Source organism: Benincasa hispida, chromosome 11 (assembly GCF_009727055.1).
Source record: "Benincasa hispida cultivar B227 chromosome 11, ASM972705v1, whole genome shotgun sequence".
In the NCBI taxonomy this organism is placed as follows: Eukaryota; Viridiplantae; Streptophyta; class Magnoliopsida; order Cucurbitales; family Cucurbitaceae; genus Benincasa; species Benincasa hispida.
The window spans coordinates 37,921,088-37,974,178 of record NC_052359.1 but is presented as its reverse complement, the minus strand read 5'-3'; the positions used below and the strand labels follow the sequence as shown (position 1 = coordinate 37,974,178).

Genomic DNA, 53,091 nt, shown 5'->3' with positions numbered 1-53,091 from the left:
AAAAGTGTGCCTCTATTGATTGGACATACTCTTGTGAGTATGTTTCTTTTTACTTTGAGGTGGTTTTGGTCCATACCTCATTCCTTTAACATATATAGTTTTTGGCCTAAAATTGTTGTCATAATTTCTTCATCATTTATTGGCATACTTGAGTTTTCTTCCTCTAGTTTTAAAGCAGTCATTTTTTCCTATATGATTCAAAACAAACAAATGAATGTCATAAACATTAAAATAGTTGATCTAATTTTATTCATTTAAACATTTTAAATAATGCTTAGATATGGTTCACATGTTCACTAGAAGAATTTTGGGCTTTAATGTCGGTTGTCAACGGGCATTAAAGATAGTGTTATTAAAGGGCTTTAATGTCGGTTAAGCGACATTAAAGCCTTTTAATGTCGGTTGCAACTGAAGACCAAGAATCAAATGAAACCTTCTAAACTGACATTGAAGTCCATAATCTGTCCGTTTTATCAATTATTGTCCCTTTTTTTAAAATTCTGTTGCCGAATCTATTTTTTCGGTCAAGAAGTTTAAAACGACATTATATGTCTCATGTTGGGTCAGGAAATGTCCGTCATTGTTTTTTTATTAAAAAGTATAAAAAAAATTTCATGGCAAGCCATCAATTGTCTTCCACCTATAAATTTATCCACAACAAGAATCAATATTTTCAATCCATTACATATACTCATCAACCAGTTCTCTTAGTTGAATATTCATTTTTAGTTATATGTTCATTTGGTTTGCTTTTATTTATTTTGAAGAGGTTTTCTATCTATATTGTAATATGGTATTAGCCTTGTATTAGCAAGTTTGAAGCTTTTTTTTTTCTACTTTTCCTATTACATACTTTGAGCATTAGTTTCTTTCATTTATTTAATGAAATTTTTGTTCCCGTTTAAAAAGAAAAATATGACATTTTGAATTACAAAACTAAGTTCAAGAAATAATTTGAGAGAGAACATTTTTTTAAAAAAATATTTTTCTAATTTAAAACAATAATAATAATCATAGATTAATATGGGGATTTTTAAACCTATTTAAAAAAATTTAGGGACTAAAAAAATAGATTTTGAAAATATAGGGACCAAATGAGCATACTCTGAAAAACTCAAAGACTATATTATAAAGGTATGTTTTAAGAGCTCGAGGAAAAAACACACATATTTTTCAAAACTCAAATACTAAACTGGTAATTTTCCTAAAAAGCTAAGGGGAAAGAGGATCACCCTATTGCAACTCTTGCCTTGGTTGAAAATCCTTGGATAGAGAACCGAACCGTTGAGCAAGATGAAGAACTAAACCGTTTGGGATAGGGATAGGGAGTATAAAGATTTGAGATAACCGTTTGTAATTTTGAGGTTACCTTGTTCGTGTTTAATAAATTTTAAGAACATGTACTTTATATAAACAAGTGGAGTATAAATATTTGAGAGATTGTAAATGTCAATTATCGCTAAGTTATATTGAATGGGACTATCGACATTGATATTTAATCATTGCTATGAACGAAGAATTATTTTAAATCTTTCATGTGGCAAATATTGATGTAATCAACTGTAAACAACAATTGTAAATCAACAATGGGAAGAATAGATTAAATTAAACTCCTAAATTAATAATGGAACGAAGGTTATGTCAATACCATTAAGCCAAGTTCACTTTGACTAGAATTTTTAGTTTGACACAATTAAACTCCTAAATTTTCATAAGTCGATCAATTTAGACCTTTTATTATGATTACCTTTTAAAATCATTCATGCATTAATTTCCAAATGCGTGTAGATTTCTTCACGTGTCGATTTTATAATAATTAAGAGTCTAAATTGATTCATTTAATTATGAAAGTTAAAGGGTATAACTGATGCAATTATAAGTTTCATACGAAGTTTTCTCAAGCAAAATGTAATAGATGGTGTAAATTGATATACGTACAAAAGCTCATAGTTTAAATTATACAGTTACTAGTTTAGAATTTAACTATTTGTACCACTCCTAAAATTTAGGGGTATAAAATGATAATTTCTAAAAATATATTTGTAGTATAGTGTTTAATGATAATTTCTAAAAATATATTTGTAGTATAATGTTTCTTTTCTTTAATCAAGAAAAACTAAAAAAATACTAATAAATAATTTATTGAAAGAGCAAAAGAAAATAAGCGAAAAGGAAACCATTGGGTTCTTTTTTCCAAAAATCATGAAATCCAACCTGGATTCATGCACCCCAAGTGGAATCTGGGTTGAAAAATGGCTGAAATTCATGAGTTTCCATCGGGATATAGTAATCAATTTGTTCAAAGTTTTCTTGAGTACGAAAAGAACTAATGGTAAGATAAATCATATAGATATTCGCATTTTGTTTTCATATAATAGTCAATTGTCTAAATTGAATACAAATAAAATCAATATTTAAAATATCGAGGTATTAATTTTATAGAAATGTGAATAATAATTTTAATATAATGGAAATATCGATTTGGAATTTTTCTTATATTTCTTATATTTCGTGAATTTTTCTACGATATAATAGGAATATCGATTCACCCCTCATACCGACATATTGACGTGAAAATAGAGATGGAAATATCGACATATTGACGAAAATTTAATGATATGGATACAACCAAAAGTTAAGTACTTATATGGTTCGCAATTCAGATTTCGTTTTATGTTTTTCATATTCACTGAATTCTTCGAATAACTGTTTGGTAAAAACCTAAATTTTGTTTCTAAAAATTGTTTTCGAATTTTATGATCCAAATAGTTTAAATTCTGAAAACATTTTTATGTTTTCTTGATATCCAGAATTTAAATTTTAAAATTTAAAATACAAAATTATATTAAATAAAGATAAAAATATTTAAAAGTATAGTGTGTCATGTTATTAAACCCAATTCAATTTTTCGTTTAAATTAAAATATGTATTATGTAGTATATTTTAAATTAAATTAAGTAAATTCCAAGTTTGATCCTATGGTTTGGATAAAGTTAGTCCATATGATTTTAAAATTTAGAATTTAGTTCCTATAGATGGATATATATAACTTCATATATAGTCTTGTGGTTTGTCTCTTAAATAATCTTCACCATAGAGACTATTTATTATGAAGTTTTTATCAAACCATAGTTGATAAATTTTAATTATAAACCATAAGACCTAAATTTTAATTTAAATTTTTTCTATAAATTATGTAATATTACCCAACAATAATTACAATTTCTTTTAATATAAAATATGTTCATAAATAAATTATTAATAATTTATTGTCATTTATTATTTAGTGGGTAACTACAACTAGTGTACAATAGTTTAAATTAGAATCCAATTTCTAAATTCTGCTAACAAATACATATCTGAAAATATAAAATACAACTATATATTTTTTTGAATCTTTAGTTATCAAAATTTTATTTTCAAACTATCGACGAAACATGTCTTTAGAGTTTAAATTGATATTTAAAGATTTAAATTGGACTTTTTTTGGGGGTAAAAAATTTAAAAAAAAATAATGAGAATTTTAGTATTTAATCGAAAAGCTTAAAAAAAAAGTGTGCGCCAAAATGAATTGCCGCTTGAATAATGTCCTGATTTAGTTTGGAAAGATAAAATTATAAGGAGAAAAGTATAAAAAGCAGCTTTGATCAGAATCGGAAAGGGCATTCATTACATCTAAAGATTGATCGAGTTTGAGTTTGAGTTTTGAGAATGGCGACAACGGAGGTTTTGGGGATTCCATGTTTTTCGATAATGGATCATTCATTACTACAGAAGATATTACCGATTGGGTTCAGGTTCATGCCCACCGATGAGATTCTTGTTCGACATTATCTTTTCAACAAGATTCATGGCTTCCCATATTCTCAAGCCGTTGTTTTCGACTGTGATCTCTACGGCCTTATCGACCCTTGGGATATTTGGACTTCATACCAAGGCGTCGATGGTCGAGATCTTTTTTTCTTCACTAAGCTTAAGAGATCCACCACAAAGTCTGGACACGTATCTTCACATATAAACCGCAAGATTGGCTTGGCCAATAGCACTTGGAGCGACAAGAATTCAGCCACCCCTATTTCTCCTACGGGTCGAGATGATCAAATCATTGGCTACTGCAAGCGTTTTAGATATGAGAATCCTTATTTGCTAGAACACCATGGTGAGTGGATCATGCATGAGTACAATCTGCATGATAGTTTTGTCAAGCCTAACTGTTCCGATTTGAACTATGTTTTGTGTCGTCTACGAAAAAATGAAAGACCCAAACGAAAAGCATTACTCAATAATAAATGCTCATCTAAACTTCAATCCATGAAAAAGAGAGTCATGGCACCTATGATTAATAATGATGTGGCTGAGAATAATAATAATAATAATGGAAAAAGTTCTAAAAGAAAAGTAAATAAAAGATGTATTTCTAAGATGCTGCAGGAAAAGCAAAGAGTTATGGCCACTACGATAGTCTCCAATCTACCTTGCGACCCTCAGACGACCACCAACCAAGGTATTAGTGACTATAACCCTCGAATGGCAAACGATGAGACCGAACTACGAGTGTCAGATATGACCACTAGCCAAGGTACCAGAGATGTATTCTGCGAGCCTCAGATGACGAATGACAAGAATGAACTGCGGGTATCAGATACGACCACGAACTTAGGCACCAATGATGTGCTCTACAAGCCTCAGATGATGAATGATGAGACTGGAGTTCAGGTGTTAGATAAGACAACCAACCAAGATACCCGTGATGTGTTATGGGAGTTTAAGATGAACCAAGGTACCAGTGATATTTTGTCTTACCTACCTAAGATGACTAATGATGAAATTCAACATTGGAAACCATATTTGACCACCAACCAGAACACTAATGATGTGCTTGGCACACCTGAGATGAATCAGAGTACAAATAATGTGTCTTGGATTCCTACGTTTACTAATGATGAGATTGAGTTTTGGGTGCCAGATATGACAACGAACCAAGAAACTACTAATGTGCCTCACACACCTAAGATGAACAAGGATACCAATGATATTGTGTTGTCTTGTTTGCCTAAATTGACTAATGACGAGATTAAGTTTTGGGTGTCAGAATTGACCACCGAGCAAGGCATTAATGATGCGTTATGGGTACCTAAGATGAACCAGGGTACCTATGATATTTTGTCTTGTTTGCCTAAAATGACTAATGATGAGATGGATTGTTGGGCGTCAGATTTGACCACCAAGCAAGGCACTAGTGATGTGTTGTGGAGACCTGAGATGAAGCGGGATACCTGTGATGTTGTGTCTTACTTGCCTGAAATGGCTGGCGATGAGATCGAGCTTTAGGTGCCAAATATGACTACGAACCAAGGCATTAATGAGATATGATTTGCATTCTTGAGATGAACACCGACTAAGGTACTAATGATGTGCCTTGTATGCTTGTGATTATTATCCACCAGAGTATTTGTGGCATGCTTTACGTGCTTGAAGTGACCACTAATAACATGAGAACTACGTACTGTGAAGTGATGAATATACAAAATTAAGTTCAAATGATGTACAATATTCTATTTTAATTTGTTTGATTTGCAGTAACCATTATGGTGAAATGTGTATAAGTTTACATTTTTAGAGTAGTTTATAGTTTGCAATAAACAAATATCCATTATGGTGAAATGTGTATAAGTTTACATTTTTAGAGTAGTTTATAGTTTGCAATAAACAAATATTAAGATGGGATAGATGATGGAAGTGCTAGGGATATGCTAACCTAGTTTAGATGTTTATATGTACCTAATCATTCTTTTTGTTGTATATAAGTACCATTCTTTGATTGAATGAAGCCCTTAAAGTTTAATGTTGAGTGATGTATGTTTCGACTAATGTTCAATGGATGTTTCAATTTTGCCTTAATTCCGAAATAATGCAACAAAGAGGCCATCTTTTTCGTTCATTTGTATTACTCATTCTGTTCAAAGTGAAGAAAATGGGAGTAAAAGTTGGCATTTCCATTTAAGAAGGCACCAAAAAGATGGCAAATTTGAGGTTCCTTAGAATCATGAGAATCAAAAAACTCTTGAACGAAGACATCAATCAATAGAATCTCTTCAATCTCCATTTCGTTTTTTTTCCTTTTTTCTTTCCCAATCTCAATTAAACACATTTTCAAGAAACAAGAGATGCTAATGCCAGTTGCCCCTTATCTATTCCATTTACGTGAAAAATGATCCTGCAAAATTCCTCACTTTTTGTATCCTCCTAGTGTTTGATTTTGAAGATTTTGGTTGTCTTCAAGAAGACGATCGTATTCGAGAAGCAGATCAGCAGCTTGTTTCTGGAGAGAAGTTACATGGGGATCAGCAGTTTCAATCCTCTTATCTTTTTCTTCACATTCCTGCTGCTTTAGTTTCTTCAAGTTTTCTGTCAAAACTGATATTTCTGCTCGCAGCTCCTTTATTTGCTTTGAACATTCCTCTTCCTTTTGTACTAGCTCTGTTTTCTCTTTTTGTAGCCTTTCTACTTCCTCTTTTGAAGTTCCAATGTTCACTCTTAATCCAATAAGCTTTTGAAGTTTCAATGTTCATTCTTAATTCAATATATGAGACCTTTGATTTTATCCCAAAAGGTCTCGTATCATTAGAGATAGTTGTCCTTTTTTATAATCCCATGATCATCTCTTTATTTAGCCAATGTGTAATTTTGGTCGCATTCCCAACACATATAGGAAAAATATAGAGAAGATTGTCCTGGTTTCATCTTTCATCTACAGGAGAGTCCTAATTGTTATAGAGTTAACTACTTGGTCGTTTGAAAATGAGTCTCTCTCTTCCATAGGATCTTGGAGGTCTTGCTTGGAATTTGTAATTAATTAATGAAAAACAAAGCGTCCATCTCAAAATTGTTTTGAAAATCATTGGGTAGTTGCTCACAAAGAAATACCCGTTGAGCCTTGAGGGATGATCATTATTATGTTATATGACATTTACTTTTTTGAACATTCAATCTCTGCAGTTGGAAGAACAACCAAAAACTCCAGTTGCAAGCTTAAGAACTTGGAAGAATATATATAAAGGAGAAGTCACTTCACTTATGAAATTCAGTTGTATTTGTTTTTTAAGTTCACAGTTACCACAAAATCTTGATCTTTCTCGAATCTTCCCGAATGCGTGTTGTTCACTCTGTTTAAACGGTTTTTGAGAGTGCAGGTACTTTTATTACTACTAAATTAATAGAGAATACATGCCTGTAAGTTTGTACGGTAAAGAATCTAATTCTCAATCTCCTTCCACGAAGAGACCTTGCCAATTTTTAAGCAATCTTTAGAAGTTTTGTGATGTGTTTTAGGGGTTTAGATACATTTATTGTAATGTGGCTAACATTGACAATTCATCAGCACTTAATTTATATTCTTCTCTGGAAAGCTTGAAACCCCAATACAGTAAACCATTATCTTTTCAACCATTCTACAACTATACCTAAGAATTCATCTACCCCTTGAAAACAATCAGAAATTTAGCCCAACATGACTTCTATAAACATAATCATATCAAGAATGCACAAATACAAAATTTAATTCAAGAATACGAAAGGGAAAGAAGAGTTTTTCGACTTCCAATCATGTTTCCTTAATGAATTTGGCCATCAAACAATCTTCAATCACTCTGGCATCGTGAAGAATCCAAACTCTACTTTAAACCCCGTCTCTAGGCCTCAAAAACTATAAATTTTGATGTAGAGGTTGGCCAAAAACCCTAGGTTCAATAGGTAGGATTTTTCAAAAGTCCAGATTTTTTCCAAAAGGGGAGTGGGACCTTTTCATGACATACAAACAATATGAACGACAAGCTTTTAATGACGTACAAAAGATGACAGATGGCAAAAATCTGCACAAAAAATCCCTTGGAAAAATGCGTCTAGCTGATGTTAAGTTTATGTCAAGGAATTCAAGAGGGTTCATAGTCGTTTTTAAGTAGGGTTCCAAGCTTTTTCATTATCTGACTACTGACTTTGTCCTCTTAAAAGAGAAAAATCAGAACGAATGGCTATTCTGCTGCTTTTAGTTGGTATGTTGAAAGCAATTGGTCTCTTCTTTGATTTGGATCTTCATCATTCATCAATCATTTTTTGTTGGCCTTTCATGTTTTTTAGGCTCATCTTTGGGAGTTGTTGCAATGGACGCTTCTGTTCTATATGTTTTGGGTTTGGGTTTTGTTCGAGTTAAAGTCTTAGCAAGTGGCATTACAACAATTTTGGGCTTCAATGACGGTTGAAAATAGTAGTCTCGGATGTATAATGTCGGTTAAAAAAATGGATCTTTATTATCGATTTTAAACCGACATTGAAGATGGCCTACAATGTCGGTTTTAAAACCGACATTAAAGGCCTCCCATTATTTTTTTTTTTTATTTTTTTTAATTTTATCAAAATTTCATTTCCCTCGTGATCTTCTCTTAGCTCGCATTGCCTAACTTTACCAAAATTACAAACCCTCGACCAACTCTTTACCCAAACAAACTATCTCCTCTCTCAGTTACGCGGCATTTCCTTCAGTTCGGGTTGTCGTCACCGGTGCTCTCAGTTTGCCGTGCTCATCAGTTTGTGGGTTGTCTTCACCGGTATTTGTGGGTTTTCGGTTGGTTTTTGTGGATTCAGTTCGGGTTGTCGTCACCAATTTTCCTTAGATCTCCATCATCGTAGGCTTCTTCCAGTGGTGGGTCATCGTCGTGGGTGTTCTCCGGTCGTTTTCAATTGGGTTGATTGTTCGGTTGGTCACGTGGGTTGGTTGTCTGATTGGGTGTTCTTCGACACGTGGGTTATCTGGTTGGTCACGTGGGGTTTGTTCGCATGGTTGTCCGATCATTCGAGTGTGTCCAGCTGCTTTCATGGGTTGTCCGGTGGGTTTCGTGGGGTTTATCCGATTGTTTTCATGGGGTTCCGATCGGTGGGCTTTCGGTTGGTTTCTTATGGTATGTCCGGTTGTCCGGTTGGTTTCGTATGGGTTATCTAGTTTTCAGTTGCTTTCGTGCGGTTTGTTGTCGGCGCGTGGGCTTTCGGTGGTTCCGGTCGTAGAGGTGGGTCACTGGTGTTGTGGTCAGCTTGCCGTTTGTCAGATCTATCGTCTCAACTCTGTTCACAAAGGTCCGGTGCTAGTCGACGTTCCAATCTTCGAGCTCCGGTTCGGATCTCTTTAAGTTTATGGGTTGTTTAAGTTGTTTTCCTGGAAAGGTATAATTTTATTTTTATATAAATTTTCAATTTAGTAATTTAAAGTTATTTAATTCATTTTATTTTTATTTTAATGATTAAGCTTATTGAAATTTAGAAATGTTGGAATTAAATTAGTTGAAGAATATATACTTGGTTGGTAGTCTTGAAATTTGTTGATTATTGATTGGGGTGGTTCAAGTGTGACTTAGGAGTTATTTGAAATGCTTTTGGTTATGTTTGAGAGAAAAGGTGGTGAAGAAAATCGAATACAATGGTGTTGTGTAGTGGAGAGCTTGTTAATAATATTTGAAGAATATGGAAACATAAGGTACATGAATAAATATAAGATAAAAACAAAAAATAGCAATACTTAATGGCTAAATTAATTTTATGTTTTGTTCCAATGATTAAGTTTCTTTAAATTTGTTGATGTTGCATATTTTACAATCATAATTTTATGCTTTTAAATTTTCCCTTGTTATTATTTTTCTTTTTTGTAGATTAAGTTGCATATTTTATAATCATGGATAAGTCATGGATGAAAATGAATAGAATATTAGGTAAGTATGGTTTAGGGATCGAGATGTTTATTAAAAATGGTCTACAACATTCAAATATATCGAATGGCATGAGTTGTCTAGGTTTGAAATGTGTGAATGCAAAGACTCTAAATGTGAACAGAATAAGAGATCACTTATTTTTTAATGGTATAGATCAAAGTTATCAGACATGGATTTTTCACGGTTAATCATTACCGATTAAGAGAAACAACGAAAATGTGTCTACTAATGAAAGAGACGAAGTTAATGAGGATGATGTTGATGTTGATGACACAATTGGAATGTTTGAGGCTACATACAATAACTATTTTAGTGAAAATCCGATAATTTTGAAAAATTATTAGATGATGCGAAGAAACCATTGTACCCAAATTGTAAAACTTTTTCCAAAATATCTACATTGGTAAAGTTATATAATTTGAAAGCTAATTTGGATGGAACGGTAAGAGTTTCACCGAGTTGTTGAAATTAATTCATGACATATTATCTAGTCCTAATGAAATTCCAACTTCTTTATGAAGCAAAAAAGATGTTGGGTAATCTTAGAATGAAGTACGAGAAGATTCATGCATGTAGAAATGATTGTTGCTAGTTTAGAAAAGAACTCTCTAATGCAAATGTATGCCCCATTTGTGGTACGTCAAGATGGAAGCTTCAAATAAATTTAAAGGAAATGACTAAGAATATCCCAGCAAAAGTCATGTGATATTTCCCCCCAATTCCAAGATTTGAAAGAATGTTTCGAAGTAAAGAAACAACAAGTTTATTGATGTGGCATGGTAAAAAAAAAAACAGATGGTTTATTAAAACATCCTAAAGATACCCTATCGTGGAAATAAATAGACAATTTGTGGTCAGAGTTTGGGTCAGAACCTAGAAATCTTCGTCTTGCTCTTTCGAAAGATGGGGTAAATCCACATGGAGATCTTAGTAATAGATATAGTTGTTGGCCAGTGATGTTAGTGACGTACAATCTACCTCCATGGTTGTACATAAAGCAAAAAAAAATTTTGTTGACTGCACTAATATCTGGTCCCAAAAAATCGAGAAATAACATAGATGTTTATTTAGCTCCGTTAGTAGATGACTTGAAAAAGCTTTGGAAAGATGGCGTAGAATGTTATGATGCATATGAAAAACAATGTTTCATTGTTAAAGCTATTTTATTATGGACCATTAATGATTTTCTTGCGTATGGTAACTTGTGTGGTTGTACGGTTAAAGGAGATCCTGCATGTCCAATTTGTGGAGAGAAAACTTCATCCACTTATTTACCAAAAGGGAAGAAGATGGCATATCTCGGGCATCGCGAATTTCTACCCCGCCATCATCCATATAGGGAACAAAAGAAAGCTTTTAATGACGCACAAGAATTAGAATTTGCTCCAGAACCATTGAGTGGGGAAGAAATTCCTGCAGGAACAAGTAAGTATCAATATTCATTTGGTAAGAAAACTATCAAGGAAGAGAACAGTGGAGATAGCCCTTCAACTTATTGGAAGAAAAAATATATTCTTTTTTAGTTAGAATACTGGAAGTATCTTGACGTGTGACATTGTTTAGATGTGATGCACATTGAAAAGAATGTATGTGCAAATCTTATTGGCACATTCACTACAAGAAATCTGAGCTTTAATGTCGGTTTTAAACCGACATTAAAGATAGTGTTATTAAAGCCCTTTAATGTCGATTTTAAACCGACATTAAATGGCTTCAATAACACAGCCTTCAATGTCGGTTGCAACCAATATTAAAGACCTTCAGTGAAATTTCCAACCGACATTGAAGCCCGAATCTATCCGTTTTTTAAAAAATTTCATTGTCGAATCCATTTTTTTGGTCAAAAAGTATAACATGACACATCATCATCGAATGCTGTGGCTATGACATATTATTCATGTATGGATTGTAAATCTATTACTTTTAATCAACAAATTCTGCTATAAAATTATAATTTAAAAGGCCATACAATAATTCAGGCCTTGAAAACACAAATTACAAGTAATACAAACATTATGATTTTACAAACACTATGAGTTTACTATCCCTCTCTACTTGGAAAGTATGGATCTCTTCATAATTCTTCTTGAACAGATTCCTCCAGCTTCAGCAGTGTCTAGTTATATGCATCTTTGTCTGACCACTGTTGTTCAAAGGATCACAAACAAAAAATGTTTAAGACAAATGATTGAAAGTGAAAATATAATCAGAATTCATATTCAACTAACCATGTTTATTGGGAATGTGCATAAATGGTACATTCAAGGAAAAATTCTTGTAGTGAATGTGTTGGATCTAGAGTTCCCCAAGAAAAAGCATAAAGAGGTTGCAATACCAAATCTTTACTCCTTTATTGCACCTGCATAACAAGAAAACTCAATAGTTGAATAAATGAGAGAATCTTCTTTTTCAAAATCTTTACTCCTTTTCAAGAATCTTCTTTTTCAAAATTTTTGACAGCATAACAATGCTACCACAACAAAACCAAAAATTTACCTTGAACATGTTCAAAGAAACACACTCCCAAAAATATTTCACAACCACTTGTTCTCAAGTACTATCAGAATTCCCAAAAAATGAATATTCAAGAACACATACATCAATAAGCAAATTTAGCTCACAATGTACTTCAAATCTTAAAAGTTGTAACAAAAACTACCATAATTTTTGTTATTGTGCTTAAAATGAAACTGTGCTTAAAACTGCAAGCATTCAAAAATGCATTTACCAGGAACAATTTTTACGTGAATTCCTTGCTATTGCAAGAAATCCATCTCCTTCCCACCCCTTCCAAACACCTAAAAAACACACAAACAACACCATTAAAAGTATATGGTAGAGGAAGAGATTGAGAGACTATAAATGTGAGGCAACTTCAATCAACATGAAGACTTGAATTGTTATTGCATGTTATCCATTAAAATCTTTTATTAAAGTTGACCCCCCTTTCATAAACCGAAATGTAACCATGAGAAAAAAAACTACACCACCAATGAAGAAAATGATATTACTTCTTCAAATGCCACAAAAAAAAGGTTAAACCAGCAAACAGAACAAGCAAGTGGACAGGAAAAGACATAAGATCAGAGTCTACACAACAAGACATTTGCATAAACATCTATTTCCCCTTCTGTGTTTACATATATCAAAAGAGCTAACTAAGAATGGTTCTAATATAAAAACATATAAGCCAGCAAAATAAGAGTCAGATAAGAGCAAGTTTGAATTGAAAAACTAGCAAAGAAATTTAGTAAACAACAGAAGAAATAACAGAAGATACAAACTGAGTGACAGTTGAAAAACAAAGACGTAAAATCCGAAATTCTTGTAGTGTTTGATCCTGTAAGCATATCATTATGTTTCAACTAAGTATAATAGATATTCTATTGTTGAAATTCTCGGCACTCAGATATTATACAATGCATGTATAAGAACCATTCAATGGAAAGATTAGCTTAGAGACTCTAAAACAACACAATCAGTATAATCATAAAGTTATTGTCCCTTTCACGTACTACCAAACTTCTCCTGAACTGTGACTTTCTGCAAAGACAAATTAACAGCTAAAACACGGCCTTCATAAAGTGTAATAAGTAAAATATACAAGAACGTCCCAAAAGTTTTGATTATCCACCACATCATTACCAAGATCCGAACTACGAAAAACTATGGCACATGTAACAGCTAAAGCAGGGACTCTTAAAATGATTGCACATAATAACAAATACAAAAGCACATGTAACTAAAAGAACACTGGGAATTAATGCCATCAGTTATACATGAAGCATATCTAGATACAAGTATTTATAAGATCATTTTTTTACCACTGAATCCTTACATGAACCCCTCCCAAAACCACAAAAGAATGTATACTTTCCCCTCCAATAAGCAAACATACCAAGTAGCTTATCAATATTACACAACACAAATAATAATAAATAAACAACTATCAAAGCCAAAAACTAGCATTGATAGCATCAGAAACAAGTGATGTGTGCCCTAAATATTTTACCACCTCAATCTCAACACCTTCGAATTGATTCAATGGTGCAGGGGTTGTGATTGTGAATCATATTCTATGGATGAATTTGTTATGCCCTCTATTCAAAACCTCTCTGTACTCGTGCGAGCGATATCATCTGAGAGTGTATGAACAAACAAATATAAGTTGCGTTAATATAAGCAATTTATAAATAACGAAAGAAATGAACTCAACCCATAAATAACTACCATAGTTAGACAATCGTCATTGTAATGATCCCAAATTTCAATGCTAAACTAAGGAACATTACCATATTTTAACCTACAACTAACTTTATAACTCTTATATTTTAAAAAAATTTCAGTAACAAAGGATGCCTAAGAAGTTCCACAACCATAAACCACTCAATAGAAGTCATAAACAACTAATCTTGAAGAGGACAAAAAAAGCTTGCAAAAGAATGGTTTTGTATTATTAAGAGCACAAATAGAGATAAGTGTAGAGTGCAAAATTTAACACCGCTAACTAAGAATTGCTAATCCAGACCAAACTTCACAGGCTAAAACACATCATTAACATGTGATCTTAAGAAAATTAATAGTTACCTTCCCATTGTTCCTCCAGAACTACTTCATGCTTATAAACTGGTTGCCATGTAACTACTTCATGCTTAAGAAAATTCTTGTAGTGTCTCATCCATATAAGTTGCTTTCCATGTTTGACATCAGATACAACTAAAAACGTATGAAGATGAAATTGGAAGTAAACATGAATTTTAAGTTGTTAGAGCAAAAGCCACTCCAAGAACAACTAACATCTTAAAATCCAAACAATCTGTTTTCAATCCCTTGTCTAAATTATACATTCACACCCACAACAAGAGTAACTCAAATTAAGTACAAAAACCTTCTTTTTACTGACTGAACTTGAAGATATTGAAATACAAATATAGCTTAAACTTATAGTTTACTCACCTTTGTGGCAATGAACATCTTTAATTTAATCCATCCCATATTGTCTTCAATGCACAACCATTTTGCTCCAACAGTCAAGGCATTTGAACACCAAGATTGAAATTGGTCCAGTTCCTTGATGACAAGTTGACAAATTAGTTTATTTGCGAAGAAAAAACATCGTAACAAAATATAACATAATACTCCTCCCTAGAGAAAACGAATATAACTTAATATCCAATTATTTAGCAAGGCTCACAAACAAAAATATCAATATCATAACTATGAAGTGAAGGTAGAAGTCGATCACTTTAGACTTAATTGTTAGTTATCTACTAACATTATTCATATTCATAATATAAGAAAAATTCATCTTTAACATTCAAAATAATACGAATGGAAAAAGTCTATAAATTTTTATGCATGTCCAATAAGAATTCATATGAGCAAATAGAGAAGAGTGTGATGTTAGATAATAAGCTTTTAGAAATGAACACATACTCCTACCATATCTTGTATGGTTTCTATAAAAATTAAAAGTGATACTCACAAAAACTCTTTGCTTCAACTCATTCTCCACCATTTAGTTTTGGAGCTTTAACATCCGATAATACTATTTTCAACCAACATTGAAGCCCGAATTTCTTCTAGTGCCATATCATTAGAGTCACTTGAAAACACTTAGAAACTGCGCTTAAAGCTGCAAGCATTCAAAAATGCACTTACCAGGAACAATTTTTATGTGAATCCCTTACTGTTGCAAGAAATCAATCTCCTCCCCACCCCTTCCAAACAATTAAAAAACACATAAACACACCATTAAAAGTATATGGTAAAGGAAGAGATTGAGAGAATATAAATGTGAGGCAACTTCAATCAATATGAACTAAAACTAAACTCGTAGGAGTATAACTGAGGAAGCAAAAGTTTTCTTGAACAGGCACAATTCTCTTAAATCCTTATAATGCCAAAGCATTCTTCCTCTTAACAAATTTACAGCGATCTGTGCAGCAATGATAAAATCCACCAATTCATTAATGGGAGCATCTCCACCTGAAATGCATTATAAGAAATCCTTATGGCAGCATAAATATTTGGCGATAACTTCAACCAAGTTGATTATTCAGAAGTGTACTAACCAAGCTTATCGATCGCAAAATTAACTTCATCAACAGTAAAGTTCATCATTAATAGTCTTTCAATTGCTCGTTCGTTATGTTCTCTCCACCATCCACCACAGATTTGATCCAAATCGAAAGCATGACTTCCTGCAAGCAGAGAAAAATAGGCAAACAACATATAATAAGAATTTAATTACCCCACACAAAGAATTTATGAAATTCAAACTAGGGAGCTATGGAAAGACAATATAATGGAGCTTTGTTCCTATCCAATCAACTTTTGGAAAGTTGATTCTCCAAGCTTCCTCTAGGCATATACCTATATACAAGCATCTGATGTTCGTCTTTGCAACAATATCCAATCAGCTTCACAAGATGGTCGTGCTTAAGTTGCCCTAGAAAAGCGACGAGCCAAGGGAGCAAGCATGGCCTAAGGTTATCATTGAGGAAGCCTTTGTAGATGGGGCCAAAACCACCCTATCCAGGGAAGTTCGAGGAAGAAAAAGTCTGAGAGATAAGCTTCAACTTAGTGAGAGTGAAGGCGTAGATGTCAGATCTGGCGAGAGAGATGGGGAGGTCCTCAGAGAGGGTGGAGTTAGGGTTACTGAAATCACTTTCGAAATCCTTTGGAACGAACTAGGCTTATTATTCATCGCCGCCACTACCTTCATCACCTCTAATGACTACGCCTCCAACTCGTAGCAACTTGAGAAAATGGGTCTCCACTTAATTTTCTTCACCGCCATTTCTATTTCCAAATCGACACACAATAAAAAAGAAGACAATGAAGAAAACCCACGACAGACGAGTGCGACCAAAAAACCCACAACCAAATAAGGCTATCAGATCTGCGACCAGACGAAAACCCAAGACCAGACGACCAGACGAACACCCACTACCGACGATATGGCCAGATGAAGGATTGACCAGAGGATCGAGTATCGAGGAAGCCCGCTACCGACGACTAGACGACCAGATGAACAATCAACGATAAGATGAATGATCGACTAGAGCTTTTTCGAGGAAGGAGAGAGGGAGGGTTTTGGGGATGAAGAAGTTTTGTGTGAAAAAAGAGAGAAGGAAGTTTGGGGGTTTGATGGAGAGAGAATTAATTTTATTAAAATGAAAAAATAAACGGATCTTTAATGTCGGTTTTAAACCGACATCGTAGCCTATATTCAATGTCGGTTTAAAACCGACATTAAAGATCCGTTTTTTTAAAACCGACATTATACATCTGGTTTCACTTTTTTCAACCGATAGTAAAGCCCAAAATTCTTGTAAAGATTGCTTGATATTCCTAGTAAAACGAAGGATGGAATAAAAACTAGATTAGATTTGGTAGAACTGAACATTAGATTAGAGTTAGCCCCTTAAGTAGGAGAAAAAAAAGTCTTTTAACACGAGCTGAGAAATTGAGCTTTTGTAAGGTACTAAAATTAAAGTATCTTAAGGCTATTCATTGAACATTTAAAGTTTAGTGTTGCTCACAGATTTGAAACTTTACAGACTTAAGTCGCATGACCATCATGTTCTTATGCAACAATTATTACCGGTAGCCATTCGTGATATTTTACTCAAACATGTAAGACTTGCAATTACTCGCCTATCCTTCTTCTTTGCAATTACTCGCCTATCCTTCTTCTTTAATGTTATATGTTGCAAGGCGATTGATTCATCTCAGTTAAAGGGTATGCAAGAGGATATCGTTGTCACTTTATGCCTCTTAGAGAAGTATTTTCCACCATCATTCTTCACAATAATGGTACACCTTGTAATGCATCTCGTAAGAGAAGTTGAGTTTTGTGGACCTGTTTATTTGAGGTGGATGTATCCTTTTGAATGATACATGAAAGTGTTGAAAACTTATGTACGAAATAGAAATCGAGCAGAAAGATGTGTTGGAGAAAATTATATTGTCGAAGAGACTATAGTGTTTTGTTCTGAATTCATATTTGGTGTTAATTCTATTAGGCTAAACTCATCAACAAAGAAAGCGAACTCAAACATTGATAGAGCATTGTTAGCTACTTCTTTCATCAGACCGAGTGAGGATGAGTTGGATCAAGCTCATCTTTATGTCATTCATGTTAGCTACGTCGAGTATGTAGATCTTCATCTTATTCTTGTTGTAGGTTACTTGATTATTCAATAATCTACTAACTTTTTCATTTATAATAGGTAACATATGGATATTTTGTCTAAGCTCAATTCTGGTAAAAATAAAAGTAGAAAGTAGCTTCAAAAAGAGCATAATCGTACATTCAGTCGGTGGTTGTCTACACGGGTAATCTCTAGAGACCTACTATTTGATGTATAATTAAATGTTAACTACTAAAATATTATAAAATATATCGTAGGTTGCACTAGCTCTCGAAGTTCCCAAAAATTCCATATCGCCTTCTTTGAGATGGATAGCTAATGGACCTTGTCCAACTGTGGCAAAATATTCTGGTTTCGTGGTCAATGGTTACTACTATCACACAAAGAATCACGATGATGTTAGGAGGGTTCAAAATAGTGGAGTTAGTATAATGGCTACCATAATGCAAGTCTCTAGTGCTAAGGACAAAAGCCCTGTCATGTCAAATATGACCTTTTATGGTGTAATACAAGAAATATGAGAGTTTGATTATCATGGATTATCATTTATTTTATTCAAATATAATTGAGTTGAGAATAGAACTGGAGTCAAAACTGACGAGTTTGGGTTTACTATTGTGGACCTCAATCGTATTGGACATAAATCAGACCCATTTATTTTAGCCTCCCAAGCAAAACAAGCGTTCTATGTAAAAGACCCCGCAAATTTGGGTTGGTCAATTGTTTTAACATCTCCACGATGAATAATTGATGATGATTTTTATGAAGATGAAATAGGAGATATGCTACAAGAGTGTGGTTATGGAGGTATGCAAAGAATGCCCAATGTTGATATATCTATTGAGATTGATGATACAACATCCACATACATTAGAAATGATTGTGAGGGTAGATGAATTGATAAATAATGTATTAAACATGGTATGTCATTTATTATGATTATATGTATTTAAATATTAAGATTATATGTTTTTTGTGTGAGTAATGTTTTTTTTTCTTTTTTCTTTTTTTTTTTTTTTTTTTGCAAATTGACATGAAAAATTCAACAAGTAGCAGCAAGGATGATAGAAATATGATCACATAAAAACATAGCAGAATAAGTATTCCACATGGCTCAACTACAATGTCTGAGTTGGCACAAATAAGAACATCTGGGCAACGGTTGACCATTGATTATAATGAACATGGACAACCGATTGGATTTGGAGTAAAGAAGATGCAAAGTTATATAGGAGTTTGTGTTCGACAACAAATGTCTATAACGTATAATTCTTGGAAAAAAGTTCCAAACAATTTAAAAGACAAACTTTTTTATTGTGTATCGATATGTTTTCTAAAATTTTAATTCTTGTGCACAGTAGTTTATTAGTTTATTGTTTAACTACTTTTCTCATTGTGCAAATGTCGTTCGATGTGAACTTTAAGTCCAAACATTTTATACTCTGTAGGATTGTATCAGCAACAACGGAAGCATAAGAATCCTCTAAGCATTCAAATTCACTAATTTTGGCAAAATATAAAGCATGCTCTTGCAGAAAAACAAGTGAGTTTCAAGACATACCTCTTGTAAAACTTCTTCAAAGCTCCTTCTCCGGCTACTATCTTCTCCAAGTCTTGTTATAAACTACCTCAAGATCTTCTCCACTATTCTCTTGGTGCTCTAGATTGAATTGTGGGACTCAAAACAAACTTGAATCAATGGAAGAAGGACAAATGTTCACTGTATAAAACTTGCTGAAGAACTCTTTCTTCAAATCAAATTTTCTCTCAAAATCTTTATAGATTGCATCACCGATTTTCACTCCAATCTCTTCATTATATTACAGATCAACATGCAAAGGAGAGACTTGCATGAGTTGTAGCTCATGCTTGGAGAAGACAAGGCCAAGAAGATGCATTATGTTTGAGCTACTTCAAAGATGGATAATGGAAAATCTTCATTTTCTATTTAAGTGTTTTGTTTTCTAATTTTCAAATTTTATCTCAAAAATCAAAATTTTATTTTATTAAATCTATTTTGATTTTAAAATTGAAAATTTTAATTAATTTCATAAATTAATTATTAAATAGAACTTCATTAATTTAATATCAAATATTAAATTAATTTTAACACATATCCATCTTATAAATCATATTTAAATATATAAATTCTCCTATTTCGTTCAATTCTCAAATAAACATGTAATTATATCTCATATAATTATTAATTCCCTTAATTCTAATTTGAACGATTCAAATGAACTTATCATGTTATTCTAGAGCTAGTCCATTACGAGCTAGTAGGGAGACCTCGCGGACCTACAGATCATGGGCTCCAACGATCAGAGATTAATTAGCTAAATTCATTAGACCAGATTAATCCCCATTCGTTAACTAATTGGTCACTCCACTAAAGCCCATAGTTGCACTCCCCTCACTGTAGATATATATTATGTCCACATGATTTAACCATAATCAGCAAGTCGACCCTTCACAGGTTGTTCACAATAACGGTTGGGCCAAACTGTTTTACCCCCGAGATTACGTCTTATTCCTCAAGTCTCTACTGATCCTCTAATGAACAACTGGTTTGTGATCCAATTACTAAAACAAACTCTTTCAGCCTAGTGAGAGGGTGGGGCCCTTGTTTAAGACCTGGATTCAGTACTTGAGAGAACAACCTTTCTTCTATCTCTAAATTGGGTAGGTGTGAACTCTGTCTTGCACCCTATGTCCCTAGCTATCTATCCAGTCTTACCCTTGAAATGGGAGTCTTAATAAGCCGGTACTATTGAGCTAACCCTCACCTATGCAACTCTAAGGGAAATCCCGAATAAACAGGAATTCATAGTTAACTCAGGATTAAGATCGAGTTACCTAGGTCATCAAGGTGAAATAGTTAGTCTTAAACAATAAACAACGTTATAAAGTAAGAATGACTTATTTCTTGGTCCTGATCTTATGCAAACTCATTGCATAGGACACTCTCACTCCTCATGTCATAATTTGTACGAATTAAGATCACATCGTATGTAGCACTTTACAACTCTTTGTAACAACTATAGAGTAGGTCGCATCCATTGGTGTTACCAGAATAAGGCACCCAACCTTATTCATATACCAAGATCATTTTGACTATTTACTCGAACATGATTCACTCTTATGTCTCCTTATAAAGTTCAAGTACTCATACAATAGTCACGGGTACTAGTTTATTGGATTTAGACTTTCATAAAATTTATGAAATCAATAACAAGTATATTGATTATAGAATATGTTTATTATTTTACAAACTGCGAATTTTTAGGACATAAAATCCAACATACTCATGTCTGCATCTAGGAAGTTTTGGACTTTCAAGACAACATTGACTTAAAAGTTCATACTTCCATTTAAGGTCACCCTTGGTCTTGCAATTTCCTCCCCAACAATATTCTCATATAGAGCAAGATCAGTGGACATCGTTTGTCAATGAACGATTGAGTGAAGAATGGGATGTAAGCCATTCACAATAAATTAAATGTCAACATTATCATTATTTTGATAGGTAGCTTCAACTAGATTTGTTGTACAGGAAATCAGTCGTCTTCAAAAAGAAAGACGTGCGAAATGTGTATATAATTATCACATTTCTCGGAAGGGTTATGCGAATCTTGCCCAAAAATTAGAAAGTTTTTCGAGTTAAATTAAATCTTGTATTCAAATATGTTTATGCTAATTAAATATGTATGTTCATGTAGAACCTATCGATTGATCCTTCTTATCGGGTGACTTTATGGAAAGAAGAAAGAAAATGAAAAAATAATGAATACTTCATGAAGCTACTCAAGAATGTGCCAATCGGATTGTAAGTTTATATTGTGCAAAGTTTAAGATGACATATATATAATGTTTGGAACTTGTGATAATATAGATATTATGTGAAAATTGTAATATATTTTATAGGATAAATTGGTTGAAGTCTATGAAGGTGAAGATGTTCTGACCAAAGCATTGGGTACAAAGGAATATGGGGGACGTGTTAGAGGAATGAGTGATTTTGTTTCCCATTCCCAATATTTCAAATTAGTAAAACCAAAGTCCTCAATGAGCCTAGAAATTGAAGGTGGCTCTAATGAAAAAAATGTTCAACATGGTAAAGTGTCAAGAGAAAGAACTCACAGCAGACAATCTCATCAGTCCAAATCATCTATTGGAAGTGTCGCACTTAGTACATCTGAAGAAGAAGATACTGAGAAGATGCCTAAAGAAGATTTGGAGGTAATTTATTTGTTATGACTTTTAAATTTTAATCATATTGTATGTGCTTAACCATGCATGACATAAGTTCTTTTAAATTTGTTAAGAGAACACCATGCCACTTGGCTAAAGAAACTGTAGATAATATTGTTGCAGTAGCCACAACATTTGATGATGATGTGTCATGCTTAACTGTTAAAGTTCTTATTGACATTGTCATTGGAGAAGATTTGCCTATACCAATTCCTGCGAAGGGTAAAATAGAGTCCTTAAATCAAGCAATGGGCAACTTCGTAAAATGGCCTCGTGAACTTGTAGTTATGGTTGATGAGAAAAATTTATGTCTCTTTTTCAGTATATGAGTTTGGTTATTTATTATTTTTCCTACTTTGAATTTTTGTAACTTTTGTTATGGTAGGACCATTCAACAATGAAGAGCTTCAGCTAGTCCTCCAAATATACTGACGTCAATGGTACCATCAAACTCTTGAACGGACATGCCATGCATAACATGAACGATGTAGACATGATCCATATCACTTTGGACGAGCATATATTTGGAAGAGACAAATTTATTTATTAGGCCATGATGATCTGATCCAATATTGTAATATGGTTGAAATAGACTACATGTGTATTTTGACATACATTGCGTAAGTATTACTCATCTAAATTCACTCATGTATACTTTGTTTCATGTTTAAATAATAACATTTACTTTGTTTAGGTATCTTTGGGATGAATGTGGTCGTGATATTACGAAGAAGTTTTTTATAATTGATCAAGCAAGAATATCGCCACACGTGAAGCCTCAAGATAATCGATCCAGAAATTTAGCCAATCAACTAGAATTGGCTAATTTAAACCAATTAGTCCTTATTCCATATAACACAGGGTAAGTAAATACAAGTTCTTAAGTTACTTTTAATTTGCATTATACACATACTAATATTTCAAAATTATTGCTTATTATAGTTATTATTGGATATTGATTGTAATCAATCTACAAGAAAATTGTGTTTATGTTTTGGAATCTTTTCGACGTAAAGTTCAAGAGGATTTTCATGGAATTATAAATATGTAAGTGTAATTGAACTTTCTTAGCTCGTAATGTGCCATGCAATTTTTTTGTTATACTTTTTAATAAAAAAAACAATGACGGACATTTCCTGATCCAACGAGACATATAATGTCGTTTTTAACTTCTTGACCAAAAAAATGAATTCGGCAACGGAATTTTTTTAAAAAATGGACAATAATTGGTAAAACGGACAAATTACGGCTTCAATGTTGGTTTAGAGGGTTTCATTTGATTCTTGGTCTTCAGTTGCAACCGACATTAGAGGGTTTTAATGTCGGTTGAAAATTTCATTGAAGCCCTTTAATGTCGATTGCAACCAACATTGAAGACTGAATTATTAAAGCCCTTTAATGTCCGTTAAACCGACATTAAAGGTCTTTAATAACACTCTCTTTAATGTCGGTTTAAAACCAACATTAAAGCCCAAAATTCTTCTAGTGGTTGCATCGTCGGTCCAACCTTTTGCAACAGACCAATAAGTTTGGTAGAAGATGTCCATGAGACTTAAATAAGTGTCATCATCCCTTATCTTGAAAAATATTACTCAATATTTGTTAGTAATATAATATAGGTAACTATGGATAAAGTATAGTATCATACCTTTTCAGCTCGATGAGATAAAAATGATTCTGTTCCAACACAATGATTGAAGAGAAGTTTACTTCTACAATTTTTTGTTTTTCTGACTTTTCCTACATTAGAATATATTTATAAAAAACTTGTTTACTTATGTATTAAAAATAAATTAACATTTACATTCGATGATGGAGACTCCCATATATTAACAAAAAGTGTCATTCTTCAATTGTAACTCCTTTATACATTTCTTGAGGAGCTCGCTCTGGATCGCCAATTTTCTATAATACTGGTATAATCTCACTCTTGGTCTTCAAATCGATTACCAATCATATATTTAAAATATAGATCTGATTGAATAAGATATGAACATTGAGTTTATTAAACTTTATTACAGGAATCCTTTTCGTTTATTGCCCTTTTAAATTTGTTATCATATTCGATAAGAACAAGAAACGAAATTATACATAGATGATTTGAGTTTCATTTCCTCATGAGGAATAATTTATATTGTTTTGAGAAAAGAGAGCAAAAAAAATAACGTCCTGGTTAAGAGTCAACAAATCAAGGATACACAAGAAACGTCAACAATAAGAATTAATACACAAATTTACATAGTTGACTAATAGTGTGTTAGTTATATCTATGTGGTAGGGAGAACAAATTTATTAGAGGAAAAATATTAGAATACAAAACAAAGGTGTCTCTAAGGTTAAAAGGTTTACATATCACACTTCTTTAAACTCTAAGATCAAAATCGTAAATAATGCAAAGATGATAAATACATAAATAATTTAGGTTTCAACATAGTATTGAATTTTCATTGACATGTCGATATTTCCATTAATATTTTCACATTTCCATGGGTTCAACGTCGACATGAGGGGTGAATTGATATTTTCGTTGTATCGTATAAAAATCCATAAACATAAAATAATAATAATAATAATAATAAAATAAACAACACAATGTCACTAATGTAAATATAATATAAATAATGGACATTTAATCACAACAAATTTATGTACTGCTTTAAATTTATCTTTATTTATTTATTTATTATAATTTTTCTTGAGATATCTATTCAAATCGATATTTTTATTAAAATTTTCGTAAATTTAAGACTTCGATATTTTTGTTGAAATCAATATTTTAAACTTTAGGTGTTAGGGACATTGCTTGCAAATACTACCTAAGGTATGCCGTTCCTAAATTCTACCCAGGATATGTCGTTTCTAAATTTCAACTCGTTAACCGATCAACAAAAACCCTATACTTGATCGTTTGAGAGGTTAGATATCAGATTCAAGCAACACACTTGTGAAATAAGTTAATTAGAAAAGAGTGACAAAGTTGATTTTCGTGCATGTAATTTTGATTGAAAAAGAATGATAATATAAAAGCAAAAGAAGAAAAGAAAGAGAGTGCTAGAAAAGAAAAGAACAACCAAAATGAACTAGACAATCTTAGAGGCACAAAAAGACAAATGGAACCACTACATCGTGACTATTATTTAGGCATCGTTAGATCATTAGTTAAATTATAAAATATATCTTTAAACTTTACACTTAAGTCAAAAATATTCAAAAATATCCTTAAACTTTCAAATAGATTTCGAAAAATACCCTTAAACTTTTAAATAGAGTTCAAAAAATACTCTTACTATAATTTTAGATGGAAACCGTTAAAGTTCTATTTAAAAAATACTCCTGAACTTTCAAAATGTTTCAAAAATACGCGTAACTTAATGAAAGTTCAAAAATACCTTCACGATTACTATTTGAACAAAAATCGTTAATTCTTCGTGACAAAGATTGACTTTAAAAATTAAAATAAAATGTTCTTACTAATCAATTTGTTTGAAGTTTTCTTAAGTTCGAAAAGAACCAATTTCAAAATACATTATATAGATATCCTTATTTTCTTAATATAGGTACTCTCATATTTCTCTTAATTTTCCAGTTCTTAGCTTACGAAAAAATTTTCAACAACCAAAATAAAAACAAAAAATTTAAGTTAAATCATAAAATACTACAAAATTTCACAAAATTTCAAAATCAAAATTTCCAATAGAAACATACCAAAACGATAAATAAACAAATAAAAAAGTATTTAACTATTTATCGTACATATAGGTACTCTCATATTTCTCTTAATTTTTCAATTTTTAGCTTACACCAATTTTTCCAACAACCAAAATATACCAAAACACTGCGATGTGAAAAATCTCCTCACAAAGCGTTTTAGAAAGCAAATTGGAAGGAGTGCCTCTTCATACACGTATATCGAATGGAGAGTGTTGCGGTGCCGCGAAGCAACACTACAACGTTTACCTAGCAGACTATCTCTGTGAATGAAATAGGGCACATGCATCATAGCGCTTGTACAATATCGTACCTCTCGTTACTTGATTTCACCGTTCTGCCTCCATTGCTTGCTAATTACTCCACTTAAGCCCAAATTGTATTCAAAACGTCCCGACAACATTTTTTGCTCAATAACCTATCTAAGAACTAAAATAAATATTAAATCCCTAAAAACCAACACGACTTAGACTATACTTTTTTAATTGACTATTTATCGTTTTCGCATGTTTCAAGAGAAGATTTTGATTTTCGAATTTTGTGAAATTTTTTGGTATTTTATATTTTAACTAAAATTTTGATTTTTTTATTGTTGAAAAAATTGATAAAATAAGAAAAATATGAGAATACCTATATGGAAAAAATGAAGATATCTATATAATTTATTTTAAAATTGGTTCTTTTCAAACTTAAGAAAAATTCAAACAAATTGATCCGTAAAAGCATTTTTTAAATTTTTTATAAAATTTTTAAGATCATTTTTATCATGAGAAATTAATAATTTTTGTTCAAATATTAACGATGGAGGTATTTTTGAAATTTTATTAAGTTAGATATTTTTCTAAAATGTTTTAAAAGTTCAATGATATTTTTTAAATAAAATTTTAATGATTTCCATTCAAACTAACCGCAAAGATATTTTTCAAATTCTTTTAAAAGTAAAAAATATTTTTAAAACTTGTAAAACTCCAAAAATATTTTTGACACAAAATATAAAATTCAGAAGCATTTTTTTATAATTCAATCTTAAACGACTATATATATTATTTCCTGGCTATTTACTCTTAAATTTTTTTTTTTTATTTATTAAAAATTACTTTTAATCTTTATACTTTATAATAATAATAAGATTAAATTATTATTTTCATAATAAAAATTTAGAGACAAAAATATCTTTTAATCAATTCATTAACATAAATACCCATAAAGACTGATTACCGAATGAAACATCAACTTTTATTATACTTATAAACATCATTCCACTTTGCTTATTATGTTATCTACCTTTTAATAACTAAGCAAAATTTTAAAACCCAAAACAGTAGTTTTCAAAAACATATTTTTAATTTTTAAGAATTTAAGCATTTAAAAAAAATAAAAAAGCATAATATAAAATTTAAGAGAGAGAACAGAACATGAATTAAGAACATTAAATTAGAAAGAGAGAAAAATATACAAACCCCCTTAAGTGACTTAAGACAGAAAGAAAGAAAATAGATTTAACTTACCAGCTCACATAATATTTATAATAAAAATATAATTCTTCCACCCACAATTTAATTTGAAAAAATAATCCTAAAACAAAAGAATAGAAATAATATTTAAATACATTTTAAAATAAAAAAAATTCGATGATCCGAAAAAACCGATTAATCCAACCCAATTCAAGATTATAATTCATTTTAAATAAAAATTTTATAAATTAGATTAATTCATAAAATCAACTAATATAACACAAACTAACTCGAACCAACCGAATTTATTATTAAATTCAACAAATATTTTTTATTATTTATAATATAATTATTTATATATATTAATTTTAATTTATATTTTTCTTCTTTAGAAGAAAATTTTAATATTTTATGATTGAATTAGATTCATTTTCTAATACAAAATATTTGGATTGAAAAAATTTCACCCAAATAATTAGATTTAATATAAAAAAATCTTTCAACCCAACCCAAACTTAATCAAACTTAACCCAACCCAAACTTAATCAATGGATGAAATGATTTAATAAAATACACAAACATAAATATTACCCAAAATATATTAAATATTTTCTGAACGTCGTTAACAAAAGTACTGCATTTGACATTAAGTCAAATAAAATAAAAAAGAAAAACGCTCAAACGTGTCTTAGTATTTATATATTTAGAACATCACGAAAGCTTTCAACTCCCGAATATTTCCAAATTCCGGGAAGCATACTTACACATCCCGAAAAAAACCTCAAAAAAAGGCCCAAAAAAACAAAGCCATTAGAAAAAAAATAAATAAAACAACTAATTATTATTATCATCATCATATCATATTATATACTTCTTTAGAGTATCACTTCCGACTCTTTTTTGCCAAACCAGAGTTTGTCAGCTTCAGATTCAACTCCTCCGCCGTCAAGCAGCGGAGGGCGCCGTGACGAAGTGAACGGGTCCGGCCTCGGAGAGAGCAGAGATGAAGGGCTGCATGTCGATGGCATCTCCGTCCGCCGTGGATGGCGGAGGCTGCTTGTAGTCCAAAGAGGGATCGTTGTAGATGTCCCACCATTTGTTGACCAGCATTTTTATGTCTTCTCTTTGCATATTCTCCTCCTTCCCCGTGTACCTCCATGGCTTTGATCCCTACTTTTCATCAACAACTAAAGTGAACCACCATTCTTCTAACATTTCATGCCACTAAATTCTCCTTTTAACTTATTAAACATTTACAAATGGTTTAATTAAGCACCTAATTAAAAAGATTATTCTTAGTTCTTTCTAGTTCAAACTTCAAATTTATAGGTCAATTCAAACTCTATGGTAGTCGAACACTTTTTAGTTTTATAAGGGAACATTCACCTACAACAATTGACAATAATTTCATAACAACTAAACCTTAAAAATATAAAATTCAAATGAAATATCAACACTTACCGCAGCACAATAATGAACAACTTTGACGCGATTTAGATCGACATTCTCCGGGTGACGCCAGAGCATGGCTAATACCAAGTTGAAATCCAAGGAAATAGGCTTGTAAACATCTCTAAAGTACATATTCAAGAAGTCCTGAAAAAACAAAAATACATTCACAAACCTAAATCACGGCTAAACTCAAAAGCTTAAATTAACTACACGACAACAATGAGCAAAATTACCTGCTCGGCAAAGGGGGTGGGAGTGGTGACTCTGAGAGTGTTCATTAGATCATGATACACGGCAACACTCGGCTCGAAAACGAACATACCAGCATTGAAGTAGAGCGGGGGAGAGGGGTGACCGAAATCGTCGGGCCACTGGACCTTGTCGGGACATTGCTGGCAATAACCAATCTGATACTGGGGAGTGTGGCTCCATGTCTTCTCACAGAAGCAGTCCATTACGGCGTAGAAATGGCCGTTTGGTAAATCGAATAATTCGTCTACATTGTCGTAAACTTGAATGTCTCCATCTAGATACACCATTTTACTGTACTCTACGAACTGTGTTGGAATAAAACGACCGCGTTTAGTTACACATGAAAACGACACATGATATTATGGAAAAAGAAAAACTGCGTTTCTGATTCCTTGGGAAGCGCTTTTTAAACTTTTTCTTTGACTTCATAATTGTTTGAAGATTCTTTTAACTGTTCAAAAACTCCAAAAATAAATCATGATTGAAAAAAAAATTAACCGCAAACATCTACCTTGCATTCAATTAAATTTCGTATAATTATTATTAAATTAACTAATAATTTTAATTTAAGTTTGCATTTTTTTTCTAATTTTCTTTTTAGTTTTTATATTTTTTTTAGAAACGTAACAAAACAAATTATAGTCTCTCTAAACTTATTTTTAAAACCAAAAATACAAACAAATGATTATAAGACTCTAAATGCTGTGATAGATTCCTCTATAACGATTTGGAAAAAAAAACCCTACATACACCGTATAAAAATATGTCATGTGATAAAAAAAATAAAAAGAAATATATGAATTTAGGTGCAACCTATATTTTATAAGTTGGATTTCAGAGTGATCGATAAATCGATCATTAGATATTCATTCGTACAATTTATTTTTTTAAAAAAATTAACTCGGGAATCTATTCTGACATAGAATTAAGAAAATTTAAGCTCACAGTCATAATATCATACTACACAAACATTTCCTTATGTCACGAATTAATTTTTAAAATTTTCAGATGGGCTAGAGAGAATTAATTAGTAGATTAAAATTTTGACATTTCTAAAATTCATGGATTTATAAGAAACAAATTGTAATTCAAAATTTTATTAGATAATAATAAAATCTTGTAATTTAACATTATTAGTACTACTATTATTTTGTGTAAATGCAAAAAAACAAAATGAAAAAAATGAAAGGCATATAAAAAGAGAAATAGAGGGAGAGAAAAAAAAGTGGAAACAAACCTCCCAGATACGGAGCTTAGAATAATTGATAACATAATAAGCCATAGCGAACCGGGTCTCGTTCTCGGGCGGGTAAACCGGTTCAATCTCTTTAACAATGCATCCCTGAGACTCCAGAATTCGCCGGTGGTCCTCAGGGACGTCCGGTAACACGGCGGCGACCAGTGGGTACGCCGATTTCACCTTCCGGAGGCCCTTGGCCAGTCCGACGACGCCCTTCACGTAGTCGCCGTCGCCGGCCAAGAATGTCACATACGCTCGTCGTGGAAGCCGCCGTCCTCCGGGCGGCTTCACCGGAGTTCCGGCAGTGTGGACAAGTTCCGGCGCCATTTTGGAAGGAGCTTAAAGAGAGAAATGTGAGAGGAGAGAGAAGAAAAAGAGAGAGCGCGGTGGTTGGGCGTTTTTGGCGGTGGTGGAAAGCGGTGGTTGGGAGCGGGATTAAATAAGCGTCCCATGAAGGGAGATTTAAAGGGAAAAATAAGGAGGAAGATGGGTTGGATGATTACACGTGGATTGAGGAGGTGATCCAACGGTGAAGAGGAGAAGTCAGTGAAGATTCGGGAAGACGCCAGTGGGAGCAGTGGCCAGGAAGACACTAGAAAGTAGAGAGTAGAATCTGGACTTTGGGTAAAATAAGATTTAAAGTTTTCAATTTCATTTGGGGTAGATTTATTTTTAAATATATTTTTGATATTTCTATTATATAAAAAAAAATGCAAACAACAAAAATAGATATCAAAATATCACTAATATTAAATATAATTATAAATAATAAATTTATTTATTTATTTAAAATTTATAAAATATTTTATCTTGTTAGAAATATCAATCGAAATTCACATTTTAAACCTATAAGTTGGGTTTGTGATTATTTGGTTTTTATTTTAAGTTTTTAAATATTTCTTTTTCCATTTTTCTAAAATTAAGTTGATTGTTTAAAATATTGGTAACAAAAATACATACCAAAGCAACAAATTTAGACATGAAATAGATATTTATATGTTTAATTTTCAAAAACCAAATAACAAATTATTACCAAACGAAATCTCAGTTTATTTGTAATAATTTAGCCTTAAAATTTTAGCATATAATATTATTGTCTCTATACTTTTAAAATTATTATTAGAGTTTAGTCACTATTGTGAAAAATCTCATCAAAATTAATTGTCAAATTTGATTATATAATGATTTAGTTCTTATAATTTATAAATAAATTTGATCCAAAACCAATTTATCATATAATATACATAAGAAATTTCATTTAAGTTTAATTAAATAATATTATACACGGTAGAAACTATTAATCCTTACAAACGGTAAAGCACAAAGATATAATTTAAATTATTATAAACTAATTAATTTATATAGACTTAAAGGTTGTTTTTAAATATAGAAAAATAAACCAACATATTTATAAGATATAGCAAAATTTTAGAATTATCGATGATAGATGCTGATATAGACTTAAAGGTTGTTTTTAAATATAGAAAAATAAACCAACATATTTACAAGATATAGCAAAATTTTAGAATTATCGATGATAGATGCTGATATAGACTTAAAGGTTGTTTTTAAATATAGAAAAATAAATCAACATATTTACAAGATATAGCAAAATTTTAGAATTATCGATGATAGATGCTAATAGATACTGAGACTTCTATCTATCAATATTATTGATAGACTATCAGCATCTATCATAGCTATATTTTGTAAACATTTTCAAAAGTTTTACCATTTGAAATAATTTTCCTAAACTTAATTGTTATTTAATAAATTTCAGAGATCAAGAGCAAATTTTTAACCAAACTAAATTTTATTTTAGTATTTTAACTTAAATATGAACTATTATATGTTGGTTCTTCAAATTTTTACATATTTATTGTGGTCTTTAAACTATTTAGAACTAAATCATGATCCTATTGTAAATTTTAATTATTACAAATTTTAAATATGCGTACTGTATAATAAAATAAAATGGTTGCATGAGTTTTTTTTTTTTTTAAAAAAAAAAAGGAAAAGCAGACTAATTAAATGTGGTTTATACATAACAAAATATTTTCCTTTTGTCTAAAAATATAACAAAAAGCATCAAGTTTAGGATTTTGTGACCAAAATGGTAAATGTTTAAGCGGTGAATTTCTTAAAGGGGAACAAAGAGAATAAAAGATTACTAATTGATGGATTTATTTTAAAGTAAGAAAAAGAAATTAAAGAAAAAGTAACTGTCAAACAAGCTCTTTAACTAAAATGATTCCTAAATCATATAATAATACCAAATTAAAATTACTTTTTTTCTTTTAGAATAATTAAAACAACTTTTACCAGTCAGTGGTTGATTGATTAGTCAAGATTGTGTTTGGAAATTTCTTTTTACAGTACAAATGTTACATAACCAACCAATTTCAAAGATGATATATGATAATGATAATGATAGATGTCAATGATTTGATAGTCATTTTGTGACTTAAATCTCTAAATTAATTTTCCTTTTTGTTTTTTTTGAAAATACTTTAGAATATTTATTTTAGTTTTGTTTAGTTTGAAAACAAAGTTTGAGGTTTCAAATATATATATTGACCAATTATATTTATTTTAATTTTTTGTTTTAAATTTTCAACTGAACTTTTATATTTTCTTTACCTTCGAATCATAAATTATTTAGATATTTCTTATTCTTATTGGAGTGGAAATGACATTACATAAAATTGAATATAATAATTTTTGTTTCTCCTATCGTGTTAAATCTCCCGTCAACATCTAAAACCATATAATAGTACATAGAATTTGTCATTATATATATATCATCTCTATTCATTGTATGTCTTAACGTTAACATTTTAAAATGTTGTGAAGTTCATGTAATAAAATAAAATATCAATGAATGACATCTAAAACTATCAATAGAAAAAATACGTACTATTGTAATATTAAAAATTCTCTAATTACCCATAAAACAGTTGAAGCTTGGAAATAAAAAAAAAAAATGTATGATAATAAGATTATTGTTGGGAATCAAATATTATCATGTTTGGTTATATGCATGAAAATGATTTTTTTTAGAAATAAATGTTGTTTAAATACTTCTATTTTGGGATCAATCTTAAAAATAATATTTTGATACATTGTTTAACGAATCAATCAAAATTAATTTTAATGAGTAGATACAAATTAATTTATTTCAAATGTTGGATTTTTTTTTTGGGGGGTCTATTTTACTAAATCTTAAAAATAGTCATCGTTAATTTAATTTATTTTTAAAAATAGTCACTATAAATCTTCTTCACATAGTGTCGTTTCTCATATATAGATTATTATTATTAATAATTAATCAATTTTGATAAAATTAACTTGAAAGGACTAAATTAATTATTTGTTAAAAATAAACAAAATAAATGTAGAATTTATTAAAAATACGTAAACTAAATTTTAGATACTTGAAAGTAACCGGACTAAAATGAAAACGAAAATAATATAAAAGGACCAAAAATTTATTTTAACCTTTAATAAAATATTATTACTTAATCTATTTTTTTATTTTAAAAGAAAAATTATTTTTGTTAAGATATTCAAGAAAAAGAAGAAGAATGTGGGAATGGGAGGGAAAAAAACCGGTTTTCGTGCCCCTCATCGTAAACATGTTTTTATGGATTTGAATATAAAACATCTCGATTTTAAATGTTTGGAATTTCAATATTTGGTTGTTTGGATAGGTAAGATAATTAATGTCTAAAAGTTAAATGTCTATATTTTTTTTTCCAATCTCGTGTATAGAAAATTAAATTAAATAATTATATATGAAATAGAAAATTATTTTAAATAACAAAATGGTAGAAATATTTTTATATATAGTAAAATATCACTATCTATATGTGATAAACTCTAATATTAGTTATAATAGATGTCTATTAGTGTCTATCACTATTTATCACTAATATACTGTGACATTTTGTTATATTTATAGATAAGTTGACTCATTTTATTTAACTTTAAAACATCTCTATAAACTATTAAAAGTATTAATAAATGTCAATTTATTTAAAAATATATTTTTAATATAGTAAAATATGTGTATGTTTAACCCTTTTTGTTTACCTAAAAGAACCATTTTTGTGATGAGAAATCTAATTAATTAATTAAATGAAAGAAAATAAATTTATGTAATCATAGATTAAAACCAGTATTATTTAGTGTATTATTATTCATTTTTCAATTAATCAAAATAAAAAATATATTTTTTTATATTAATTAAGAGTAACATTGAGAATCTTTAAATTAATTACTCAAAAATAAGTACAAATTAATTAATATATTAATAATAAATAATACATCTCATATTAAATAGTTAAAAAATATAAGATATTAATTATCTAATTTAGTTACAAGTCTAAATAATATATATTTTTTTTATAGAAGTGTAAATAATATATGTAGTATGTAAAAATTAATTAAAAATAAGTAGTAATGATTAACTACATTAATTAATTGAGTCATATATGTACTAATCATCAAAGTAATATGAAGGATATAATAAAACTCATTTTAGATTAATTTTTAACGTTTTATGGATAGTAATGTTATGAGTAAAAATATATGTATATTTAAAAATTCATATCAAAACCTATAAAATAAATTGGAATTAAGAGAAACAAAGAATATTTATATATATGCCACGCAACATTCATTTTTATAATCATAGTTTGCCACTTGATAAATTGAGGTTTTTTAATTTAGTTACAAAATTTGGTCTAAAAAAATTAGAATTTACTTTATAATTTAAAAATCAAGAATATAATATTTATGATTTAATACAACCTCATAAAAACTTGTTCGGAAAAATATTCTCTATCGTGGAGAGTGTTCGTGAGTGTTTTAATAGAGAATAAATTCTAATTAAATAAATTATGGTAACAAATTTGCAATTAATCGAATTTAGTTTTACTTGCTCTTCTGAAAAATGAGATGCATCCATAACTATGGTGTGCCTGATTCAACAAGTCCAAGACGGCCACGTGGTTAAAATTTGTGGTCAGGTTTTCCACGTCACCAAACGGTCAGTTTTAACTGATAGACACGTGGCTGCTTTTTGGATATGGCCATCAATGCTCCTCCAGGTGTCATATGGTTTCCTCATAGGAAATTACTGTTTTGGACGTGTCTTGAACTTTCTCACACGTGCCTACATCTTACACTACATTCCAAATAAAATATCTCGTCTATTTAAACTTTTGTACAAGATACTATTCTTTTTTATTTAATTTTTAATTTATTTTGATTTAAATCTGAGTTTTGTCTGAATTAACAAATTTTGTCAATTTTAAAGGATAACTCCCTTCCAAATATGTATTATTCTAACTATAATCTAATGAGTTTGTGTGAATATGCATCAAAATCCATATGGTTATTAAGATGGAAATAGAAACAACAATTTTCTTTTTCAAAATAATTCACTTTTACTTGAAAGTGATCAAAAAGAGAAAGTAAACTAAAACTAGAATAAGGGGAAGAAAGAAATAATTAAAGAAAAAACTTGGTATCGCCAATAAAAGATTAGAAACCTTTGTTTAAAAAAAAGTTAAAAGTAAATTTTCATTTATTTTTCAAAATGTTTCAAGTCATTTTTCTTAAAAATAAATAATTTATTCTATGTTAGTTACAAAAATTATTGTTCAAATCATAAAGATTGGGAAAAATTAGAAAACAATAAGAATACAACAAATTTATAAATTGAAAATGAGATAGTCAATATTGGAGAAGTGGTCACACATTAGCACGTGTACGGCAGGTTTAAAAAAAATTAATCGGTGGCAAAAAAATATGGAAGACGAGTGTGTAGAATTGATTAGTGGGTCCAAGAATTGGACATAATTGATGTTTATAACTCAAAAAATTAGTCTTTACCCCTCAATTTTTCTTAGAGAAATTTTGATTAAAGAAAAAAGGGTATCGATAAGATTTAGATGTCCTTGGATATTATTGACAAAAATCTCAGATGAAAAATTTTCAAATTATTTATATTAATAGAAAAAAAAACGATATATATTTTGATAAATTTCTATCAATAATTTCTATTTCTGATCGACACAAATAGATTTCTATCAACCTCTATCAAATAAGATTAAAATTTTGTTGTTTTATGTAAATAGTTTTCCTTATTCCTCTATTTTTCAAAATCTCTCCAGATCTAAAATAAAACTTTTAAAAATGTTTAATTTAAGGAATAAACAATTTTCACTTTTTAACAAAATAAAATACTTATTATAATGGATACTATACTCATATTAGAAATATCCTCTTTAGTACAACTTTTTTTATGGTACTAGTAATCGTGTAATATAATTTAACATAGATATATATATATTTTTAATTCTAAAATTTTATTCAACATGTATTTTATTTTATTTTTTGTTTCAATTTTTAAAAAGTAGTTGCTAATTTTTAAAATAAAACTACAATTAATTTTTATTTGATATTGTAAATATTATTTTTAACTCTAATTAAGAAAAATCCATTATCATTATTAGATGCAAGTTTAAAGTTTTATTTTTTATTTTTTTTATTTTTTATAAATTATATAAGGAACAGTAATTCTCAATGATCCCACTTTTTTCTATTAAAGATAAAATAAACGTGACATAATGTCAAAATAATTAATTTTTATTTTACTATTAGTCAAAGTACAAATGTATGAAACTATACATAAACATAATGTTATAAGATTGAGAGAGGCTTTTAGTTTATTTGAAAAAAAAAAAACCATAATCACGTTTAGTTAATTACATGACCTAGCTAATGCAATGATATACAATTTTACAAAATTAAAATAAATAAATGTGAAAAAGATTGAGACATACCATCAACCATGATTAATTTGCCAACAAAAAAAAAAAAAAATAATTTTAATTTCCAATAAGTCATAAAAAAAACAAATGCATGAGACTGTATATTACTCTCCTTTTATTCTAATGGATCATTATTTATTTATTATTTTATATTTATTACATCCATTTAATAATAAATAAAGAAAATCAACGGCTTAATGTTTTTTTTACCAAAAAAAAAAAAAAAAATCAATTTGCTAAAGAAAAGTCATAAGATCGCGAGACCTTTAATCTATTTGATAAAAAGGAAAGAGTTGCACAAATATAATTTTTTGGTACAATCCAAACAACGACATAATTCAAAATTTAAAATAAATTGTCGGTAAAATACCATAAGATTGAGAACCTTAAATCTTACAAATGCACAAACGACTCATCGCCAAACTATTTATAGGTAATGGAAATTGTGTGTTATAATGGATCATTCAATTTTTTGTTATGGAATTGGAAAATATTAAAATTATTACACTTTTTTTTTTTTTTGGGTTAAAACTCTTCATTTTCACCTTTAAATGCATTTAATCTTTAATGCTTCCAAATTATTATTAAGATGAAAAAGATGGTTACGGGGTGCGTAGTAAGTTGTTTCATGTATTCTGATGAGTTTCCATCTACTACATCTGACAGGAGTGTAATCGGCAGCTGCATGGAGGTCATCTGAGGTTGGTGTCTGTTTTGTTTCACCTTATGGTCTCTACGTTCGTGCTCGAGTTGCTTTCTGCAGGTTGATCTTCTTGGTCTTATCTAGCATGTTCACGGTTGCTTTTCTTTTTTTTTTTTTTGAACTTGTTGTTGCTCTCTATTTTGCTGTTGTCCTTAGTTGTGGGGTTTTGGTTTCTCTTCTCTGGTTTTTCTCCCGGTGTTTTGAGGTTTTTTTTACGTTTATGCTTGGTTCGCTTAGGTTTTTGCTTGTTCGCTTTGTTTTGCGTTTTGTTGCTCTATCTTTGCTTGTGCTTTGTTATTTTGATATCTTGATTCTAGGCTGTAGGATCTTCCTGTTGTTGTATAATAAATCATCTATTCTTAAAAAAAAAAAAAAAAGAAAAAGATGGCTATGCTCACATGAAAATTGGTTTTGATGCCTTTGTTGAAAATTTGTAAAAATTAATGAGAGAGAGACACAAATGAGTGAAAAGGAAATGGAAGTGGTAAATTTTTCGTGAGAGTGAGGGGAAAAGGAGAGAGATAATTTGGAGAGATAATAAAGACAATTTAAGTACTACTAATTGATTTTATTAAATATTGTTGATTATGTTGTTCATTTAATGAATTTAATTTATATCTTTATATATGATTATTAATAATTATAAAAAGTAGATAAAATAATATTTTACAATGTAGGAGGTGTGCAAAAAACCCGATGATCCGAAAAATTCGATCAACCCAACCCAACTCGTGTGGTTTGGATTGAGTTATCAACTCATTTGGGTTGAGTTGGATTCAAATAAATGAAAATTTTATGGGTTGAGTTAGTTCATGAGTTCACCTAATATAACCCAAACCAACCCGAACCAACCCGAGTATATTATTAACTTTAAAATATATTTTTTTATTACATATAACACATTATTTATATTTAATTTTATTTAATTCAAATATTTTTATTATAATTTATTCTTTAATAACTTTTAAAAGTAGTTTCTTTGCACTTTATAAAGGAAATTTTCACTATATAAATTGAAATTGAGTTGTTAATTTTAATTCAATATATGAAAATAATTATATAAGATTTTTACATATCTACGTTCTGCTTCTTTTTAGAAAAATTCTTTTAAACAAATGATCCGATTAACCCGAACCAACTCAACCCAAATATTTCATGGTTGGGTTGGATTGGGTTCATTTTTTAATAAAGGTTTATTGGGTTGAAGAAATTTATAACCCGAACACTAGGGTTGGGTCTAAAAACTCTATCAACCCAATCCATGAATACCCATAATATATGTGATAAAATTTTAAAATATAATCTATCGTACAGGAGTTATATGTGATTTTATTAAATATTGTTTATTATATTATTCATTTAATAAATTTAATTGTATTTTTATATATGACTATTAATAATTATGAAAAGTAGATAAAATAATTTTTTCATATATTTCAACAACATATCGAAACTTTCAATTCACTTAAAATTAACAGTACTATCAATTATCCTGTTATTAATATATTTATTCCGCATTATTTTATTATTTTGTTTATTTGAGATAGAAAAATCTCTAATTTAAAATAATTATTTAAATACTGTTTAAACTTTTAGTTGCAAATATTATTTAACTAAATATATTGAAAGAAGCTGTTAAAAGTTATTTAATTTATTTAGTTCATTGTTTAATTTAATAAATAAATATCTACTTGAATTATTTTATTATTTAATTTTCTTTAATTCCAAATATTGTATTTTAATTTTATTCCAAATACTGTTTAATTTAATAAATAAATATACATTTGAATTTATTTTAATATTTTAAACATAATTTAGTAAATAAAAATCTTAAATCTAAAACCTAATTAAAAATGTTATTTCCACAGAAATTAAAATACTGTAAAAATCTTAAATAAACTTATTTACTTTAATTTTAATAAAATTATTAAAAAAAATTTGTACAAAATTCACAAATTTATCTTTTTAATTTTAGAAGTTTATTTGCATCTTCAAACTAAAATTTCCTAAATGAAAAAAAAAAAAAGAAACAAATTGAAAAATTACATACATGAAGTTGAAAAATTGTAGACGACGTCTAAGAATAAGAAAAAAAATACAAAAATATGGGAAAAATGGTAAATTAAATGAAAAAAAAATATAAAATAGAACGGGTTAACAAAATTAAAACCTAAACCAAGAAGAAGAAGAAAATAATTAAAAAAGATACCTAATGCAAATTGAAGGTTTAATTTAACTATTTATATAACAAATTAAGATTTGATCTTTTCTATTTTCTATTTTTAATTTTTAGAGAACATGATTTTTTTCTTTTAAATTTAGAAAAACCAATATATATCTTGAAACCAAATTTCATATATATATTTTTTAGTAACCAAATGTATCTCTTGAAATAAAATTTGAAAAATTTCCTGAAAAATGAATGTTTAACCAAATTTGATAGTTATATATATATATATATATATAAGTCAAATAAAACCCAAATTTACCAATGAATGATAAGTAAAACATTTAAAAATTAAAATTTTTAAATTTATTTAATTGTCAAATTATCCAAGATAACCTTATAACCATCATCTTAAAAATGGCAAAAGAAGAAAATGAATGTTTTTCTTCCATAATCCTTTTAGATAGTGTAAATATAATAACGTTTTGGACAAAATTGTCCTAAAAAATCTCCATCTAAGCCACTTTTAATAGGATCTTTTATTTTAATATTGTACCTTGAGAAAATTATTAGAAAAATATAGTGGTTTTGAAAGTATTTAGAAAAATGTGGTGATGTAGTAGAATGGAAGAAGATGAGTTCAAATTTCAATAAAGAAGGTGGAATGTTCGAGAAAAGAAGATCGAGAGTTCAACTCTCGATAAAGAATAAATCTCCCAAACCAAAATGAGCCTTTTGGTAGTTTCTCTTCTTCTTTCAATTTAAAGTAGTTTCTCTTCCTCTTGATCCTTGGTTAGACTCAAAGGAGGATGTAACTTAGAAAGTGAAAGAAAAAAAAAATATATGAATCATGAATGAAGATTATTGAAAATTGGGAAAGAAGAGAAGAGAGAGTTGTAATTATTAGAAAACTACAATATTTTTTTAATTATTTTTAAAAGTACAATATTTTCATAAATATTTTTAAAAACTACAGTATAATATCAATTTTACCCTTTTAATAGAGTGAAGATAATGAAAATGTCAAATTTGAGTTTGATAGCCTATGTAAGTATGAAAGAAAATACGATATGTTTAACATAAATTTAATACTTTAGTCACATCACTTTATCTTATTATTGTTCTAAAGATGAGAAAACTATTTTTATTTTTTCAAGGAATTTTGAAAAATTCCACCTCTCACACTAACAATATTCAATTAACTTCCAAAAAGTGTCGATGAAATGAACGGTTGATGTCCTTGTATGCCATTTTCAATTTTTCTTAACTTTTTTTGAAGTCATTTTTTCTCAATTTGTTACAAAATGATGATGATTATTATTATTATATTAACAATATTGCTATTTTATTTTGTTGTTGATGCTAAAATTTGGATAGAAAAAAGAGTCTCACATATTCGTGGTAATATAGATAAATCTGTTTAAATAAGAAAAGAATGTAATATGCAAAAAAAAAGGAAAACATGCACATTGATTTATTGTTTACCTCACCCGCTTCAATTATCACACCCTAGGTTCAAGATTCAGAACATGATTCAAAATTCGGATTTGGCAATTCATGAGTCCGACATTTCGATACATCTTTTGCGACCTGACAATATCATCTTTATTTGTTTAAACTACTCCTAAGAGTGAAGACTTATCCCAAAGGCCAACACAAATCAATTCCTATGATTGAGTCCAAAAAATGTTACTATTGTTAAGTTGGCTAAATTTTTTATTTAGGCAAAATGTCATGCAACTTGCCTATGCACTTATCAAGAGCATCACGGTAGTTTAAACTATTTTTATCTAGAAACTAACTTTTTTTTTTATTTGTTGCACATTTGCAAAAATAGCCTCCCTTTTTTATACCTCGGCGAGATTCTCTTTCTTATATAATTGTTTCATTTTGTTGCTCATATATATTTTTGGTTTTCGTGTCTTTTAGTATTAGTCCTTTTGATTAATGAGTGTGTGTACGAGAGTTGGGAATTATTTACATTAAGTGTGTGAACCTCTTTGTGAGGTTATTGCCATTTGCCTTTGGTATCAGGCAGAAGTGTTCGTTCAAGCTTATACTTCAATAAAGAAGTTGGTGTATTGATTCATACTTATAGAAATCTAAGTTTGATCGTAGCGGGGGAAACTCACACTTAGGAAGAGCCTAGATAAGCTTGTTTGAAGTGTATTAAGAGGTAGAAAGATTACTGGTGCAAGAAGAGAAATATTCTTGAGTTTACGTGAGCCTAAACTAATCATTATGAGTGAGTTGTTTGAGAGTCACTATAGAGGATGTCTAATAGATAAGTACTTCATTGTAATTTCTTAATTATAAATTAGTGAAGTTCGTTTCATTGGACATACTGCCCCTCAAACATAGGTAATATTATACTGAACTGGGTTATCAATCTTTGTATCTTTACGTTTAAATGTTCTCTCAGTTGGGCTTATTGTCTTTCTTATTATCTTTAATATCGTGTATGACTTGTGTGGTTACATATTAGATTCACCTATTTTTCAAAAAGGAAAGTACACCTAGTTGGTGTAGGTAGCAACTTTCAATTTGTTTGTCTTTCTTAGTCATACTTTCATATCCTCAAGATCCATCTCATTCGATGTGATCTCGATCATTCATGTATCCCTTCTAAACTTGAGTGTTACATGACTACCAGCTTCTACCTTGGTTTGATCCCAAACCATATCTTGCTAAGAGAGGTTCCACTTTGATACTATTTATTATGCTCTAGGCCTAGAATTCAGATTAGGATTAAGAATTCGGATTTGACACCTAATGACCTCAACATTTTCTCATATCTGCTTGTCTTAAACTATTTTTATGAATCAAAACAATCCCCATAGACCAACATAGGTTATTTTAGAATGCTTTGTCCTCACACACATGCTTCCTAGGAAATTTTTCACGATGTCACTCAACATAGAATTGCTCCAAGCTAAGCAAACTTAATTTTTGGAGTTCCTATGTTTGAGCCACAGAAAACGGGTACCTTGTTAGTATAAGTAATAGATTTCAATTCTTTTAAGCCTTTCTTAGTCATACTTTCATATCCTTAATATCCCTCTCATTTGGATGTGATCGCAGCTCATTCATATACCCATCCCAAACTCGAGCATTACACCAATACTTTAGTCAGAGAGTGAAATAGTGTGGAAGACTTAAAGTTTAAGAGTGAGATGTGTTTCAAGGAGTAAATGACAGATTATCCCAAATAAAGTTTTGGAGGTAAATCATAATATAACACTTTAGTTGACCAGGTTGGGATATGTTAGGTGCATGTTCCATTAAGCATGATTTTGCTAGGTTTGACCTCGACCTTGCTAACACCTAAAGTTATACATTCTCCTGTGCCTATTTTAATCTTATATTTAGTAGGAGCGCATGTTCTATTGAACATTTTGTTAAGCTCGACCTCAAGTACTTTGACAACCAACTCTCTCCTCTAGACTCATTTTAATCTTAAAGTGCCATATTCGATTCAAATCTTTTTATTTTATTAGCCTTGTCGCTTCCATTTTCGTTTAGTGTTAATCATGCCCTTCAATCCAAAATCATCCCTAATATTTAGACTTGAAATGCTTGAGCATGTGAAGCAAAGAAAAAGTTACATGCAACGCCACTAAATTTATGTCCAAGTAATCAATATTCTTTGACAGGTGAGTTGGTAGAGTGGTCAATTGTGATGTACTAGAAGTTGTAGACAGCTTGGTGGATAGTAAAATAAAATGTGTCACTTGTGCAAGGATACGCATATGATGTTTTATATCAACGTAGATAAAATATGTTGACATCTCATTGGTTGCACTTTCCTTCAACCAATCACATCTCATATTGGGTCTAACTAAGTTGCTACAACTTTGAATAATGTTTAGTGTCTAGCTTGTTGCTCTTCTTGTTTCTATTGGGTCCATAGAATTCTTTGTGACAATCAATAATAATTTGATAAATTTCGAATTTTTGTAAGTGTATCAATTTATACCATCTATTATATTTTATTTGGATAAACATCATGTGAAATTATAATTCTATCAATTATATTAAATCTTTGAACTTTCATAAGTGAATCAATTTAGACTCTCAATTAAGATTTCTTTTGAAAATTGTCCATGCATCGTCAATTCTAATAGTTCATTTTATTAATCTCATATTTGAAGAAGGTTACATATGTATAGGAATTGAATGCATGAATGATTTTTAAATATAATACTAATAAATGGTCTAAATCAATTCACTTATAACAATTTAGAAATTTTACCTACTTGGTGGAGTTAATTCTACTGCTATTACTCATCCCTAAGAGGCGGGGAGCTAAACGTATCGAGGAGTTTCGTCCTATTTCATGTTGCAATGTTATGTATAAGTGTATCTCGAGGATCTTAGCTGAGAGATTGCGGTTGTGGTTGCTTGATTTCATTAGTGGTAATCAGTCTGCATTTGTTCCAGGTAGGTCGATTTTCGATAACATTTTATTATGTCAGGAGCTCGTAGGGAACTACAAGAAGGGCAGAGGGAAGCCGCGTTGTGTGCTAAAGGTAGACCTTCAGAAGGCTTACGATTCGGTGAATTGGGATTTTCTGTTTGGTGTGTTGTTGGCTATAGGTACGCCCCTTCAGTTTGTTAGTTGGGTGAGGGTTTGTGTTACTTCACCTAAGTTTTCTGTGATGATTAATGGTTCCTTTGAAGGGTTTTTCCCTGGTAGGAAGGGATTGAGGCAGGGAGATCCGCTATCTTCTTTTTTTGTTTGTGATGGTGATGGAGGTCTTGTCTAGGTCGTTGAATAAATCTCCTGTGTGGTTTAGGTTCCATGATCGGTGTGAGCGTTTGGGCCTAACTCATTTGATTTTTGCAGACGATTTGATGATTTTCTGTGCAGCTGAGAGAGATTCATTGGAGTTTGTGAGGCAGGTATAGACAGAGTTTGCAGAGCTGTCTGGGTTAGTTGCAAATGTTGGGAAGAGTTCCATGTTTCTTACGGGTATGAAGTTGGGGGAGGCGGAGGAACTAGCTGCATATATGAGTGTCTCTCTTGGTTCTTGTTGCCTATTAGGTATCTGGGTTTACCTTTATTGACGGGTCGGTTGAGGGCTGTGGATTGTGCGCCTTTGATACAGAGGATTACTGCTCGTATTAGAAGTTGGACAGCGAGGTCTTTCTCCTTTGCTCGGAGGTTGCAGCATGTTAGGTCTGTTTTACAATCCTTTCAGGTTTTTTGGTCTAGCATCTTCGTGTTGCCTGCGTGTGTAACTCATGAGTTTGATCGTCTGTTACGTAGTTATTTATGGAAGGGTAGTATGGTGAATCGGGGTGGTGCACGGGTGGCGTGGGATGAGGTGTGCTTGCCGTTGGGAGAGGGGGGTTGGGTGTGAACCATGTAGCCTCTTGGAACCAGGTTGCTATTATGAAGTTGCTCTAGCTTATCTTAATTAAGTCGGGGTCATTTGGGTGGCGTGGGTGGAGGCATATTTTGCGTGAGCAGTCGTTGTGGGCTGTTCGAAGTGAGGTTAGGAGGTCTTGGTACTTGAGGACTATCTTGTGAAGTAGAAATAGATTCAAGCATCTGGTTCGTTTGATAATTGGCGATGGACGGTCTTGTTTTGTTTGGTGGGATCCTTAGCTGCCGGGGGGCGTGATTTTGGACTCATACGAGTCTACGGTGGTTCATGATGCAAGAAGTAGTTTGGAAGCGCGATTTTTGGAGTTCATGGATGGTGAGGGAGGTTGGAGGTGACCTACAATGTCTTGGGAGTTGCTTGAGATCTGGGGTTTTATCCAGGCAGTGGGGCCTAAAGTGAGGGGAAAAAATTATTGGGTTTGGGTATCAGATGCTAATGGTTGGTTTTCTATCGCTAGTGCTTGGGAGAGTATACGTCCTCATCGTCCTAGGGTGTCTTGGGCTGGTATTTTGTGGGCGGGGGGTGGTATTCCGCGTCACTCCTTCTGTACGTGGTTAGCAGTGAGGGACAAATTGGGTACGCGGGATTGATTGAAGAGTTGGGGTGTGTTGTCAGAGAGGAGGGGGGTGTTTTCTATATGGGGGAGGTGTGGAGTCGCGGGATCATTTATTTTTTAAGTGTGGATTTGGGAGAGAGGTGTGATCTAGTGTGTTGCGTCAGTTGGGTTCGACGCATCGGGTGGCTGGTTGGGATGTAGAGTTGAGTTGGTTGTGCCGAGTGGGGTCAGGTAAGGGGGTGCGTAGTAAGTTGTTCCGTGTTTTCTGGTGTGCTTCCATATACCTGTCTCTTATACACATCTAGATGTGTATAAGAGACAGGTAGTAAGTTGTTCCATGTTTTCTAGTGTACTTCCATATACTACATCTGGCAGGAGCGTAATCGGCGGCTGCATGGAGGTCGACGAAGTTGGTGTCTGCTCTGGTTCACCTTATGGCCTCTACGGTTCGTGCTCGTGCTACTTCCTGACGGGTTGACCTTCTTGGTCTTATCTAGTGTGTGTACGGATGTTTTTTCTTTTTGAACTTCACGTTGTTCTCTGTTTTTTGTAGCCCATAGTTTGTGGGGTTTTGGGTTCTTTTCTCTGTCTTTCACCTTGGTGGTTTGCGATTTTGCGTTTATGTGTTGATTCTATTCTGGTCTTATCCTGTTGGTTTTGTTGCCCTGTCTTTGCTTGTGCTTTGTTGCTTTGATGCCTTGATCTCTGGTTGTGGGATCCCCTTTGTTGTTGTATAATAATATCACCTATTCTAAAAAAAATAATAATAATTTAGAAATTTAACTTGAAACAACTATATATTTTGCATGATATTTTTCAAATTAAATCTAAAGGATGGTGTTAATTGAAACACTTACAACTGATACAACCCAAAGAATTTAATGGTGTAAATTGAACTTTTCTCAAAATTTAATGAACGAATGATAAGCTTTAAATGGTTAAAACACCCAATTTGAAGACAAAATCATATAATTAGTATTTTTTAAATAAATTAAATCATGTAATATAATATTTATTTGTTTGTTATTATTTGGTTGAGTTTAAAGTAAAAATATTTAGTTAATTTTGTCATCTCATGGACGATGTCGGACTGGAAGGCGACCAGAGTGTTAGTTATGTTATGGGCTATGGAATGGGCTAATTAGCGGAATGCTAGGCCCCAAGTTTCACATTTACATATAATTTTTCCCCCTTATTTTTTTTTTCTTTTGAAAAATTGCGAAAACGACCCTACTGAAGTATTGCATATCCTCAAACTTCTAATCGTAAAAATTAGCTTACAAATGATAAAATTGAAGGGTCAATTGTGAGCATGCTAAAATAAGTTATAAAAATTGGACTAGTTGCATAAATGGAATTCAAGTCCTAAACTCTTGTTGGGTCCTGTAGTTTATAAACATTGTATTGAACAAACACTTGTGATGTAATAATATATGATATTTTCTTCACTGTTGTCTATGAAAGATGAGATGTTTTATTTTTTTACCACAAACCAATAAACTAAGATCCCTGGTTGTCGTTGTAACTTAAGCATGTATGTGGAGACATACATGTGGATCATGTCTTAAGTGATAACCAAAATGGTTTGTAGTATATGGATAAAAGACGAAAACCTTATCCTGGTGACACTATAGATGAGGCCCACTTTGTAGAAAGTTACAAGTGTTGTGACTTATTATAGATGGTCTGATCCTGATTATTCAAGTGGAGACATGTGAGCAGGGGCGTCCTATACAAAGAAGTTTGTATAAGACTGGGCCACGAAGTGTTATAGTCTCGTTATATAACGTCGTTAATGACAGAGACTTCACTTCACTAGGATGACCTTAGATACCATAACCTTAATCCTAAGTGAGTTGAGAACTCCTGCCTTTGAGGGAGGTTCTTTGATTTGCATGGGTGCGAGTGACCAGATTGCTGACTGAAACATACCACTTTGGGGATTCGTCTGATTTACGAGCTGGAAACTCAGCTATACAAGATGGAATTCACTCCTTCCCCGAAGCAGGTATAAGTAGATAGATTGCTCCATTAAGGGCTGATTCTGGGACTTGAACGATGTGGCGGCACACACCTTTTCATGGCTCGAGAGGTGTCCACACATAGTAGAACTATGTCGTATTGTTCATTAGAGGGATCAGTGGTACTTAAGGAGTTAGATATAACTATAAGGGCAAAATGGTAAATTGGTCCAGCTATACTTATGAGCATCTGTGAAGGGCTATCGTACTGTTGATTGGTTATATCCGATGGACACAGAAAAATATCTGTGGTGAGAAGAGAGCAGCTGTCGATCTTTAGTAGAGTGCTTGGCAGTTAACGGATGGTGGATCTTGTGGCTAAAGAGTATAGTCAGCTATTCATGTGCCGTTGGAGCTTCAAGCTACAGGTCCATAAGGTCCCCTTGGTATCTCAATGGATTCAAGTTGAGAATCAGTTTTTGAGTCAGTTTGAAGTGTTCAAATTGACAAAAAGGAATTTAATTATATATGATATGATTAAACTGGTCAATTACATATGATATAGTTGACATGATGTATGAGATACATTAATTAGAGGAAAATGATATAAATATGATTTATATCTAGTAGTGGAGAAAAGGATTATGGTTTAAATGTGTTCATAAGGTCTCTTTGGTAGCTCAATGGATTCAAGTTGAGAATCAGTTTTTGGGTCAGTTTGAAGTATTCAAATTGAGAAGAGGGAGTTTGATTATATATGATATGATTAAACTGGTCAATTATATATGATATAGTTGACATGATGTATGAGATACATTAATTGGAGGAAAAGGATATAAATATGATTTATATCTAGTAGTGGAGAAAAGGATTATGGTTTAAATGTTGCATACAATGTGATATTAAAACTATGAGTTATAAATATAATATGATAAATTAGTTATTATATTTATTTATAATTAAACAATTATGAGATAATTATTGGTTGTTTTCTCCATAACCGTATGTGAAAATGGGAGGTTGCATTCAATTTTCATAGTCGAAGGATAAAATAAAAATAGTTTTCATTTTGCAAAAAGGACCAGATAATCGCATCTTGATTGTACACTACCCATTGTATAGCTAACAAGAGCCTACACGAAAACTTAAGTTTTCCTAAATGATTGTGTACACGCACAGTCGACCTAAACGATTGTATAGCTTTTACTAAACGATCGTGCGAGAGCGAGATTACCTAAACGATCGTCTAAACGATCATACCCAATTACCTAAACGATTGTGCATCTTTTTCTAAACGATCAAACATCCGTCTATATGATAGACTCCAAACCTCTCCCACTTGCTGATAGACTCCAAACCTCTCCCACTTGCTTAGTAGTTGAATACGATCGTTCCTCCTTCCCTATACCATATCCAACAGAATGCACAACTCCTGGATTCTCACTCCGAGAATACCAAGATCACTGAGTGGTGGTGTCCTCCTTGCGGCTTGTTTGTGTAGAAGACTGTTCGATGGTGAGCGACAACAGGATTTGGTAGACCATTGGCTTGGCGTTCATAGTGACAGCGAGAGGTGCTGTTCCTAGCGAAACCGAGAGAAAGACAGAAGAAAGGTTCTTCAAAGGTGAGTCTTTCAGTTCTTTGTATTTAATTAGTTTTCAAAGCATGTCGTAATTTGTTCTGAAATGTATAACTTGTATGTATGTTTGTGAATGAGGTATTTCTTTCACAATAAACTTTTATAAATGACTATCAACTTTGAAAGATTAACATAGTAGCTATCACTAATAATCTTCTATCATGGTTAACACTGATAGCATCTATCAGTCGCTATCACTAATAGACTTTCATCAATTAGAATCAACCTTGAAATATTAATACTTAAGGCTAGCAATGATAGACTTCTATAACTGGTTATGAACTTTGGAAGAAACTCAATATATATCACTGTTAGGTTGAATATCCTAAAACTCGCAGTTTGTAAAATTAAAAATATTCTATTATCAATAAAGATGTTATTTGACATTTATTCAATAAAGTTGTTATTGAATTTTGTAAATTGTATTTGTAAAGACTAAATCTAATAAACTAAGATCCATGACTATTATATGAATACTTGAACTTTATGTGAAGACATAAAGATGGATCAAGTTCGAGTAAATAGGCAAAACGGTCTATAGTATACGAATAAGGTTGGGTGCTTTATTCTGGTTACACTATCGGATGCGACCCACTCTGTAGTTGTTAAAATTTATTGTAAGGTGCTACAAACGAAGTGATCCTGATTCGTTCATCTATTGACATGAGGAGTGAGGGCATCCTATGCAATGAGTTTGCATAAGATCGGACCAAGAAATAAGTCATTCTTACTTTATAACGTTGTTTACTGTTTAAGACTGACTATTTCACTTAGATAACCTAGATAACTCAATCTTAATCGTGAGCTAACTATGCACTCTTGTTTATTTGGGATTATTCTTAGACTTTCATAGGTGAGGGTTGGCTCAACAGCGCCGACTTAATAACCTTCCATTTCAGGAGTAAGACCGGGTAGACAGCTGGGGACATAGGGTGCAAGATGGAATTCACGCCTACCCGATTTATGGATAAGAGGATGGTTCTTTTAAATGTTGAATCCAGGTCTTGAACAAAGGGCCCCGCCCTCTCATTGGCCCGAAAGGGATCCGGTTTAGTGATTGGATCTTCATGACTGAGTGGCTGCATGTATTAGATACATAAAAGCTTGAAATTTTAGGATTGAAAGAGGTTTTTTGCTGGAAAAAAACAGTTTTATGCAAAAAGTTAATCTTTATCTCAAACCTTCTCCTTTTCCCTCATCAATTCACTTCAAATAAGAGTTCTACCACTCGAATTCAAGGCTGAGAATAGTAGAGAAGATCTCTTGGTGGTTCACTGAGGATTTGAAGTTGAGTTTTCGAAGAAATCAGCTTGGATTTGGAGGATTCTACAAAGATATGATTTATTGAAACCCTTTTCTGTGAAAATCTATCGCATGAAAGTCTACAGAGGTTCTCCTTTGCATGAAAGTCTCGTAGGGTATTTATAGGCGTCAAGGGGCAGCTTTTCTTCTCTTATTAATGATTATCCTGATAAGGTGCATTAAATTTCATAATATGGTGCGCCGCTTGCTCCACTTCAAAAGTTCATTGGCCCTGTCGTGAAGCTTTCTTGTTAGCCACAAACTTCTAAAAAGATTTCTTGTCAGTCATCTCAAACCCTCAAAAGTTCATTGGCGCCGCTTGCTCCACGTCAAAATTTCATACCTTGGTGTCCTCCTTGCTGAAAAGTAAGGAGGAAAAGGGAGGTGAGGCAAATGTTGTTTCGTCATCTAAAAAGTTCTATCGAGGTTTGACCTCAGGAACAAAGTCTGCACCTTCAACTTCTAACTCTGAAAAGGGGAAGAAGAATAAGGGTGGTAAAGGGAAAGGGAATGCACCTGTTAACCCGCCACCTGTCGCCCAGAAGAAGCATCCACTGCTGGTTGGAAAAGGAAAATGTTTCTACTGTAACCTGGATGGACATTGGAAGAAAAATTGTCCTCGTTATCTGGAGGAAAAGAAGGATGCCAAGGCTAAGGCCAAGGTAGAAAAAGAGGATTAGATCCTGGCGACAATTGAAGGCTGGTGAGATGACGATGCGAGTAGGCACCAGGGCACATCGTCTCAGTTGTGGCAGTGGGAGAAATCCAATTTACTTTATAGAACAGGTTTCTTATATTAAAAGATGTCTTTATAGTTCCTGAACTTACAAAGGAACCTCATTTCTTTAAAGTGTTTGTTACAATACAATTACACTATTGAATAAAACGTTTATTCGTAAGGATGGTGTTGAAATTTGTATAGCTAAACTAGAAAATAACTTGTATGTGCTAAGAACTTTAGCCATAAGTTCCCTCCATAACATAGAGATGTTTAAATCTGCCGTAACTCAATCTAAATGCCAACAAATTTCTCCAGAACCTTGTTGGACATGGTTCGTTCGATTAGAGTTACGCTTCCTTACCAGACTCGTTTTGGGGTTTCGCAATAGAGACTGCGGTATACATTCTCAATTGTGTTCCTTCTAAGAGTGTTGCAAGATCACCTCTAAGCTAGTTTACATCACTTCCGCATATGGGGTTGCCCAACACATGTGCTTGAGGCAAAGCCCAAGAAATTGGAATCACGATCGAGGTTGTGCCTCTTTGTAGGCTACCCCAAAAGGTACACGAGAAGGTTACTTTTATGATCCGTCCGAAATCGATGTGTTTGTTTCCACGAATGCTACTTTCTTGGAGGAGGATCATATAAGGGAGCATAGTCCACGTAGTAAAGACGTGTTAAGTAAGCTTTCCAAAGAAACTACTGAAGCTTCAACAAGAGTTGTTGAAAGACCTGCTTATCAACCAGAATTGTTGATGATAGTTCATCTGGTAGGTCGGTTCCACCTCAAGAGTTGTGAACCTCGACACAGTGGGAGGGTTACGAACCCGCCTAATCGCTATCTGGGTTTCACGGAAATCCTAGCTATGGTGACAGATAAGAGAGAGATTCGGTCTTTAGTGGAATGTCTGGCAGTTAACGGGATGGTGGATATCGTGCTAAAAGAGTATAGTCAACTATTCATGTCCAGTTGGAGCTTCAAGCCATAGGTCCATAAGGCCCCTTGGTATCTCAATGGTATCAAGTTGAGATCAGTTTTTGGGTCATTTGAAGATGTTCAAATTAGACAAGAGGGAAGTTTAATATATATGATATAATTGAACAAGTTAATTAAATATAATATAATTAACTTTACGTATGAGATACATTCATTGGAGGAAAATGGATATAAATATGATTTATATCTAGTAGATGGAAGAAAATGATTATAATTATATCATTTGATATTAATTTATAAGTTATGAATGTGATAAGATCACATTATTGGACGTTAATAGGAAATGGGAGGCGCCTCTTCGTTTAAAAATAACGGATGAGTACATTATAAATAACAGACTGTATGTTGATCTCGGCATGTGCGAGTATTGTGAAAAAGATAATGTCATCGTTTAGAAAATTAGTGCCTATACGATAGGACTGCAACATCGCTTACATATACGATATTACTAAGCGGATCGCATAACAATTACACCGTCGCGCGCTATTATTTAAACGATCTTTACCTTTTTACTAAAGCGATCGTTTAACTGCCCAGTATTTACT

At 31.5% G+C, this 53,091-nt stretch overlaps 2 protein-coding genes across 2 annotated transcripts; both read right to left on the bottom strand.

Annotated features, from left to right (window-relative positions):
- Window positions 1-6,229: 6,229 nt before the first annotated feature.
- Window positions 6,230-21,355, bottom strand: LOC120090687 (probable inactive DNA (cytosine-5)-methyltransferase DRM3). The gene is made up of 4 exons (XM_039048406.1): window positions 21,280-21,355; window positions 15,830-15,958; window positions 15,688-15,743; window positions 6,230-6,550 (listed from the first exon to the last, which is right to left on the bottom strand). Exons 1-4 carry the CDS (start codon window positions 21,353-21,355, stop codon window positions 6,230-6,232), a joined length of 582 nt encoding a protein of 193 aa, XP_038904334.1.
- Window positions 21,356-27,999: 6,644 nt separating this feature from the next.
- Window positions 28,000-30,724, bottom strand: LOC120090178 (galactinol synthase 2-like). Its single transcript, XM_039047702.1, has 4 exons — window positions 30,269-30,724; window positions 29,013-29,336; window positions 28,789-28,923; window positions 28,000-28,497 (listed from the first exon to the last, which is right to left on the bottom strand). Exons 1-4 carry the CDS (start codon window positions 30,596-30,598, stop codon window positions 28,273-28,275), a joined length of 1,014 nt encoding a protein of 337 aa, XP_038903630.1. The 5' UTR covers window positions 30,599-30,724; the 3' UTR covers window positions 28,000-28,272.
- Between the last annotated feature and the right edge of the window lie 22,367 nt (window positions 30,725-53,091).

Excerpts from the sequence above, each read along its gene's own strand:
- LOC120090687 (XM_039048406.1), bottom strand. The coding sequence starts at position 21,355 with ATGTCCACTGATCTTGCTCTATATGAGAATATTGTTGGGGAGGAAATT. Across the intron at positions 15,959-21,279 it reads AAGGGTGACCTTAAATGGAA|GAAGTCATGCTTTCGATTTG; the intron begins GTATGAACTTTT and ends CTCTGCTTGCAG. Across the intron at positions 6,551-15,687 it reads TCATTGCTGCACAGATCGCT|CTTATTGGATTAAGAGTGAA; the intron begins GTAAATTTGTTA and ends AAACTTCAAAAG.
- LOC120090178 (XM_039047702.1), bottom strand. The coding sequence starts at position 30,598 with ATGGCGCCGGAACTTGTCCACACTGCCGGAACTCCGGTGAAGCCGCCC. Across the intron at positions 29,337-30,268 it reads CTAAGCTCCGTATCTGGGAG|TTCGTAGAGTACAGTAAAAT; the intron begins GTTTGTTTCCAC and ends ATTCCAACACAG. Across the intron at positions 28,498-28,788 it reads TTGTTCATTATTGTGCTGCG|GGATCAAAGCCATGGAGGTA; the intron begins GTAAGTGTTGAT and ends GATGAAAAGTAG.